The 72,089-nt window shown below is 39.9% G+C and overlaps 2 pseudogenes; both read left to right on the top strand.

Moving 5' to 3' along the window:
* Positions 1-3,535: 3,535 nt before the first annotated feature.
* Positions 3,536-4,618, top strand: LOC143396688 (ribonucleoside-diphosphate reductase subunit M2 pseudogene; annotated as a pseudogene).
* Positions 4,619-22,567: 17,949 nt separating this feature from the next.
* On the top strand, positions 22,568-53,223 carry LOC143398348 (homeobox protein OTX2 pseudogene; annotated as a pseudogene).
* The last annotated feature ends 18,866 nt before the right edge of the window (positions 53,224-72,089 follow it).

Genomic DNA, 72,089 nt, shown 5'->3' on the forward strand with positions numbered 1-72,089 from the left:
CATAGTAAAAATAAGATTTGAAAACATGTAAGTGTCTGTGAAGAAATATATGCAGTGGATGGATTAAATTCATGTGAGCTTCTTACTTTAGCCTGAGGATAAAATTGAATGCTTTGAGATATAGTCATCAGGTCCAACTTGGAAGCTGTCATGGTACAGTAGAAGGGGATTCAGTTAAATTCTGCATTGATTAAAACTTTCTAGAAACTTGTTTTCAAATAAAGGGGAAGAAAGGAGAGGATAATATATTTCTATAGAATTATTTGGGAATTAAAGAGGATACTGTAAGAGAATTCATCAGACATTTGGTTAGGGAAGGACCAGCAAGCCATTGAGGACCTTTTGAAAGAGAGTCATTGACTTGGCCAGATTGGCCTTAAAGAAATTATCCCCAAAATTGAAGAAATACTTCGAAGGATGTGAGACATAAAATCTAGAGGATGTTTCCAACAGACCAGTTAAGGAAAGTTCATGGTTTGACCAGAAGGCTGGCACTGGAATAAATCAGATCAGCTGCTCAGGCCCAATGGGAACATGAAGAAGAGGAATAAAGGAGAAAAACAAAAGCCATGATGGAGCCCTGAGCACTGCCTCTACCACCTTCTGTTTGAGACAAACATAAGTGAGCCTTAAATTCACCTCTCCCTTGCAGCCAACCCCATATTAGCCCCTCCCATTGTTCAAATTTTATTCTCATCCCCACCTACAATAAACCACAATATCCTTTGTTGTTGGAACTAAGGTAGATTGAAGCAGATACCCACCAACCTCTGCTTGGAATGAGGATGAAAGGAAGCCTGACTACATGCACATGAACTGCATCTCCATTCCCCTGCATCCACTTCTATAGATCTTACATAGGCTTTCTTCATCAGGTCTCAGTTACCAAAACAGACTTTTGTTTTAGCATTGTCATACATTTATGTTTCATCTCAGTGCCTCACCCAAACATGTTGTTAGAACCCATGAATTTAAGAAAACTGAGGCTCAGTGAAGTCAAGAGACTTCATAGAATGTACTATAGAATAGGGAGGTTTAATTCCCAGTTTCCAAAGGTTCTATATATGTGTCTGTGTCCCTTCTCAAGTTTCTTCTTAAAAGGTTTCTTTCCAAGTGAAGATGAAGTTACAGAGATTTATATTAACTTTATCTTAATATTTTATATCATTATGTTTGAGAAAATCCTAAACTGTAAGAGAGGTTTTTCTTTTTCTCCTCAGATTACAAATTTTTGGTGAAAATAAAGAAAACAGCTGTGCTTCTATCTCAAAGATGAAAGTATTTTCTGAGATCTGTAATTCAGAAAACAAATGGATCTGTGAAAAGAAACTAAAACCTGTCAGAAATATAGTATCTTGGCTATGAAGCCCATCTCAATTTCTTTACTTTCCATTACAGATCTCTGTGATTTTAATTCTGTGTATTGTACAAACTGTAGATTTAGAGGCATAAAGTGAACAACTGCAGAGAATTCTAAAACTATAAGGAATCTTACAGAATGTCCAATCCATGTATTCTGTAAGTGAAGAAAAAGACACAGACATATCATTTTAAGAGATAATGATATTGTATGGAAAGCAGCCCAGGACAGCAGAAAGGAAGTGAATTTTGATCCTGAAGAGAAAGTGTGGCCTTTGCTAATCCCTGTAAGCCTCAGCTCAGGTGAGGTACAGTAAATGATTCCTAAAGTCCTGTGCAACTCTCATAGTCTGTCTTATTCTGTACTATCACACAACTGAGTTGTAGAAGAACATGATGAAAATCCTTTCTCTTTACTCTGACACCAGATCCGTAAATAAAGGGGTCTGGGAAGGGATCCACTATAGTCTGGATGTCCCCTTCAAAACTCTTGCTAAAATTTAATTGTCATTGCAACAGTATTCAAAGGTAAGCCCCTTAAGATATTAAGCCATGCAGGCTCCATCATCACAAATTAGCTTAATACCGTTACCATGGGAGTGGTTGAAATGCAAGAGAGCTCTCTCCACATGGCGCCCTCCGCCATGTCATGATGCAGCAAGAAGCCCTCACCCAGTGCTGGCACCTTGGTATTGGAATTCTCAGCCTTCAGAACTGTGAGAAATAACTTCTTTTCCTCTTCATGTTCTGTTATAGCAACAGAAAATGGACTAATACAGGTTTTTGGCTCTTCTCACCCTTCCACAGGCCTTCCCAGTTTAATTTTCTAAACACTTCCTTTCTTCCACATCTCCTTCTTTCTATGGCTCACAAACTACAACCAAAATGTAATCATATCTTTCATTATTCTAATAAAAATATAAATGACATGTTTTCTTCAGCTCTTCAGTTGGGTGAATTAATGTAAAACCAAAAAGAAGTATTTATTCTTTTAGATCCCTTGAATGTTCACTTTTCTAAAAATATGCCACATTTTCCTAGGGAGACAAGTAATGATATTGAATTTACAATAAATTAATAAAATTTGTGTAAAAGTAGACATATACTTACCCTGAACACTCAATGCCAAATTTAATTATAAAAATTCCAGTAGTATAATGACCAAAATATCTTGATTTTATTTCCCAGGATTGAAAATTTATAACACTTATTAACATGTTTTGACCTGCCATAAGTATATTAAAATCTAACTATAATTTATCTTATGAAAATTATATGGGAAACAAATTATTTAGGAAAACATCTTAAGTGAAAATATCATAAAACAAAAAAAAACATAATAATACTTATATTTTAAAGTTTATGACACTTCTGGAATAAGACCTGTAATGACAGTAACAGAATAGAAATCTGAAGAAATGTTTCCATAACTGACAATGTGCAATCACACCTCTTGGAAAGGTGACCATAATAACATTTTAAAATGATTCAGGATAAGACTCTGTAAGTCCATTCATTTAGCTCAGAATTTATTCTACACATTGACCTTTTTAACCCCCTTCTTTGGACTAAAGGCAAATAGATCTAAAGCATATGTCTACAAGAAAGTTTTCCAGTGAAGCTAACCTAAGAAGTTAAGTACTCTATCACTGTCATTTCTATTTCAATGTTAAATAATTAACTAAAATAATATTAGATACTATACTGCTGTGATGCCCTCAAACAATAAAGGATGTAAAACTCAGACTATGAATGAAGCAAAATCTCCATGACTTTCATGTCCAACCATCTCTAAGTAGGTTTAAAAACCATTAGGGGAAAATATTTGGCTGCAGTATTTGAGTAAATGTTCATTGAAATGAATTGGAACTCTAGGTCACAATCATAAGAGATACTTAGTATGGCACCCAAGGGAACAATGTACAGTGTTGGTGGGAATGAAAATAGTATGGAGTTTCCTCAAGAAAAAAAATTAAAAATTGAACAACCATATGATCCAGCAATTCCACTCTTGGATATAAAAGAAAAATCTGAGATGCACTAAACATAATCATAAAGGCTGGTAGACTGAAGGTGGAAGAGATAAGGGAAGGCTCGGGGTCCAGCTTAGCCATGTTTGTCACTGCTGTCTCCACGTCTGCCACCGCCACCACCATGCTCTGGGTCTGCGCCCCACTTGAAGGGGCTCAGCCTGGCCAACAAGGAGAACATGCCCAAGGCCCTCAGCGCAACCTATATCCTGGCCAGCAAGACCGCGAGGAGGATCTTCCAGGATCCCGTGGAGCCCAAAACTAAAGTAGCTGCCCCCAGTGTGGAGGATGAACCACTACTGGGAGAGAACCCCCGCCGCTTGGTCATCTTTCCTGTGGAATACCATGGTGTCTGGCAGATGTGTAAGAAAGCTGAGGCTTCCTTTTGGACAGCCTCGGAGGTGGCTCTTTCCAAAGACATTCAGCACTGGGAAGCCCTGAAGCCTGAGGAAAGATGTTTTATATCCCACGTTCTGGCTTTCTCTGTGGCAAGTGATGGCATAGTAAAGGAGAATTTGGTGGAGCGATTTAGCCAAGAAGTTCAAATTACAGAAGCCGCTGTTTCTATGGCTTCCAAATTGCCATGGAAAACATACATTCTGAAATGTGTAGTCTCCTTATTGATACTTACATTAAAGACTCCAAAGAAAGGGAATTTCTCTTCAATGCCATTGTAACAATGCCTTGTGTGAAGAAGAAAGCCGATTGGGCCTTGCATTGGATTGGGGACAAAGAGGCTACTTATGGAAAACGTGTTGTAGCCTTTGCAGCTGTGGAGGGAATCTTCTTTTCTGGCTCAAGAAACGGGACTGATGCCGGGCCTCACATTTTCCAATGAACTTATTAGCAGAGATGAGGGTTTACACTGTGACTTTGCCTGCCTGATGTTCAAACACCTGCTGCACAAACCATCAGAGCAGAGAGTAAAAGAAACAATTATCAAAGCCGTCAGGGTAGAACAGGAGTTCCTCACAGAAGCCTTGCCTGAGAAGCTGATTGGGATGAATTGCACTTTGATGAAGCAGTACATTGAATTTGTGGCAGATAGGCTTATGCTGGAGCTGGGCTTTAACAAGGTTTTCAAAGTAGAAAATCCATTTGACTTTATGGAGAATATTTCACTAGAAGGGAAGACTAACTTCTTTGAGAAGAGAGTAGGCAAGTATCAGAGGATGGGAGTGATGTCAAATCCAACAGATAATTCTTTTACCTTGGATGCTAACTTTTAAATGAACAGAAGATGTGCTTTTATTTGGCTGATTTTTCCCCCTCCCTTATCACCTACCCCCCATCCCCCCAAATCAGCTAAAATGAATCTACCAGCTACACCATTGTCCATACGTTGATTAATGGCATCTAAAAAACTGTGCAGCTATCTCAGAATCCTTGTTGGCTTTTGCAAGCAGCTATCCAGCTTCATAGCACTAATGATGACAATCCCGGCTTCAAAGTGAGGGACCCTCAAGCAAGCCTGCCCCAGCAGGATTGAACATCAGTTACAACCACCAGACAGTTAAGGTGTCAGTCTCACTGCTACAAAGAAGACTTTAAAGTTTACTTAAATAGTTTGTAAATAAAACTGGCACTTTACACACAAATGATCATTGTATTGTCAAGGGAAAAGCCTGATTAGTTTGGTGTCTACAACAAATGCAAAGTGTTGTATTTACCACTAATGGCCAATTCAAAATTCACTAAACAACTAAAGTTAAACTTCTGTTGACTCATATGTAATTTAGATTTTGTTTTCTTTAAAGAACTGAAGTATTTAATAGATTTTTAAGTCAGTCCTGTGCATATGTAGACTTTAGTCAGCTGGTGCCAGTAGAAGACAATTCGTATATTTTATTCTGGACCCCAGATAGGGTGTCAGCATGTCTTTCAGGGCAAGGCGCTTCTAACTTAAGTCACTGTGAATTGAGATGTGATTTGGGTGACTACTAGTGACCCAGTGACATGTGAGGAACAGTATCATTGTTTCTCAGATTGTACTTTCCTCAATTTCTACTTGGTATGAAAAGACTTAAAGGCTCTTTGGATTTAAGATGCTATTATGACTTTTCAGGTCATCCTTAGACAAAGTGACCTGTCTCAGCTTTTCTATTAATAGTGGTGAAACCAGAACTGAAATGGGCTCTCCTAGATGTTGTGTTTATTTCTAACTTTGTAAATAGATACTGTTGAGACTTGATCATTTTTGCCTGACTCTTTAATTAGAAAATATGTTTTACTCTATGTCTATTTAGGTTTTATTTGTTTTGGGGGAAAAAATCACCACGTATTATCTTGAAGACTTTGTTCTAACTATTCTAACATTTGCCTATATATGAGCATCACCTGGTGAATTCTTTAACCAGTAGGAAATCAGTGCTGGAAGGTTCTATTAAAACATGTTCATTCAAATGTTAATTTCAGGTAGAGGTATAGTTAACAGCCAGTTTAGATAAGTCTACCTCTGAAATAAAAAAACCCAAGGTGTTACACAGAAGATGGTGCATGACTTGTATTGATCTTTGGCCTTGTTTGTTAACTGATTGGGTTGTGTATTAGCTGACCATTTGTCAGTTTCCTTTTATTGTATAGTCTTTGAATTCCTATAGTATGGGACTCTTGTATCTTAAATTATTGTTCCTTAAAGTTAATAAATTTGGGTTATATTGTCCTGAGAGAGAGAGAGAGAGAGAGAGAGAGAGAGAGAGAGAAAGAGAAGTTAATCAATGAACATCTATGGGCCAAAGCCAAAGAATAGACTTTCACTTTCCCAAATATATGTTAAAACTTTGACTAATGACCTCTAGTGGCCAAGCCCTGAAGCTACCTCCTCCCCTTTGTACACACTTTCCACACTAAATCTAATTAATCCAGAAGCAACAATTACTTATATTTGTGGACATCCATCTCATCTCAAAATTTCATCTACTTTTTGTTATCCCTTTATTTTAGTCAGCTTTTCCACCGCTATGACCAAAAGACCTGACAAGAACAATTTCAGAGGAGGAAACTTTTATTTGGCACTCATGGTTTCAGAGGTCTCAGTTCCTAGATGGCCATTTCCATTGCTCTGGGTCTGAGGTGAGGCAGAACTGTGGAGGAGGAAAGCTGCTCAAGGCAGGGCAACCAGGAAGGAGAGAGAGAGCACTCTACTCACCAGGGACAAAATATAAACCCTGAAGGCATATCCCCAGTGACCTACCTCCTCCAGCCACATCCTATCTGCCTACAGCTATGGCTCAGTTAATCCATATCTGTGGAGTATTACACTGACTAGATTAAAAACTCTCTTAACCCCATCATTTCACCTCTGAATGTTCTTGCATTATCGCACACATGAGGCCACATATAAGAACCATAACATTCTACCCCTGTTCCCCAAAAGCTCATGCCCATCTCCCAATTCAAAATACATGGTGGTGCATGCCTGTAATCCCAGTAGCTTTAGAGGCTGAAGCAGGAGTATTGTGAGTTCAAAGCCAATCGCAGCAATGGCAAGGCTTGTCTCTAAATAAAATACAAAAACAGAGCTGGGAATGTGGTTCAGTGGTTGAGTGCCCCAGAGTTTAATCCCTGGTACCCCCATCCCTGGCAAAATGCATTTAATCTATTTCCAAGTGTTCTCATAATCTTAAGAGTTCCACCATTACTCAAACATCCAAACCCAAAGTCTCGTGATCCTCAAGGTAAACTCTTACCATGAACCTCTGTAAAACACCAAAAGCCAATTATATATATCCAATATATAATGGCACACACTAGATATTTTCATTATGTAACAAAGAAATAAGAGCATCGAAAGAAGAAATGGACAAAGAAAGACTGAAACCCAGCAGGGCAAACAAGTCCTGGAGTTCCGCCTCTAGCATCTGGGGCACAGAGCATGGTGAACCTTGCCCCTGTGGCCTTCCTGGTTGCAGGCCACATGACCTCTCTCTTGGCTTGTTTCTGCTCAATTCCTACAGCTTTCTTCCAAAGATACCCCATGTTAATGGCATCTCTTAATCTCAGGGGTCTCCAGTGCAGCTTTTGCTTTCTTGCTGTATCCTCAGGCACTACCGTTTCCGGGGCAGTCCTGTAGGGACTTCTAACCTGTTGCAATTTGTCTGATCTCCCTGACCTTCCTTTGAAATCTTAGTGGAAGCCTCCAAGACCTGTAACTCTGGTTCCTGAAGGACCAGCACTGAAGGATATGGAAAATGACAACCCAAGACAATGTGACCTGGGAGAAGGGAGGAAGGAAGAAGGCAAAAACATTGATTCTTTCCCAATTAATCCTTTCCCAGTGACAAGACAATCTCTGAGAAGGATGCACACATCAATCCTAAAATGGCAGTCCCGGGTTAAACATTGATTCTTCACAATATAATGACCCCTGGAGCAAAAAGATAAGCACGGAGACCCTCCATCCTTTTCCAGTAAAAACAAGTTTCAGTTTTTTTCCTGAACACCCAAACTGACACATTCTGACAATGTCTCCAATGATTAACTCACCTTTCAGAGTAACCTATAAAAACCCAGACCTCTCCTATAACCAGAGGCCATTTCTACCCAGAAAGTGAGCCCTTCTGATGCCTGACAGCCAAGTAAAAGGCATTGCTGTTCTGTGAGGGCTGCTCCCATGGCCTTCATTTGTGCTTACAAGCACCATGAGGTTGATGCCAAGATCTGCCATCACCTCAAGCAGGAGTCAGTAGCTAAGCCTCCTGGGACCATGGCTACAGGAACCTCCGAGTGTCTGAGCAACTGAACCCAGTGAAATAGCTTCCTAAGTTCCCCTGTGTAAACAGGGTGCTTCACTGGTCTCTTTTCAAAGAAATTTTTACCTTTACTCCCTTGAGCCTAAAATGGGTATGGTTGTACCTGTGCTGCTCTGAAGCCAACTTTCCTGTATCTCTGGATAAAGTCTTCAGCATTTCTAAAGGACTAAGGAACATATGAAAGATCTTCCCTCTCCATGTGCCAGCTGTGACCTTTGCACACCCTTGATGGAACATCTAAAGAAGGCGGCCTTCTGGGTGGGTTTGGCTCACTCTTGAGCACTCTGAGTTGTTCACTTATCTCAAAGCTATCACTCCCTGCCTTCTAGGAGCTGGCCAGGCTGTGGGGATAAGTGTCCTTGAGCAGATCACTAGGTCCTGCAGGTTGTTAGAACTGAGCTTTCTTTGTTCTACCTTGTATTTAAGGAGGAATAGACTTTGGAGCTTCACCCATGGAAAAGCCACTCTGCCCAGGACTTCCCAGTCAGAACCTGAAGAGCTGCCCAGGACTCCTCAGCTGCATGACTTCACGGGTTGCTGTTTCCTTGAATTGATGATGTATTTTCAGCTCTTCCTCTTTTGCTGTCCACTTTTGCTTTTTTTGCTCTTGCTTCCATATTGTTCCTAAAATAAATGCTATCTTGTATAAAGAGTGTCTTCATTGTCTATTGGGTCTGACCTACCAAATTCAGGAGCTGCACACATACCTATTGCTTTAATGTCACAATTTCTTTACTGACTGTAATGTCTTTAACAACCATAACTTCTTCAACCACAGTTTTACTCACACCTTTCTGGTCAAATGGGACAGTTTTCAAATATTGCTGCTCTTCTTTCTGCTTCTGATATCACAGTAAACTTGGCAAAAAGCTGCCAGCCATATCCATATCACCACCTGAACGCTGGGATACCTTGAAATTTCCTCCGTCAAATAAGTTAGTCCATCACCTTTAAATTCAGACTCACAGAAAGTCTCAGGACACAGACACAATGTAGATCATGTCTTTGCCAAAACACAACATAAATGGCCTCTTGTCCAATTTCCAATAGAGTCTTCCTCCTCTGAAACCTCATAAGCCCAGCCTTTGTTGTTGTGATGTGTCCAATAGGTATTTTGGTCTTCTGAGTTCCACCAGAATCCCCTATGAAGTTCCACTTACAACAATCTAAAGGTTTGGCAACTTGAATTTCTAAACTATTCAGAAACCCCCCTCTAACTGCACATTCAGCAAACCAGCTCCAAAGATTTATGAAACACATGTTCAGGTTAGTCATGGCAACAACTTTGCTTCCTGGTACCAATTTCAGCTTGTGTGTGTGTGTGTGTGTGTGTGTGTGTGTGTGTGTGTGTGTGTGTGTGTGAGAGAGAGAGAGAGAGAGAGAGAGAGAGAGAGAGATATGAGGGAGCCTGAACCACTCCATTTTTCTTACAAAGGAAAAAAGACCCTTTCCACTTAAAGACATGGTCCAGGGACACTGAATCCTCATCATTCCCCAAACACATCCTCACATTTTCTGATTTCACAGTTTAATGCATAAACCTAAGACCCTCTATCACCCAGTTTCTTTATTCTTTCCCCACCCTGGGATGGCCAAGCAGCTTTCCCTCATATCAGCCCAGCCGCAGGTGCTAGTAATTGTAGAAGGCTCAAATTAAATGTTAATTTTTAAAATAATTTTTCCTCTAAATCTCTTTTAAAAATATGTAATTTATTTCTTCTTCTCAATTTTCTGAAATAGGATTTGACTTTTTGTAATAAACTCCATTCTGTTACATTATAACCTCACTTATTTTTTTTTAATTTTCATTTTGTTTTGATTTTGTGACTGCTTTTTTCCCCTTTCAAACAAGCTAAACAGAATAAAAACAAAAATGATATTAGTCAGAACATGTTTGCCCATTTTGTCCCTTTGCAATATCTACTTTCTCTACAACAAATGAAACTGGATTATTCATTAATTTAAGTTGCTTATTTATTTTTATTTACTTATTTTTTTATTGTTGCTGCTGCCAATCTTATTATGAGGGCCTTTCCAGGGGAATGTAAATTCTGTGAGAATAAGGTCCTTCTTTGTATTGTTATCAATGAATGATTATGACACAGAATAGATGCTCAAAAATTTTTTTTTTTTTTTTACAAATGAATAGTTATATAATTATGTGGGAGGCCATCCTAGCACGTGATTTGAGTTACCTCCCTGGCTGGGTGAGAGGCACTTAGGGACAGCTGTGTCAGAGCTTTCCCCACCCTTCTCCAGGTCTAAGGGCTTATCTGTGCAGAGGTGTGTCTAGCCACTACCCCAAAACCCAACTGTCATCCCTGACCTTGGGATGCTGCCCCCCTTAATCTTCATTGGATGGGATTTTCCCCAGAATTTTTTGTTCCCCAATAAAAGTCCAATCCCTGGCATGTTCTTTCTCTCACTAGCCTCTTCATTAAACCTAGCTGCCACAATAGGTGGCTTCAGGCTGGAGCTGGGAGGAGCCATCCTGAGCTGGTTTTAAAGGTAATTAAAATCTTGTCTCTTTAATTTAAAACTCCCTAGTGGTTTCTCACAGATTCGAACTTCTTTCATGAAGCCAGCATGGTTCTCGGGCTAAATAATTAGTTTCATCTATCTACTGAACTGGTCAGCGTTTTGTGCTTGAGATCTGTGTACAGTTAGCATGTGGTGGTGACTGGGTCCCAAGGCTTTCCTCACACATGTGGCTTGCCTGGAGCCTCAACAGTGTGGCAAGAGTGGTTTTCCCAAAAGCACTATTTTTCAAACAGTAAAGCAGAAACACAGAATGATTTTTTTTTTAATTTTTTTTTTATTGGTTGTTCAAAACATTACAAAGCTCATGGCATATCATCTTCCATACATTTGATTCAAATGGGTTATCAGCTCCCATTTTTACCCCAAATACAAGTTGCAGAATCACATCGGTTACACATCCACATTTTTACATAAAACCATATTAATGACTTGTCAACATGTTGGAGGTAGTCCACTAGTGGAAATAGAGCTGAAGTTTGATTGCACTCGGTTTCACTCTTTCTCAGCATGCTCAGGACGCTTTCAAAATAAAAATTTGAATACTGTAAAACCAGAGTGTACTTGACACTAAATATAATGCCAATTCTGAGTGAAATTACTCTCCAGGTAAACTTCTGTTCACAAGTTTGTGTTCACATATTTTTATCCATCACTATTTGCAGATTTAAAGTATGAAAAAAATATACCCAATTATTATATACTGTTTCATTTAAATTTGGGAAGCTAATATAAAGAAAACAAGCTAGAAAACTGGAAAAACATTAGAAAGGTGGATTCATATGTATATAGAAGTAGCTCCATAACAATTATTTTTGCCTCTTTCTTCACTGATATATAATAAAAACCAGGAAAATGCCTAGCATACGGTAAACTCTCAGTGATTACTGAATGAATGAATATACAAAACAAACAAACAAATAAGCAAACAAACAAACAAAAAACAACTTTAACTCTTCCATGTCAGGGTTTAAGCTCTGTAGGAAATTTTTGGTAATCCATAGGATAATTTTAGAAGATGCTTTATGGGACAAGAATGCTTTCATTTGTGTTGTTTTTCTGACTGAATGCTCTTATTTTCTTCTTTAACTATTGACAACTGCAGTAATTTTCAAGAATCTACATCTGTCTTCTATGGAGCTTCCTATTATTGTTTCAGAATGCAGTAAATACTGTTTTCTTTGAAATTTTATTTCACTTTCAGTCTTGGTATATTGTTTGTATTAAATATATTCTCAATTTCATTCTCTGTCAATATTGTTATTGCACTAAGCTAAATAATCATTTACTTGGATTTATTTTAAAAATATTTTTATGCCATTTAGCATTTGTTTAGTATTTAATTGAGGTGCTTTTGGTTTGTCCAAGTTCTTTCCTAAATTAGGATCCATTGCAGTTATTATTTGAAAACAGACAAAACCAACACAGAAGAATAATTCCTAAAGCAAAGCCTCCAAACTGTCAAATAAATCAAATGAAACAAAATGGTAACAAATTGTTCAAAACCATTTCAAATTTAATTCAAGGGATTAATTAAAATAGTGCTGAAATAAAGTTAGAATAAATAAGCACAAATATAACTATATGTTGCCATCAGGGTTAGTTGTTTGCTGCATGACTAATCAAACTCAAATTCAGTGACTTAAATCACAATGATTCCACTTTGCTAATGAGGCTGTAGATCAGTTCAACAATTTGCTTCTATAAAAGAAATTGCAGATATTGGGGTGTTGGATATTTACATTAAGTTTTAAGCTAAAAAGTAAAACAAAAATTGTGAATATTTAGGGGGTGATATATAGTGTTTAGATACATGGGTATTTGTGTAATGTTCACATCAAGGTAAATTTAATCTGTCTCCTAAAGCATTATTTTATGGTGAAAACATTCAGTATCCTTTCTTCTAGTTTTCTTTTTGAATATACAGTATATTATCCTTCTCCACAGTAACCCTATTATGCAACAGCACAACAGAACTTTTTACTCTGAACTTAGTACCCACTAATTAAACTTGGTTTTGTTTTGTTTTGTAAAAAATCTTCTGTTTTGCAAAGAGATTTGTTTCATAGAGATATTTTAAGGCATCTATAAGCACAAATGCATATATATATATATATATATATATATATATATATATATATATACATATATAATTTCTACATCAACAGCATAAAAATTGAGCTCATCTGTAATTCTTGTATCTGAAGACTCCACACTCAAAAAATACATTATTAGACAATGAACATATGCAAGTAGAAATAAAAGGGAAGCAAGTATTTTTACAAGTGGAAAGAAAGCCAAAGATCCTCATTTCATATGTGAGACTTAGTCACAGGTTTCCTGGTCAGGTCACAAAATTAATCTGCTGCAGAGCCAGGTCTAGAACCCAAATCTCTCCCGGGTTACTAATCCTTGTTTCTTTAGTGTTTCTTCTACTTTACAATATTGCAACTTGAATGTTAATCACTCATTCGTATTTTAAGTTTTCTCAAGGATGCCTGCCTTCTAAAATGTTTTACACATTTCTCCTCGTAGAGGAAGCAATGAAAGAGATGTTGAAGTACTGATTTCTTACTACTCCTTTGACCACAGGAGTGCTCTTACAGAAGTTCCAAAGTGAGTCTGTTGCCACCATGTGGCCATAATGCACAACTACAACGTTGAAAGTTTGTTGGAGGGATTTCACATTTAAACAAAGGTTCAAGAATAATTGGATGACCACCAGTTCTTGTTTGTTTCTTTATGTTACTGCGGATTAAACCTAGTATACTATTATTGAGCTACACAGTCAAGCTTTACTTTATTATGAGACAGGAGTTTGCTAAGTTTAAAGGCTCTCTTGAAAATTGCCATCTCACTGCCCAAGTCTAAAGCAGCAGGGATTACACATGCACTTGAGTGCCTGATGATGAGCACAAGTATTCTCACTATTTAGATCCAATAATTATTACAATTTTACTGTAAATATGATATCTCTTTCTCAACTATCTTTGTTCTAAATGATTTAAAAGTAATTTGCACATAGAAATGAATCTAAGATTATGAAAAATGACATATTTTATATCACAACATAAAATCATATACCCCAAAATTTACCATACTTTTCTCAACATGAAATATCATATCATAAAAACAAACAACAATAACAAAAACATAAAACAAACAAGAAAACAAACAAAACAGAAAAACTCAGAAACTCGGGAGGAGAGGAAAAAGAGAGCCAAGTGGGGTATCTGGCATTGCGTAATCCTCAGGAGCTCACAAAGGTAAAGGTGTCAGAGGAGACATGAGCATTAGGCAGTGTCCATTTTCCAGCAGAGGTGGAGAGGGGGATGGCCTGAGAGATTGTGGACCTGGTGCCTCTGATGTTTCCTGGGTTTAATTGAGGTTTTATCCAGGAGACATAGGTGAAAGAGAAAAGAGCCCCGTCATGACAGGCCAGGGACTCATGGTCCTCTTGCAACAGCAAACACGGTCATTGGAATTAAAAATGTGCATCATCTTGCATGGCAAAGCAATAGTGTCTAATTTGTTTGGAATAATCAACTGTCCAGCATGCAGACTGCAGACACAGAGGAGTGCTCCATAAACAACAACCTGCTGCTGGGCTCAGCTTTAGAGTGTGTGCTTAGGGAGAGGTGCACCCAGCTCTAATGCCACTCAGGGGAACTGAGCCAAGAGAATGTCAGGTTCAAGGCCAGCCCAGGCAAACTAAAGGAAACCTAAAGTAAAATTAAAGAAAAAAGTATGTAAATACATACAAGAAAGGGAAAGTAACTAAGCGGGAGAGCACCCCTGGGTACATTCAACACACACACACACACACACACACACACACACACACACAGAGAGAGAGAGAGAGAGAGAGAGAGAGAGAGAGCAAGAGCAAGCAAAAGAGAAAGAGAGAGAGAGGCAAAGGGGTCTAGCCTCTGTGGAAAAAACATTAAATTGGATGAGAGCATCAGGCCCCATTCACTAGTATTGTGAAAAGAGATCAATTACTTAATGAAAGGTAGAACAACTTACATAGGAACTGTAGAGACTCATATGTTTTCCCCAAACTTCATACTTTCATACAAATTTTAAAAGGCTTTTGGTTCCCCTATAGGAAAGTATTTGTGGGTCTTGAAGGAATTGCAAGGAATTAAAAGTGCAATATTCCAATGAGCCACTTCGAAACAGGTGAGACAGAATGCCTGCATGTGGAAGCAGGCAAAACAACAACCATGAATGGTGTGGTTCACACATGTGCAAACTTATGGACAGACCCAACACAGGGCTCCAGTACCCACACAAACTCAGTGACATACTGGGGCATGATCTCTGGTCAGAGACAGGAGTCCATTGGCCACCATGGACAAACACTTCAGTGCTGCAGGGGGCTTCTATGTCTCCTCAGTTCTACAGAGTATTGCATGACATGAAGGAAGACTGGGAAAGATTCTCTTTTGATTTCACTTGTGGGAGGCATTTCTATATAAATTTAAAATTTTTAAAAAAACTAATCCCTGTTATTTTTTCTGACAGGAGGTATAAAGAGAGTTGATATGGAATGCATTCCTATGCAAAGGGGGTAACAACAGCCCTGCCTTCCTCTCTTCCAGATGCATACTTTTTCTTCTGCATGTTGTAAATTTTTTCTTTTCCACATGCTGGTGTGCAAGGCCAGACCAGGATGTGTCACTGGAAGAAGCATGCACAAGAAACAGGATCTGATTGAGAAGCTGCAAGAGTGGGAAACAGACATCAAGGCCTGTGGAGGAATGAAGGAGAAGGGAAAATCTTGGTATTCCTTTGCCTCTGGTATTTCTTCAAAATCAGCAGAGTCAAGACCAGGGTATGAACCCAAATACAAGAGCAGGCCCTAGATAGGAAGAGCCTCAGGCAGTGTTGGTCACAGGCCATTTCTTTCTGAAAGTTCTTTCTCTGATGAGCAGGACCCATGGGGTGGGGGAAATGCCTATAATAGTGAGACTTGCCCTTTTCCAGCACTTGGTTTTCTGACTTCAAGTCTTAGGCTGTAAGTTGGCGAAGGTAACCCTGTTTTCAGCTCAGCCTCTTCAACATGGCAGAGATATAAAAATTTTGCTCTAAGAGAAAATTGCACTTGAATATTCTCATTTGAAAGAACTGGAAGAATTCTGATGCAAGGCTTCTCTAGTAGTGAGGTCCACCTTCCACACTTTTTCTTTTTAAGACAGACTCAGAAAAATTGCCCAGGCTCTCCTGATGTCCAAGGAGACTTAGATTCCCAAGTAGTTTGCCGTTCGCAGAGTGCACTTCTGTGCCTGGGTTCTGAAACACAGGGTATTTTCTGTCTTTCCAGTATGGACCATTGAACCCAGGATGCTCTGCCCCTGAGCTCCATCCACAGCTCCTTTGATGCTTCATTTTGAGACCAGGTCTCTCTAATTGCAGGGTGCAGCCTTCCATTTGCAATCCTGCCCTCACAGGGTCTTCAGTGTCTGCACGCCCTGGATCCTGGCCCATAGCATTTGGAAAGAATGTGAACTCTGGGGCGAGAAGCCTGGCTACTACTGGAACACACCTGCCGCCGTGTCCCTGACTACAGGCTACCTCACTGGAGGATGACTGTGGTGAGACAACCTCATCAACCCAGTCACCTCTACTAGGCCCTCGATGCAGGCTGGTATTGGACATCCCATCTGCTCACTGCACACACAGGTGTGGGTCCTTATGAGCTGGAGCCAATCTAGCACAAAGCAGGATGATCCAAGGCACTGAATTCCATATTGCTGAACCTCCATCATGTCAACTGAAACAATGATGGTCACCTTGAAAGTCAGCCAGGAGCTCAAAAGCAAAAGCAAATGGATACTCTGAGGTTTAGTAGTGATGTTGCAGTGTTCCTCTGATGAGATCCCCCATTCAGACCATCTGCCTAGGTCACTGCACACCATCTGCAAATCACCCCCCCACCCCCCATTCCTATGACATTCAGCATCCAGAGTGCGGGCACCTGTCTCTAAGGTACTAGGAAGTATGTTATCTTCTTGCGGGTCAGGTATAGGGGTGATAGGTGGTGGGGCATCCTCACCTCCTAGGCATCTAAAGGGCTGCACTGTACCAAAAGAGGGCCCCACCCACAGCAGCTCTCCCTGACTCAAGGAGACAGCACCCAGGCTCTGAATCTGACAAATTCCAACGTTTATTATGGCTGGCTATCCTTGGCCTGGTCCTGAAGGCTGTGTTTTGGACGTGTCACTTCTGTGGATTTGTTTGCATGACATTACCAGGATCCAATGTGTGTAAGTTCCTTAGACGAGGGCTTTGACACATACACTCCACCCTCAAACATCTGGAGCAGTGCTCTCAGTCAATCTTCATACTGGGCCTGTGGCTATCAACATCCTGCGTGATCCAGGCAGGAGGATCTCAGAATTTGTGCCAGTCTTCGCCAATGAGGGAGTTTTTCACAAAATGCTCAAAGAAAGAGTCCTACCCAAGAACCTCGGTAGCAGAGCACCCTGGTATCTTTGCACATTACTGCGAAAGAAGACAAAAACAAAGAAAAAAGTAAAGAAGAAAGATGTTGTTTGAAATAGGTCAACCATCACGTTTCAGGGCTTTGCATGAGGAAAATGTGGCTCCTGAACAGGAACTCATGTGCTCTTCCAATTCTGCATGGTGTCTTGGCATGGATTCAATGACATGGGCCCAAAGCCTGAGACCCAGAGTTGGCAGGAGAGTTCCACTTGCCATCACATTTCCATTTGAGTTCCTACCACTCAGGTAGGGGTTGGGGGTTCCACTCCACATTGGAGAGCAGGAGACCTACGTGTGACCACACTGGCAAAGACACCTCTTCTGTTGGATTCTACATTCCATTTCCATGGTCCTAAGGGCATTGCCCCCAGAAAAGCAGCCCCTTCTGGTGGCATGGGATCCTCAACCTTTTAGGCAGTCACCTCTCCCCCATACTCAGGGGCCTCTATCTCACCTCTTCTGGAATGACCAGTGTGTGTTCTCCCCTACAAGACCCATGTGCTCCTCTGGGATCTCTCCCATCGAAGTTACACAGTGTTGGTGGTGGCACAGCCTTGGGAATGGATTGAGCAGGCAACTTGATATCACACAATGTAAAACTTTATTACCATACTTTTTAACACAACAATCTCAACATGAAAACTTATAGCAAAATAACCATAACAACAATGAAAGAACCTGAAACAACAAAACAAAACTCAAACCAAACCAGATAATTAATAACTATATAAACAAATAAATAAGAAAGGCAATGAATAAATAAAAGAAAGAAAGAAAGAAGGAAACAAATAAATAAATAAACAAACAAGAAGTAAATACATAAGGAAATAAATTTTAGAAGTCCAGGAGATTCCAGAGGAGAGGAAGAGGAGAGGCGTGGTGGGGATCTGGAACTGAGTAGTCCTCAGGAGCTCACAAAGGTAGAGGGGCCAGAGGAGACATGAGATCTAGTGCAGTGTCAACTTTCCAGCACACGTGGAGTGGGTGCTGGCCTGAGAGATGGGTGACCTGGTGCCTCTGGTGTTTGGCCCTGTTTAATGGAGGGTTTTTCCTGGAGAGGCAGCTGCAAGAGAAAAGAGCCCCAACATGACTGCCTTTCCCTGGGTCTTTCCCGATTCTCAGAAGAACCCTGGCTGTGAGAATGGCCCAGCCCCTATCCCGGCACCAGGACTTCTTCCCGGACGAGGGCCCTCCAGCTGCAGGTGGGGTCAGGAGTATTGGGCTGGGGACCACAGGCCAGTTCCCAGTAGGAGCGGCAGAGTGTCCCGGACACACACATGAGGTCACCCCCCCCCCAGGCCCCCTCATCACAGGCCTTGGACTCACTGGGATCCGTGTTCTCCAGCCCCGTCAGGAGGCTCTCCACCTGGACTGTCAGCCCTGACTGCGGCATGGTGTGGAGCAAGAAGGTCCTGAGACTCCTCAGGCTGTCCATGGACCCCACAAAATCTTCTGGGTACAGGTAGAGCCACATTTGGACGGTGGAGCAGAAGGCGCTGGGGACATAGGAGTGGGGCAGGGAGCCATGAGCGACTGTGCATCACGTTGAGCTGGAAGCCCCTTTGGACCACCCGGATGATGGGCTTCCCAGAGAGTGGCCAAGCAGGTCCCATGCAGTAGGGCGAGAAGGGGGACGGCCTGTGAGGGCCACGTGTGGGAATGAGGCTCCCCTCTCCTGTGCATCGGGGGCTCCCCAAATTTGCCTCAATAGAGAAAAGTGAGTGCCATTGTGGCTGGGATTGGCTGTGGAGGAAAGGGATGCTCACAGGGCCAGGCTCTGAGGCGCCAGCCACACCTGCGGTCCTTAGCTACCCAGAATCCCACCACAGCTATCTGTGCCCACTCCAGAGGGAGATCACCAGACCACATCCGTGTGCCACAAGTCACAGAATGTGGATGCCTGCGTTTTTGCTGACCCATCCACTGCCAAGGTTCCCCAAGTGGCCCTGGAGTCAGAAGCCCACTCTCGTGGCCCCCAAATCACTCACTTCTGCCCCGGAAGGAAGACTTCCTCCATGCATTGCTGCTGGTCCTCATACCTAGAGAAGGCCAGGAGAATGTCACCTCGTATATCATGTGCCCTGCATGCGCCAAGACGCCCGGTGGCTTTGACTAACTTTCTGCCAATAGTGAAAGCTCAGGAGGACTGGGAGGTGTGTGTGCACTGCTTCCTAATGGATAGGCCATGTGCCTGCCAAGGGCAGGTGCTTCACATCTATTGGGCCCATGAATGAACCCAACCAGGTCCCCCTCCATCCACCCCAGCTGTCCTGCTCTGCCTCCAGGCAGGTCAGGGGCCCTTCCACATGCAAGCCACATGCTCCTTCCCCAGGGTGCAAACTGCTCTTCCTGAGGCCTCTGTCCAGCTGGGCTGAGGCAGAAGAGTTCCCCACAGGGCCAGGACAGGCCTCCCCAGGGGAAGTCCTGAGGCCTTGGAAGCCTAGCCCAGTGGACAAGGCCTGAGACCTACACTCCTAGGGCTCATCCTACTTGGTTGGCTCAACACCCTGGCGGGGTTCTCCTGTGAATATCCCACATCCCACAGAGTTGCCAGAGGTCCAGAGTGGTGCCTGGTATCCCACCCACCACGCCAAGAGATGGCCATGTCCCGGGGCCTGGAGGTTATACACACCTTTGACTGAGGAGCTCCAGCACTTTCTGGATGCTGAGCACCTTTGGGCGTCTGCACAACAATCCTTCCACCCAGGAGGAGTGCCCCCTCTGCAGGACGTTCACGAGGTCCTTCTCCAATTCCTGGCGGACCAGTGAGGTGAAGCTGTCCACCAGACGGGACACAGCCAGGGATGAACGCTTGTCATCTCCCTAGTTTCAGGGAGCAAAGAGGGACATTTCAACCAGGAAACAGTATCATCTGCAAAATGTCTCACTGTCCTACAGTCAAGTTAAAAACCAAACAAAAGGCTTTCCTTCCTGTCTAATTCTCAGTTGAAATGAGGGAAACACACACCCACACCCACTCACATTCGGTGAGGGTCTGAGGCTGTCCCAAGGGGAGTTGCAGAAGCAGGTTAGACTCTGGTCACCTGCAACTCTCCGTCTTGTCTCACCTCCGGTGTCCTTGTGAAAAATCGCCAGAGTGTTCTGGACCCACGGCTGACCCAGCGCCTCCACGCACGTGAAAGGCCACTATGAAGGGCTTTCCTGAGGCCAGGGTGTCCGCCGAGGACTGGACCACAAGAGTTCATGGCTCTCTGCTTGTCTTGTCAACACACGTGAACGGACAGGGGCTGGAGGTAGACTGTTGGGACCTAGCCAGGAGGGTTCCAAGTTCTGTATGTTCCATGGCCAAGGAAGTGAGGTCACTTCCTCTGGGACTCCTTACCTGAGTCCCTTTTTCACACATGATGGTTCCAAAGGCCACCTGGGGTGCTGGCTGCTGCCATCTTCCCATGGCATATGCACAAGTGGACAGAGTTCTGCCAACACAGCCTGGATCTCTTCCCCAGGAAGATCCAGGTCCTGCCAGCAGCTCCCCTGGTTGGGGGAGACAGAGCTGGTTCAGACCCATCTCCTCCTTCTGACCATGGGTGTGAGTCTCAAGAATCCAGGGGGCCTCACAGGCTCTCCAGAGCTTCCTAATGTATCCTCGGTTCCTTCCACCCTCTGCTTTGGAGATGGTCATCACCTGTATGTGCCCATGCATGTGTGAAGCACCTGGGCAACCGTCATGCTGGAGTCATGCGTCTGTCATGCACAAACACAGAGGTGACACATCACAGGAAGGTGGGGAACCAGGGATGACATGCAATTCTACCCCGCCCCGAGTCCTACAGTGAGAGAGGGAAAGTGGACTCCTCTCTTGGCTCTGATTGTGCCTGACTGTGCACGACTGGACGCGTGTAGGGACTGATTTTCAGAGAGAGCCTTCATTTACCCCAGAATTGCCAGTGGCTTCTGGGAGATGTTGAATAGCACCCATGTCTCTTTCCCTGGTATCATGTGGGTACAGTACGAAGGCTCCCAATCTCCAAAGCAGCCCTGTGCCCAAGTCCTGTAGCTCCCTCCCCTCTAGGGGATCCACATCACTACCTGGATTCTGAGAAAGAGGCAACAGCCAGGGTCATGGGGTATCGCATGCAACATGGTCTCATGAGAAGTCTCAGGACTCTGTGGGTTCATTGCCCCCCAGCAGGAGGGACTGCTGGGATTCTGGAGCTGTGTGACAAAAATAGGTGGAGTGGGAGCAGACAGAGACCCAGAGGCCCCAGGAAATAACCCGGAGCTGGCATTTCTCTGCTTCCATTTCCTTGAGCCCCACATAGGTGAAAATATTGGGGTTTCAAAATTCATTCATGCACAAAATATATCAAGAAGTGAGGATGGTGTCAAGTGGTCAAGAGTCTGTCCAGTATCATGGTGTCAAGCATGGGCGTGAGTGCCCCTTCCTCCATGTCTCTAGGGAGAGGCGACATTGCTTCTTTCAGGGTGGCAGAAAGCCACTTTGGTTTGTTTGGTGCACAGTGGAAGGCAAGCCTGTTGCCCCCAATTCTTTCAACGCAGAGGAAACCAGGCCCCAGTATTAGGAGCAAAGAAGCCTCCCAGAAGGCAATATCCATACAATAGCCAAGGCTTCTGAGCAGGCCCAAGGACAGACAACTCAGTGTGGAGGAATGGAAAGGGAACAGGAGGCCACTGCTGACAGGGGCACTCCCTCACCCAATGCGTGTTGACTGAGCACCCTGTGCCCACCATTTACTGCAACCCAAGAGGCTGAGGCCTTTCCCTGCTCCCAAGGAACTTCAAGAATTCTCCACCCATGCCAGGAGCCTCAGGTCCACCTTCCTGGTGCTCACAGAGCTAAGCGGCTGCTCATCCTGCTGCCAGCCAAGGTCAGAGGCACAGCATAGACCACTGGCCAGGAAAGACTGGAAGATCACTCCTCACACGCCAAATCACCCCTGAGGGGCGGGCTCCTAGCACAGGGCATCCCTGGCTGCCTCTGTGTTCTTGGAAAGATAGATGCTGGAGAGTGGCATTTGGGAAGGGAAGGCCACAAGAAAGACCAGCAGCCACTCAGAAGGGTGAGGGACTTGGTCCACCCTGAGGCTTCATTCCACTGGCAAACAGGAAATGGCCCCTGAGTTTGAAGCCGCTAAGAAGTCAGAGGAATGGAAACTCCTGCCCTCTTGTGTCCTGAAGCTACAGGCACTCAGTTCCTGGCCTCAGGTGATTACATCCCCTGGGCCACTCAGTTTCTTGGGGAAGGAGAAAGTGCCCTGGACCAGCCTCTCCTGCCCCTTTGGGACCTGTGATAGGAGGAAGTTCATTCAGGATCCCTGTCACTAAATACAACCCTGACGCTGACAAGGGCAGCTGGCGATTTTTTGTCTTTGGTGGCCACTTCTGGAGAAGCAACTCAAAATGGCTCTGATCTTCACGGAACTCTCCCAAACAGAAGAAGGAGTCTCCACTTTCTTCAAGGACTTCCACCTGGAGAATTTCATCCCCCTGCTGTGGACAGAGACTTCAGGTTCCGGTTTCCTACATCACAACCAACTTCCTCTGAGAGGCAAGCAGGCCCTGACTCCATTTCCAATCCTCTTGTGAAAGCTACAGTTGCAGTGTGGGGAATAAAGGTATCATCAGTAAATTTGTCATCACCAGTAAGTGGTGGAGGAGGGTCTCAAAGTGGATCTAAAATGCAGAACATCTTTCCTAATAGCTTCTAAGGTGGACACTTTGAAGATGTTTGCCAATAAATCTGGAAGTCATGAAGGCTACTGCCAAGTTTATTCCTTGGAGGACCAGTGAAGAATGTGTGTTCAGAGACAGCCTTCCTTCTGGAGCTGAACTGTTGTTCATTCAGGCCTTTCCCTGAGGTCAAGGCCATAGCTGGTCCAGGAGACAACACATAGTGGCACCAATTGAGTGGTGCCCAGGCTTGGGGGCTCTGCCAGGCTATGCTATTTATGTAGAAAGTGGGCTTATTTCATATCAGAATCATTTACTGACTTTTGTGTGGGTTGCAGGGAGCTCAGGGTGTTTAAGAGGGCAATTGTCTGAACCCTCTTGGATATTGCTGACCTCTGCTACACATTCAGAGTCCCAAAGTTAAAGAGTTTTCCAGAATATTTTCAACACATCTTGATGTAGTCCAGGATGAGACAGTACCCAGCATCTGCCCATGATTTGGACCCAGGAGTGCATTTTACGAGCACTAACCCATCTGTCAGGAAGGAAGCTAGGCAACATGCAGGTGCCTCCTCCTGGGAGGTGTGTGGATATTTCAGATTGCTTCATGGGGAGGCTCTGATCTACATGTAGTTGGAGTAGGGACCCCTGGGGTGAACTGAGGGTGACATGACCCTAAGCCATCTAGAAGGAGCTGGTTTTTTTTTTTTTTTTTTTTTTTTTTTTTTTTTTAGTACAGACATATGTGAATCACCTGCATTTGCAGTATCTTAGCTTATCATTTAGGCAGCAGTGCAGACAAAATTCCCAGCCCTCATAAACTTGCATCCCTGCCAGGAAGTCAGCCAATCCCATTATGCATATCTAGGAAGATGAGTGGCACAAAATATAAGAGGTGATGTCCTTCTGGCCTTTTCTAGTTATGGAGATCTCCTGCCAGATTTTCAGGAGGAGTATCTTCAAGTAAAGAAGTGAATGGACTTTGAGCCAAGAGGGAGGGCTCTTTTCTCCAGAGCAAGGTACTTGGGAGGCTGGTATAGAGGAGGGCTGGGCAAACCCCAAGTTCTCTCCTTGTGTAATTTCCAGCAGAGAGCCTACAACTGGGACCTGCCTGTAGGAGGAGAAACATGGAGAGCTGTGGTGGGTTTCTAGGCCCCAAGAAGCAGAGGAGTGACTGGAGGCTCAGAGCTAGAACCTATTGGATCCCTCCACAGCACAGTCCATCCCAGCCTTGATTGCCTGTCTAGAGGCTGGACAGCAGGGGCAGGGAGGCACCTACACACACGTGTTTCACATGGTTGCCCTCTGTGCCCAGCTGCATGTGAAATGGGTAGTCACTGCAGGGTAAGTACATGATGCAAGGGCCTTAAGGGGTTCCAGGGGAAGAAGAGGCCAAGACCTGGCTGTTGTCCAGTGCCCTCTGCTGGTTAGTGCAAACACGGATGTACAGCTATCCAGAAGGTTTTGGTGACTCACCAAACCTGAAGAACCTGAAGCATCTCAGGACCATCCTGGCATTCACCATGCCTAAATCATAGGTGTTCATGTCCACAAACTCCTTGAACAGCTGGAGGGCCCAGATCCCAGTGAGCCTGAGTCCAGTGATGAGGAGACCTGGGGTGACTGACTAAGTATATGAGGAAGAATTCATGCTGGTCCCACCAGGGACTGACATACGATCCTGAACACAAGAAGCATCCTGAAGGTGGTTGAACCTACTCTGGTAAGAAATCATATTGTGGAGATAGGACCTGGGGCCACTCTCAGAAGTGGGGATCTTCTATGAATTGGGAAAAGCCCAGGGAGAGGCAGTCATGTTGGGGTCTTTTATCCTGCAGCTCCATGCCACTACAAGTTAGAGAACTGCCTCCAGCAGCAGAACCCCAATTTGCATTCTAACATTTGGGGAAGCACACAGCCATACCCCCTGAGCTGGAAGAAGATCAGTAATCAATGCAGGAGGATGGATCAACTCTGATACCATCCACAGAAGGAGAGTTTGACTTCCAGAGGCCACTGTGATACTTGTGGACCAGTAGGTATCTAAGCTGCCAGCAAGCAAGCCAGAGGACATTGAACCATGCCTTCCAGTTGCTATGAATGGTAAGTCATCTGTATCCACATCTCTTGAAAGAGAGCTACTTTCCCATGTAGCAGCAGACATTGCAGGCACCAAAAAGACAGAGGTAGGATGTACAGGAACATTCAATCCAGAAGCCACTCCTGCTGTCATTGTTCTAGAAGACTCTGTGGAACCTCCCTCCCTGTCAACTCTTGAGTGTGACCTAGTGGCAGTTCCCCCACCACAGCTGTCCTTTCCTTGCCATTTTGAATTGTCAATTTTATTTTTTGTCATGCTGGGGTTTTTTTTCAATTTTTATCATGACATGTTAGGTATTTGTAGTCATAAATGTTATTATTGACTCATTTAAAGTTGCATGCCCAATCCATTCACCAGGCTGTGCCATCATCATCACTGTGTAGGTACAGATAGAGCCCCCAGTAGAGCACATGGATCCCGTGGGGTGGACATACATGGGCCATCCAGAGGAGGTGAGATAGAAGCCCCTGTGTATGAGGCAGAGGTGACTCCTAGAGAGTGATGAGGAATCCCACTCACCAGAGGGTGCTGTATTCCCTGGGTAGTGCCCCTGAGATTAGGTACATGGGACCTGGAGTCAGACAGATCAGGTATCTTTGGAAGTTTGGTCTCATTTGGACCTCCTATTCCTCATCTGTGGAATGGGACTGTAGCCCTCTCCGAGGGTGGTACAAACACAAATTGAATACAAATTGAATGTGATTGAATGTGGATCTTCCCTGCCAACCTGGGTCTAAGGTTGTGTGCACACACCCATTGAAATCACACAAACACAATGCAGAATTTGAAGTGAAGAGAAGTCAATGTTTAGGAGGCATTTTAATATCTATAATAATTTTCTTTTTAAAAAATTCATTTTATTTTTATATTTTTTTGTGTTATGGTCAATTGAAGCCAAGGCTGCTTTGGAAGTCATTTACTTTCCCAGCCCTGTTAGTCTTTCTTTTGAGACAGGTCTGACTAATTTTCCAAGGGTGGTCTCTAATTTAGGAACCTCTTGCCTCATTCTGTAGCTGGGATTATAGGTGTGTGCCACCATGCTATACCATGTTGATCTTCTTATACTGCTAAGCATTTCCAGAAGTGTTAGGGGTAGACTATCAATAAGAAAGCCCCCATAGCAATTTACACACATTTGCTCTTGGCAATGTCCTGGAAGCAAAGCAATTGATGCACAAGTGACCCTCCTCAGGAAAAGGCCATTGATTACCACTATCAAATAGTATCTGGCACCTGTGACTCTGAGAGCACTGGCTTCTGTGTTCCTGGAATGGGGAGAGTTGGTGAGGAAGGGGCCCTCTCAAGGTCACAGGCTAGCTCTGCTTGACCGCCTAGGGAAGGAGGGGGTTCCCACCATAGGCAACCCTGCCATGTGACCTGGAAAGTTTACACACATCAGGGCCACGTACAGGCAGGTGCCAGCACTCAGGACACTGGATTTCATAAGCAGGAGGAGTGGAGCTGCATGCTGCTGCGAGGTCTTAGAAGTAGGAGTCTTATGATGTGAGTGAAGTTGAGGGACATCTCACCCCACCTGGGCTAGAGACAGATTTCCAGGAAGAACATGCAGTCAGAGAAAGGTGGGCCTATCCAGCAGAGGTAAGAGGAGAGTGGGCAGAGGCCAGAGCCCATGGCAGTAGTGGGCTGGTTGCAGGGAGACAGCAGGACCAGCCTAGGCTGTCTGTTTCCCTCAAGGGGAATCCTAAAATCCCACTGTGACTTATTGCATTGTGTGCTTTGCAGACACCACACAGGAGATAAAATGAGCATCCTCATTACATTTATGGGGATACTAAGTCTTTGCCAATGAGCCCTCTCTGCCTTACAGAGTGGTAGAGCTGGGATCTGATCCAAAGGCTACGAGGCTCTGTGAGGCCAACCTGACAAGGGGATGCACTGTGTGCCTGGTATGGACCTCTTGGATCTGCACTTCCATGAACCTTTGCCTCTGTTGCCTGGAGAAAAGCCTTGTCCTGCCCACAGATAGGCTGGTCCTGGCCCATGGAGAGCCCAGGGCCCAGGGTGGCCTTTCTCTAGCCCACACCCAGCCCAGGCAGTGGAGATGGCTCTGTCACATGAGTTCAGTGAGGGAAGAGAAGAAGAAGAAGAGGAAGAGGAAGAGGAAGGAGAAGAAGAGGAGGAGGAGGAAGAAATTTCAGATGTTTAAAAATACACACACATGTTGGGAGGCTGAGATAGGAATATCATAAGTTTTAGGCAAGTTCAACTACTTAGTGAGAATCTACCTCAAAATAAATTTAAAGAGGGGACTGAGAGTGCAGCTCAGTTGTGGAGCAAACCTGGGCTCAATCCCCCACTACCACAAAAGGAAAAGAAAAGAACAACAGAGCCACACACTCATGCTCAACATGTGTTTTATCACTAAGCTGCATCCCTAGCCAACAGCGGAAATTTTCTTTTCTTTTCTTTCTTTCTTTATTGGTACTGGGGAGTGAAACCTGGGGTGATCTACTACTGAGGGGCATTCTCAGGCCTTTTACTTATTTCGTTTTTATGTTTTGAGTCAGGGTCTTCCTAAGTTGCTCAGGCTGGCCTAGAAAAGTTAAGGTCTTCCTGCCTCAGTCTCCCAAGTTGATGAGATTATAGGTGTGCACCACCATGCCTCTCTATGAATTTTTCTTTGGGGAATACAGGATATTTTTATGTTCCTATAAATATCCTTGAATTGATTTTACAGGACACAGATTCATCTTTTGGAAACAGTTTAGTTCTTCAGGCTTGCTGAGGTAAGAGGTTTGAGAGGAGAGCTGGCTATTCTGCACAACTGACACACAGTCATTTCACGTATTCTACCTCATGCCTATGAGTTATATGGTTGTTGTTCTGACTGGTGGTGGGGACAGGCACTTCTCGTAGCCTAATTTGAGAACTGAGTTTTTTCCTTTCTTGTGCTTGGTTAGGAATGATGTCTCAGTCACTAGTGGATCACATATATGATGGTGGTCCCAAAAGATTACAATGAAACTAAAAATTTCCCATGACATAGAGATGCTGTAGCTGTGGTAGTGTCATTGCACAGCACATTACTCATGTGTGTACAGTGGTGCTGGTGTAAACAAGCCTGCTATACTGCCAGTCATGTGAAAGTATTGCCCAGGGCTGGGATGTAGCTTAGTGGTACAGCACAAATGCCTAGCCTGTGGAGGCCCTTGGTATGCTCCTAAGAGCTGAAAACAAACAAACAAACAAACAAACAAATTAAGTATAGCACACATAATTATGTATAGCAGAGGGTAATAATGGTACTAAACACCCCTGTACTGCTTGATGTATTTATTACACTATATGTTATAGTATATACTCCTTTTACTTATCAAAAAAAAAAGTTTATAAGCCTGGCATGGTGGTGCACATCTGTAATCCCAGCAACTGTTGAAGCAAGAGGATCACAAGGTCAAGGCCAGCCTCAGCAACTTAATGAGGCCATAAGCAATCTAGTGAGAACCTGTCTCAAAATAAAAAAAAATAAATAGGGATGGGAACCTGGCTCAGTGGATAAATATCCCTGGGTTCAATCCCCAGTACCAAAAAATAAAGTAAAATAGAATCACTAAAGAAAACAAACATAGACCATTTTGTGCTCTCCTGCTCTTTTGCCATATGAGGAACACAGTAGAGCCACCACTGAAAATGCAGCAACAAGACAGGACCTCACCAGACACCAAATGCTGGTCCCTACTCTTAGATTTTCCAGGCTTCAGAAATGTAAGTAATTAATTTCTGGGATTTTAAATTTTATTTATTTATGTATGATGGAGTCTCCCAATCCTCCCATTCCAATCTTCTGCGTAGCTGGGATTGTAGGAGTGTATCACCATGCCTGGAATATATTTCTGTTCTTTATAAATTACTCTGTCTCAAGTATTTTATAATAGCAGCACAAATGTAGTAAGGTACCAATTTGTTAAGTATGTCAGTTTACTGGGTGAACAGAGATGTTTTTTAGTATGTTTTTTTTCCCCTTATCTTCTTTTCTCTAGTTCTGGTACTGGAGATTGAACCTGGGGATATTCTTCCACAGAGCTATACCCACAACTTTTTTTTTTTTTTTTTTTCATTTTGAGACAGGGTGTCACAAAGTTGTCCTGGTTGACCTTAAACTTGCCATCTTCCTGCCTCAGCCTCTATCACTGGGATTACATGTGTGGGCTACCATGCCCAGCTTGTTTTATAAAAGTAATGAACAGAAACATATTGTCTTGGATTCTGGAAGCTGGGAAGTCCAATTTCAAGATGTCAGCATTTAGCAAGGGCCTTCCTGCTACATGATTCAATGGAGGAAGGTGAAAAGGCCAGAGAGCACCGTATCCTTCATTGATTTAAGAAGAGAGTGTAATATGGAAGCAGGCCTGATAGCATTACCTCTGGAAGAGCACATGCTTTCCCAGCCTGCTTCTCGACATTACAAGCCCACTGGAGTTGCATAGATGATGGGATGATTCTTTAGGGAAAGCAGGTTATTTATAATGCTTTGCTTTGTACAAGTGACATTTGGTTCCCCAAAAGACACCACAGAAAGTTTGTCTACCGTTGGAAAGGCATAAAATTATAAACTCTGGAGAAAATGCACTGAGAGTTATAATGGAATACAAAGATAACTGAGATTATACTCATATAAATTTTTATGGTTTTAGGAATTTATATTTTAATTATTCACATAACAAATACTTACTGAGCACCTATGATGTGCCAGGTACTGTTCTAGAAGTTGCAATTGAAGCAGAAAAAAAAATTGCCCCAAATCCCTCTATTCTTGTGGACAGAGGTTCTCTAACATTAGAAAGTTCTGGAAAAGACAAGGCACTTTGCTGTAATGAAACAAATGTAATGGAAGAATTTACAGGTCTTTCATGTACTGATCTTTTATCAAACATTCTAGCCAGCTCCTCAAATTCTGATAAGTTCTTTGGTTCCTATACTCCACCCCACCCTCTTAAAACTGCCCCATACCCCAATAACTGGCAGAAATACTGAAGATATATTTTCACATAGGCTGGTGAAAAGTGCCAGGAGAAGTTATTGAAACATATCCTCGTAGTTGCTTTTATGGAGAGCAGACCATGTAGCTTCATGACAATGATAATTTTTTTCTCTCCTCTCTCCTTCCTCCTCCTCCTCCTCCTCTTTCCTGTCCTCATTCTCCTCCTTCTTTCTTCTATTTTTGCAGTCCTGGGGATTGGACCCAGGGACTCTACCACTGTGCTTCATCCCTTCATCCTCATAAAAATGAGTCTTTCTAATTTGCTTATGCTGGCCTGAAATTTGTGATAATCTTGCTTCAGCCTCCCCAGCAGTTGAAATTACAGGAGCGTGCCACTGTGCCTAACTGACAATGATTAATTTCTAATGGAGAATAAATCTTTGTGAGTTATTCACCGTAATACCTGAATGAGGAAAGGAGAAAAAGTCTTCTCTCTCACCATGCACAAAACTCAACTCAAAGTGGATCAAGGATCTAGGAATTAAACCAGAGACTCTCCATCTAATAGAAGAAAAAAGTAAGATCTAATCTTCATCATGGGGGATTAGGCCTCAACTTTCTTAATAAGACTCCTATAGAGCAAGAATTAAAACCAAGAATCAATAAAAGGGATGGACTCAAACTAAAAACTTTCTTCTCAGCAAAAGAAACAAACAATCTGTGTGAGGTGAATAGAGAGCCTATACCTTGGGAGCAAATTTTTACCTCTCACACATCAGATAGAGCACCAATCTCTAGCGTATATAAAGAACTTTAAAAGCTAAATACCAAAAAAAAAAAAAAAAACAAACAAATAACCCAATCAATCAATAAATGGGCCAAGGACATAAACAGACACTTCTCAGAAGAGGATATTCAATCAATCAATAAATGTATAAAAAAATGCTCAGCATCTCTAGCAATTAGAGAAATACAAATCAAAACTACTCTGGGATACCATCTCATTCCAGTCAGAATGGCAGCTATTATGAAGACACAACAATAAGTGTTGGTGAGGATGTGGGGGAAAAGGCACACTCATACATTGCTGGTGGGACTGCAAATTGGTGCAGTCAATATGGAAAGCAGTATGGAGATTCCTTGAAAAACTGGGAACGGAACCACCATTTGACCCAGCTATCCCTCTCTTCAGTCTATATCCAAAAGACTTAAAAACAGCATACTACATCAATATTTATAGCAGCATAATTCACAATAGCTAAACTGTGGAACCAACCTAGATGCCCTTCAGTAGATGAATGGATAAAAAAAAATGTGGCATATACACAATGGAATATTATTCAGCAATAAAAGGGAATAAAATCATGGCATTTGTAGGTAAATGGATGCAGTTGGAGAAGATAATGCTAAGTGAAATTAGCTACCCGCCCCAAACAAATGGCAAATGTTTTCTGTGATATAAGGTGACTGACTCATAATGGGGTAGGGAGGGGGGAGCATGGGAGGAATATTTGAACTTAGATAGGGAAGATGGTGGGAGGAGAAGGGAGGGGGCAGGGGGTTAGCAATGATGGAAGAATATGATGGACATCATTATCCAAAGTACATATATGAAGATATGAATTGATGTGAACATACTTTATATGTAAACAGAGATCGAAAAATCTTGTTATATGTGTATAGTAAGAATTGTGATGCATTCCACTGTCATGTATTTTAAAAATAAAATTAATTTTTTAAAAAGGAACTTCATCCACTGCTGAAAGCTCCTCATATACTTTAATGAAAAAATCCCCTGCTTTAGTAACAGTTACTAACTTGAGTGTAAAATATATTTCTTATTAGACTCTGAGGACAATTACATACTTCTGCTTGGCTCTGGAACCTACCCTGATTGCTCAGAGCTGGATGATACAGATCAGTGGTTCTATAATTGGTCCCTGGATCAGTAGAATAAGTCATTTGGGAATTTGTCAGACACAGGATTCTTGCACTATACCCCAGGACTACTGAGTCAGAAACTCTGGGATATAGGTGGGCAGCAGTATATTTTTAGAAGTTCTTCAGGTGATTCCAGTGTAACTGATGTTTGGAAACTTCTGCATGAGGCAGATGCTTATGATTTCCTGATGGAATGTCAGCTATTTATTTATGATTTCCAAGATGTCTCTAAAATATACGTAACTCTAAATACATCATTTACTACATACACTGAGAGAAAACCTTAAAAGTCTGGAGAGAAAGAAAATACTCCTGGTAATTCATTGCATATGGTTGGACTTTTATTTATTCAGTAAAAATTTTCTTCATTATTTTTATTTTTCAAATCTTCTATGAAGAAATAAGTTTAAGAAAAGGGGAATGCAAACTGTATGTTTTAAAAGTATGATTATGTGTTGACAGATTCTTCCTCCTATGAATAATAGAGGAAGAAACTTTCTACAGAGTAAGTCTATTGATTGATTGATTTTTTAAAAAGTGGCTCCTTTCCTGTGTCACTCAGAGGTAGAGAAAGTTCTTGACTAGTATTCTCCAGGCCCTGGGTTTAATCTCCAGCACTATCCAAAACAAAACAAAGAAATCAATGCAATGGGAAATCAACACAATAAGGAAATTCATTACAGAACTAAATTGGTTCTTTAAAATATCTAATAAAATATCTAATAAATGTCCAGGAACACTGTTAATTTAAAAAGAAATAGTTAGGACTGGGGCTGTAGCTCAATGGTAGAATACTTGCTTAGCCTGTATAAGGACCTGGATTCTTTTACCAGCTCCACAAAAAAAGGATAAGGCATGAATTCTGATTTTAGAAATAAAAGACATGACATTTTTATTTATCTAACAAGTTTTTAAAAGATAGCAAGAGAAACCAGGCATGGTAGTTTGCTGCTATAAATCTAATGGCTTAGCAAAATAAATAGGGCTTGCCCTATTGCCACTTGTAATACCAGCAGCTCAGGAGCCTGAGAGAAGAGGATAGCAAGTTCAAAGTGAGTCTTAGCAACTTGGGAGGCTGTAAGTAACTTAGTGAGACACTGTCTCTAAATAAAATATTGAAAAGGGTTGGGGATGAGCCCAGTGGTTAACTCCTCCCGGGTTCAATCCCTGATACCAAAAAATAAAAATAAAAAGGAATGGGAAAAATCTTAGTGGTAGAGTACCCCCAGGTTCAATCATGAAAATCATACATATACAAACATACACTCAGCCATATGTGTTACGTATATTATACATTTCTTGCTCTTAGGAGTTTAAAAATTAAAAGTTCTTAGGGAATCAAAATATACCAATACTATCTGAAGAGGGAAAAACATATGGATTGAAATATGCATTTTTACTGAGTGTAATTAAAGCCTTATTACAAAGGTAATGAAATAGTTTGGAGTACTGTTTTTAGAAGAGCGGTTATAGACTTAAAATATAATTAAACCATGATAAGCCACAGATGCTACTCCCTCCCTCCTCTATGCAGGTGGATTTTGAATAAACAGCAGCAAAAAGCAGGGAGACAGTTCCCAGTCTTCACTTGACGTTCTCCTAAAACATAAAGGATGAAGTGCTTTTCTTCTTGGCAGGAAATGGTGACTTTGGGACATGTACAACTTGCTGGAGGGGTGGGGGGACCCAAGTGTTTATTGGTCAGTCAGAGATTGTTCTATAAAAGACTTAAAAAAATATTAAGGGGTCCTTCATGATTGAAATCAGCAGAGCTCCTGGGTCAATGTGCTAGGAACTTTAAATCCTGGGAACCCCTCCTCCAAGTCACCCAAAAGTAAGGGAGCCGGTGACAGAACAACAAAAGTTAGAAAAACACAGATTCTATCTTAAAGAATTTCAAATTAAGCTTATATATGGTTAAATATTGAGGAAGTCTTGAACGTGTACAGCTATAAAGTTAGGTAAAGGCTGGGTTGTAGCTCAGTGGTGAAGCACTTGCCTCATGTGTGTGAGGTTAATCCTGGGTTGGACTCCCAGCACATGCACAGGTGGGTATGTGCACACACATGCACACACACACACACACACACACACACACACACAAGGTCTGCAGGAGGATGGGTAGGTCATATGTAAATACTACACCATTTTTAATATAAGGGGTTTGAGCATCCTCAAGTTTTGATATTCAAGCTATTTGAAGATACCAAGGTACCACTGGAATCCTAACTGAAGCAGAAGTCTGTGGATTACAACTGACCTTTGTGGTAGGGTGATGTCCTTGCCCAGTATAACTTTTATTCCTGTGCCTACCTACCAGTTCAGAAATTATATTCATGCTGAAGTGAGGTCTAGTTCAGTAAGAAAAAAAAAAGGCCAGTAGCTCAAAGAGTGAGACACTAACATAGTCATGTTATGAGTTTGCATAATAGTTTGCCTCACCCGAATCATTTCACAGCTAAAATAATTTGTCTGTGAAAGGCACCGGAAGCACAAACCATCATAACTCCATGAATGATCACGTAAAATAACCCAGAATAAGATTAACTTGAGCACTTAGAAAATATAAATGTATAAATATTTTTTTCCCTTACTGAGTTAGTTAGTGAACCCAGGACCTCATATACACTAGGAAGATGACCTGTCACTGGGGTGGGGTTCAATTTAGTGATAGAGTATTTGCCTAGATGCAAGAGCCCCATAGTTCTATCCCCAGCACTGCATAAAAATAAAAATAAAAATTACATTTAACTACAACTCTAGACAAGAATCTTAGTATGAAAATAAGAATAAAGGATTAGTGAGGTTCTGAATAAAGGATAAAGTAAGAAGTGGAGCTGAGAAAACACTAGATTTTATTGCACTCAATTCTCATTATGGGGGAAAAAATTAAACAAATGAAATAATCTAAAGTCTTTCTGTTTTTTCTCTTCTTCTCCTTCTCCTTCTCCTTCTCCTTCTTCTCCTTCTCCTTCTCCTCCTCCTTCTCCTTCTTCTTCTTTCTCCATCTTCTTCTTTTCCAGCACTGGAATTTTAACCCCAAACCATGTTTGTATAGGTAAATGTCTACCCTATAATTTCATTTCAGACATTTTAATTTTATTTTTAAATAGAGTCTAACTTGCCCAGGATGGCCTCAAAATTGTGACCCTGCTGCCTCAACCTCCCAAGTAGCTGGAATTACAGGGATGTGCCACCACACTGAGCTGAAAGTTGAATTTATTATAGCATGTATTATTTTACTTTATTAGTACAGTGAATAACTCATAATTTTTTTTGGCAATGCTTGGGACTCAACTCAGGGCCTTGTGCATGTGAGGCAACCATTCTACCAACTGAGCTATATCCCCAGCCCACACTTATACATTTTAAAATTATTGTTGGTTTCTTTTTATGGAACCCAGGGCCTCTTACTTGGGAAGTAAATGTTTATTACTGAAATGTTTATTACCCCAGCCCTTTTTATTTTATTTTGAGATATGAGCTTACTAAATTGCCTAAGATGAAGTTATAGGACCAGCCCAGGTGCCAACACATAAATGGATAAAGAAAATATGGTATAGGTACACAATGAAGTTTTACTCAGCCATAAAAAGAATGAAATTATGTGATTTTCTGGTAAATGGATAGAACTGGAGAACATCATGCTAAGTGAAATAAGCCAGATTCAGAAAAGCAAAGGCAAAATTTTTTTTTCTCATATGTGGAAGCTGAAGAGAAATAAGAAATTATTTTAAAGTAGAGGACTCTCATGAAAATAGAAGGGAGAACAGTAAAGCAGAAGAAAGGGACTGTGGGGGAGAGAAGAAGAATAGGAGAGAGGAGGAACTGCAGAATGAAATTGAGCAAATTATGCTATGTGCAGATATGAATGTATCTCAATGAATCCCATGTTTATGTATATCTTTATGATGCACCAATTAGAACAACAATAAATTAGTAGAAGGGAGACCAATAAAGTAGAGGAAGGAGATCAGCAGGGGAGAGGTAGAGAAAGGAGAAATACAAGGGATTGAAATGGAGCGAATTATGTTATATGCATATATGAGTATATTAAAATGAATCCTATCATAACTATAATGCACTAATAAAAATACTTTATATATATATATATATATAAGGCATCAGCCTCCTGAGTAGCTGAGATTACAAGCATGTGCCATTATGAACAGCTAGTTTAGATACTTAGAGGAATATTAATGGTTTAAAGATTCCTAAGATGGGTAATTTCTTTAACATTATTTGAGAATCTAGGTACAAACAAACAAACAACAACAACAACAAAAGGATATAACTAAAACTATCTAAAACAAAATAAAATCTTTAACAAAGAGTAAGAAAATAATTATCTAACCCCTGTATGTTTTCATTTTTCAAAAAGGAAAAAATTGTATTCAATTTTTAAAATTTAAAATATAAATTTATACGTAAGCCCTGTTTTGAATGAAGAACATATAATAGACCCCAAATGAGATAAAATTTATATGAAAGAAAATATGTGGAGTTTTACATATTACTGTTAATATTAATGTCCATACAAGGTTACCTGATATCCATCAGGTGCTTATCAGGCACTGTCTGGCTGCTCCGCACAGGCTGAATTGTTTGGTTATCTCATCACTGTCTCCATCTTTGAGATGGTAAAACACCCACAACAACAGCATGGGTTACACAGTGACCCAAATTATATTAGGATAAAAAAAGAGGCCTGTGGGCAAGGCCCCATTTATTAAGAAAAAAGTTACATGAAAAATCTTTAAAATAATGGTTGTCATTTGTTTATATAGTACAGTAATACTAATAAACTCACTTTAAGTTATATTAGTATAAAGACTGAAAATAAGGTCTCCATATTAAAATGTCCAATAAATATATCATTTACAGTTCATGTGAAACAAAATCTATGTGATAAAATGAGGCTAATTATAAAAACAGGTTACAGTGTTCCCATTAATTCCTATGAAAATCACTTTTAACCCAGTAATTCTGTTGTGAAACACATATAAATAGTATTCCCCTTATTGGGTCTTGAAACTTTGATATTTGTATGTAATAATCTCATTTAAAACTGGCTTTTAGAGACAGTCTCAAAAATGAGTCTCTGCTTATTTTAAGTGACTTTCAGATAAAAATCAAAATTATACTGCTGAGCTGGGAATGGACCTCAGTGGGAGAGCATTTGCCTAGCAGGGTGGGCTTGATCCTGAGAATCACAAAAATAAATAACCAGTTAAATAAACAAAAAGAATAGAATAAAGTAAAAAAATATATAAAGTTTACTACTTTGAACTTATATTCCTAAGACATGAAATTACTGTTGGCAATATGTAAAACTATTCTGATTAAAATAAACAATAAAATAAGGTGTAATGGTGTAATCCTATAATCCTAGTGAATCTGGAGGCTGAGGAAGGAGGATCACAAGTTCAAGGTCAACCTCAGCAACTTCATGGAGGCCTTTAGCAATTTTGTGAGATCCTGTCCTAAAATAAAGATCTGAGGTGTAACTCCGTGATAAAGCACCCCTTGGCTCAATCTCTAATTTTAAAAAATCCACAAATAATAAGAACAACCAAAATGTAAACAGGACCCCACTCCCAGTCTACTATTGCTTATGCATTCAGAAAAAATGGATTTCCTTGTGAATATTGCTACCTTTGCAACATTCTACCAAGAAAGGAGGTCAATTAGAACAGCAGCCCTTAGTGTTTTAGGTTGTTCCACATAAGGCAAGGTGGTGGAAATGCTAAACCATGGTCTGAGGAGAAGTTAGCAGTGAGACCCTGCAGTGTAAAGTGAGATTGGAGTTTATCCAATAGAGGTGAGAACCATTACAGGCACCAGGGCAAGGAGGTGACAGGATCAGGCTTTCTTTTGAATTGTCTCTGGCTTAAATGGAGAGAATTTGTTGGAGAGAGGCAAGACTAGATGTGAAGAGGGCAATGAGGAGGATTTTACCATTCTTTGCCAAAGTTCCCAGAGCCTGAACCAGAGGTGGAAAAGAGGTGGGAAGATGTAGACCAATTCAAGAGCTGTTTATGTAGTTGAATCCACAGGATTTGGTGACAGATTGGAAAGGGAAGACTGGAGAAAACAGGTTTCTAGGACAACTTCCAAGTCTCTGAATGCATGAGCAGATGGATGGGCTGCCCTTCATGACAGAGAACACACAATGAGTTGCTGGGCACACAGTCTGTGCTGGAGTGCACACTGAGAAGAGAGTTTTCAGTATTAAGATCTTTGAGTGTATTGTTTGTAGAGTTTGAGACTGCAAAGGGGACACATAAAAATGTCCAGAAAACAGCCTTTATGTCTTCTTACACTTTCTTAGAGTAATGATGACCATTGCATTCCACCATCTTTCCTACCTCTATACCCTCGCCCTTCCCCTCCCTCCCCTTTCCCCTTTGCCCTATCTAGAGTTCTTCTAATCTTCCCATTCCCACCCCTAGCATAGTATGTATCAGCATACTCAGATTAGAGAAATCATTCCAGCATTTGGCACTTGGTTTTTTGGGATTGGCTAATTTCACTTACATTATAATCTCTAGCTTCATCCATTTACTTGCAAATGTCATGATTTTATTCTCTTTTAATCCTGAATAATATTCCATTGTGTATATGTACCACATTTTCTTTATCCATTCATAGGTTGGTTCCACAGTTTAGCTATTGTGAATTGTGCTGCTATAAACATTCATGTGGCTGTGTCCCTGTAGCATGCTGTTTTTTAAAGTCCTTTGTGTATAGACCGAGAAGTGGGACAGCTGGGTCAAATGGTGGTTCCATTCCCAATTTTCCAAGTATTCTCCATACTGCTCTACTTTGTATACAATCAGAGATGTGAAAATTTGTGCTGTATATGTGTAATATGAATTATAATGCATTCTGTTGTCATAGATAACAAATCAAAATTTAAAAAAAAATTTAAAAAACGAACAAATAAACAAACAACTGCCATGTGCAGCAACATGGATAAATATAAAAAAAGTGACACTTTGCTGAGCAGAAGAAGCCAGCAAAATGGTATATGAGTGTAAAATTCAGGAACAAGCAAAACTAATCCATGTTCAGAAAAATCAGAATAGCAGATGCCTTTGGGGATCATTGATTAGAATGAGCATGAATGCATTTAATGGGGTTAAAAACACTCAGTCTTTCCTGGACCAATGGCTACATAATTGTGCACCTTTGTCAAGACTGAACTTGATGCTTAAATGGGGTGTAGTTTGCTGTATATAAACTACACTCTACAAGCTAAATATCTCAATGAAAGAATATGACATTCAAAACATTTTATTGAAATCCTCCAAAAAATGACATAGCTGAACTCTAATAAAATTTCAAAATTCTAAGGAAATTAATAATATTTTTATAACAATAAGGGATGAGTGAGGTAACTGTATCACTGTTTTGTTGACATTCTAGTCTAGAGCCACAATTATATTGTGATTAGTAATCATTTTATAGTAACTGAAATCATAAACCACACCTAACTATAAACTTAATAAGAAAAAGTAACATGAAGTAAATCACCAAACTTCACTGACCGGCTAAACATGATCTTATTAAAAGGAATGATGTAGCATCTCCTAGGTGGGAATACTCAATAAACACAGCACTTTCCTCAAATTTAATTCTATAAACTTTCTGTCATTCTAATTGAATTGCAAATGAAATTTACCTGTTGGCTTTGTTAAAACCTTTCACAATTTCCTATTTAAAACAATTGCAAAACCAGTAAACATTTTTTAAAAGATAAAAACCATTGCTAATGATATCATATGAATAAAACATTATAATTTCTGGAAAAAAGAAAAACAAAAATGTCCAGAAAAGTAGAAGAAAAGCCAATGTCTGTTCACTTGTGATGCTATAACAGAAAAGGGTAAACGGGATATTATAAAAACAGAAATTTATTTCTGATAGTTCAGGGGGCTTGAAAGTTCAGGATCAAGGTACCAGCAGATGGGTTACAGTTTTCTGTTCATGTATGGTGTCTTCTCACTGTGTCTTCACATGGTGGAAGGGACAAGCTAGCTCTCTGGGTTTCTGTTTTTATTTTTAAACTTTGTTTTGTTTGTTGTTGTTTATTTGAAATCCTGGGGATTAACCCAGGGCCTTATGCATGCAAGGCAAGTGCTCTACCACTGAGCTGTACTCTCAGCCCTCTCAAGATCTTATTTTGGGTGGGTATCCTGGAGATGGAAGCCCAGACCTTCATATATGAAGCAAGCACTCTACCACTGAACCACGTCACCAGCCCATTTTTACTTTTACTTTATTTTGAGATAGAGTCTTGCTAATTTACCCAGTCTTGCCTCAGAACTGTGATCCTGCTGCCTTAGCCTTCTTAATTCCTCAGACTCCCTAATATTTGGGATTATAAGCATGTTCCATGGCACCTGGCTTGAATCTTTTAATTAGAGCACTGAGTTCAATGATGTGGGGGAACCCTTGTGAGCCAAACAACTTTTAAAGGTCCCACCTCCTGATCATCACCCTGAGAGTAAGGATTTCAACATATTAATTTCAGCAGGGGCACATTCCTACCACAGCTCCACATGTCAAGAAAGTGAACAGAAAAATTCAAATCTTACATCATTAAAACATATTTCCAAGCCAGATGCTGTGGCAAACACCTAATATTCCAGGACCTCCAGTGGCTGAGAGAGGAGGATCACAAGTTGCAGGCAAGCCTTGGCAACTTGGTGAGACCTGTCTCAAAACAATACAAAAAGGGCTGGAATTGTATCTCAGTGGTAAAATGCACCTGAATTCAATTCCCAGTACTACAGAACAAAAAAAATCTACATTTACAAAATAGCCAAGTTCAAACACAGTAATATTATTCATTAGCTGATAAATTTTTCATTTATGCAATATGTTGTTTTTCACAAAGGGCAGGAGGACATACAGACCTCTGCACCAAAAACTGTGCCTGTAGATACAATTCTGAATGTTTGTCCTACTGAAAATAAAATTTTATTGTAAAACATCATGAGTCTCAAATGCATATACTAATGGGATAATAACAACATCTATTATCTCATATTTTAGTAAAGATTTATTAATGGTATCTTTTGATTTTGATGGTAAGTTCCTTTGAAACTCTGCAAAAGGAAAGTAAAGACTAGTTTCACTTGTCTGGATCTTTCTTAAGAACTATCTTGGGGCAGGGGATGTGGCTTAGTGGTAGAGCACTTTCCTGTTATGTGGAGGACCTCACTTGGATCCCCAACTCTGCAAACTACTCCTCTAGGAAACACAGGGGTTTCTTGGATACTGGGTGTATTAGACTGCCTGTTTTTCACTGTTTCCATTATATGTGAATTGGTTAATGTTGACCAGGGAAGGAGCTATAATCTGATACAAAGGCAAATATCAATAAAAGTGCTATGTATTCTTGAAAAAGATAGTTAATTCCTGCTCTTCCTTACCTAAGCACCATGTATTATCATTATCTTATTCTCTCTTAGAGTCTGGGTCATTTTCCAGAGCTCATCCTTGATCAACTGAGAAGTGTAGTTAGTCTGGTGATAGTTCACTCTGGAATGCTGTTATTTCTCTCCTTTCTTTTCTCTTTTCTTCAGCAGTCTCTGTTGTTGGGGTTTTTAGCCCCCCCACCCCCACCAGCAGGAGAAGCTAGGAAAGCAGGCCCGACCAAGACAATCCAAGAGAGGTAAAGGTTGGCTGGCGGCCTGCACCCAGCCCACTATCATGGGAGGACAATCAGTTGCACCAGGGAGATGAGTGGAAGCAGGATCTCATTTCACAAGGAAGTACACACAGCTTATATACTGCACAGGAGCCAATCAAGATAAAGGTAAAAGGGGTGGAGCGAGTTCACATGTACACCCATCCCATAGTCCTTAAGGGAAGGCATGAGCTGTCCAAGAGGGTGGAAGAGTCCCAGACCTATCCTGGAGGTGGTCCACCTCCTCCTTTACCACCCACAGCACCACCTCCTGGCTGATCGCCAGGAGCCATCCCAGCCACATGTGCAGTCCCAAGACCTGGCAGCCATGCAGTACACTCTGTTGCTGCTTCCAACTCAGAATTTCACAAGCTGGTATCAATCTTGATAAAACTATGCATCTTGGGTGCGGATATAGCTCACTGCTGGAGCAGTTGTTTGAACATGGGAGGCAATGAGTTCCATGCCCAGCACTGCAAACAAACAAATGACAGTAACAACAACAGCAACGAAACCCAAGTATGCATTTTTTCAATTTGAATGGCAGATCCAGAAAGAGAGAGTTGATTTCAGAACAGAGAAAACATAAGATTAATATAGGAGACTCAGGTAAAGCTACTGTTATCTGTGAGGAAACATGACAGACTAGATTCTAAGCCTTCCCTATCTGGCTCAACTAACCTAGCTGAGTACACCTTCTCATGGGGTGTACTTTTTAGATATGGAGAATAGGTGTCACCCCTCAAGAAGGGAAACATGATGAGGAAAAGTCGTGTTTCTTTCTTGAAGCAGTGCTGTTTTGTGTAAATTTTATCATTAATAAAGGTGTATGTGTGTGTGTGTGTGTGTGTGTGTGTGTGTGTGTGTTTTGATAATGGAACCCAGGGTCTCATGCATGCTGGGAAAGTTCTCTACCACTGAAATATACCCCTGGACCCCATACTAATATTTTTTAATATTTTTGCTCATGTCCTCCAAAGCTGAAATATTAGTCAGGTCAGCCACTCGACCAGCACACTAGCTTCATAATAGAGGTTCGAAGCATAAAAATTAACTAGTGAGTTGTAAAATTAAAGAGACATAATTCTCATTACCTTTATTGCCCAACTCAGAGACGGCTCCTCCTAGCTCCTGCCTCCAGCCACCTAATGTGGTGGGAGGTTAAACAGGAGAGAGGGAACATGCCAGGGAGTGAGCTTTTATTGAGGAACAAAAACTCAAGGGAAAATTCCATCCAATGAAGGAAAAGAGGGGCAGCATTCCAAGGTCAGGGTCAGTGATTGCTCTTGGGGTCAGTGGTGAGGCACACCCCCACATGGACAAGCCCTCGCACCTGGGACAGGGTGGGGAAGGCTCTGACACAGCTGTGTCTAAGTGCCTCTCACCCAGCCAGGGAGGTAACTCAAATTACATGCTAGAATGGCTTCCCACAATCAGGTGCAGTGGTACTCCGCCTATCAACCCAGGAGACTGAGGCAAAAGGATCACAAATATGAGGCCAGCCTGGGCAACTAATTTTGCAAGACCCTGTCTCAATATAAAAATAAAAACAGGGATAGGGATGTGATTCCTTGGTAAAGTGTCTTTGGGTTCAGTCCCCAGTATTGGAAAAAAGAAAAAAAAAAGATGAATTATTCCCCCTTCCTTTTTTCCCAGCATGCATTTCTTGCCATAAAGAAGGCCCTTAAATTATCAGTGGTTCCAAATTGACAAATATTAAAAAATTAATTAGCAAATTAACTCACATCTCTTTTTGTCAAAATGGATCAATATATAATAGACTAAGACATGTTGCCAGTATCATAACATAAATAATGCTGAGAATTAAGAGGACAACTCTCACAGGTAGTCAGGCACAGTGACACAAGCCTATAACCCCAGTGACTTGGGAGGCTGAGACAGTATCATGCCAAATTTGAAGTCATTTGGGAAACTTAATGAGCCCCTGAAACAAAATGAAATTTAAAAAGGACTGGGGATGTTAATCAGTGATGGGGCACTTGCCTAGCATGCTCCAGATTCAGTTCCCAGAACAATCATCATCATTATCATCATCATCATCATCATCATCATTTTTAGAGAAAAAAGATACATCTGTGTTAGATCCAGTGTTAGCACTTCCTGCCAGCACTTTGGGGATTACTTTGGAACATGCTAACTAGTATTTTACCTTCCCATAGTATAATGTGAGATGTGTCAGTAGTATTCTTCTTGATTTTCTAGATTTACTCCCTAACTAGTTCTTTATTATTCTAATATCTATGTGACTTTTTATCTGATTTTTAAAATGCCACTACTAAATTTATTTTATTGTCTGATCCTAAGAAGCAGCACCAGGACTAGTGGAAATCTTGTTGTTAAAATTGTTCAATCAATGAGGATATGAAAGGCACACTTAAAAATAAGAAGCAGATACTTCCAGTTTGGACTGTGGCTAAATAGCTAGTGTCAGATCAATCCTCTGCTGAGACCAACTATTGAAGCTGGGTAAAACACAAAAACAACCATTTGAAAGCATAGAGAGCAGCAAGGTGTGGTGGAGCACATCTGTAATCCCAGCAAGTCTGGAGGCTGAAGCAGGAGGATCATGAGTTCAAAGCCAGACTCAGCAATTTAGTGAGGCTCTAAGTAACTTACTGAGACCCTGTCTCAATTTTTTTTTAAGAGGCTGAGGATGTGACTCAGTGGTTGAGCACCACTGGATTCAATTCCTGGTACCAAAACAAATAAATAAAACCCCTTGATTGTAAGACTGAGAATCTGCACATAAAGTGACAAGAAAGGTCAAAATTCAAAAACAAGGATTTAGAAGACTCCAAGAGCAAGGGGATTTAGGACCCAACCCATCAGTGCCCTAGGAATAATGAAGAACTGAAAATAGATTGTTATCTTAGGCTAAAATGCAGTTTGTTTCTCTGTAAAATTTGCAGTTAGTTGTTTTGCAATACAAGGGATGGAATCCAGTGCCTGGTGCATACTAGGCAAGCACTCTACCATTGCCCTTAAAAGCAGTTTTGAAAACCACCCAATCCCTGACTGTATTAAGGCAAAATCTGCCTTAATCTACCTTAACTCCAGCTGCCAAATTGAAAGTAAATTATCTCTGAGAAAAGATCAGATTATCCAACAACTCCTCACTACAATGCAGAAGTTGAATTTCTGTTTTTTCATAAAATAAACTTAAGTTTTCAGAATGAATTTAGAGTTACTGAAAAATTGAGAAGATAGCATGGGAAATTCCTAGACACAACAGATGCAATTTCCCCTGTTAATAACATTAGTTTGGTCCATTTGTCACTGCTAATAAACAAGCATTGATATGTTAAAATTTACTAAGATTCATACTTTATTTGGATTTTTTAAATTTTCAACTAATGTAATTTTCAGTTCCAGAATTTAACCAGGATACCAGGGTATATTTAATAATCAGATCTCCTTAGACTTCTCTGACCTATAAGAGTTTCTCAGATTTCTCTTGGATTTTGTGTCTCTGTATATGAGTGTTTTGTTTTTGTTTTTGCTTTTCATTTGTTTGTTTGTTTGGTACTGGAAATTGAACTGAGGGACACTCTACTACTAAGCTACATCCCAGACCTTTTCACTTTTGAGACAGGGCTTCACGGAGTTGCTTAAGTTCTCACTAAATTCCTAATGCTGTCCTCTGACTTGTGGTCCTCTTGGCTCAGCCTTCCTATTCACTTGACATTGGAGACCCTGAGCTAGAATCCCTTCTCTCTCTCTCTCTCTCTCTCTTTTTTTTTTTTTTTTTTTGATGAACCTGATAGAGAAATACTAGTCATGAATTTTGCAGAATGTTCCTTTTGGGTATTTGTTTGACTTTTTTTTGTTTCTCATGACAGTTTGATTATGGATTTTTGTTAGAAAAACCACAAAAAGTGTCATTTTTATCATATCATTTCTTTTTTTTTTCTTTTCTTGTATTGGAGATTGAACCCAGGGGCACTTTACCACTGAATTACATCCCCAAATGCCTTTTTATTTTTGAGACAGGATTTAGATCTTGCTAAACCACTGAGATTAGCCTCAAACTTACAGTCCTTCTGCCTTGGCCTCCTGTAATTAGAATTAAAGATGTGCATTACTAAGCCTAGCTTCCTTTTTTTGGATACTAGTAATTAAATCATGGCCTCATGCATACCAGGCAAGCATTCTACCACATTCTGTCCCCAACCCAAGGGCACAACATGCTTATTACATACTGTTTACATTGACCTTAATTACCTAGCTAAAGTATTATTTTTCAGGAACTTCTAGTCTCCTCTTTGAAAGGAAGTCAAGTAGGGAGTTATGCTGTCTCAAGATTTTATGAATAATATCTAGTATTGGATGGAAAATAACTGTTCATTAAAAAGATAAGATCTAGCCTGTTGCAGTGGCACATGCCTCTCACTAAGTTTTCTTTCTTTGCTGTGTCTTTGTCTGGTTTTGGAATCAGGGTAATATTGGACTCATAGAATGTGTTTGGAAGTCTTCCCTCTTTTTTTATTTCATGAAATAGTTTGAGAAGTATTGGTATTAGTTCTTCTTTAAAGGTCTTGTAGAACTCAGCTGTGTATCCATGGGTCCTGCCTGGGCTTTTCTTGATTGGTAAGCTTCTGATGGCATCCTCTATTTCCCTGCTTGAAATTGATCTGGTTAAATCATGTATATCATCCTGATTTAATTGGGCATATCATATGCCTCTAGAAATTTGTTGATGCCTTTAATATTTTCTATTTTATTAAAGTATAATTTTCAAAATAATTTCTAATTATCTTTTGTATTTCTGTAGTGTCCATCATAATATTTCCTTTTCCCTCATGGATGTTAGTAACTTGAGTTTTCTCTCTCCTTCTCTTTGTTAGCATGGCTAATGGTTTATCAATCTTATGTTTCAAAGAACCAACTTTTTGTTCTGTCAATTTTTCCAATTGTTTCTTTTGGTTCAATTTCATTGATTTCAGCTCTGATTTTAATTATTTCCTATCTTTTGGGGTTGATTTTTTTTTTTTTTTTTGCTTTTGGGGTTGATTTGTTCTTCTTTTTCTAAGGTTTTGAGATGTAATGTTAGGTCATCTATTCGTTGACCTTTTTCTTCTTTTAAGGAATGAACTCAGTGCAATGAACTTTCCTCTTAGAACTGTCTTCATAGTGTCCCAAGATTTCAATATGTTGTATCTGTGTTTTCATTTACCTCTAAGAATTTTTGAATCTCCTCCTTGATATCTTTTGCAACCTACTGATCATTAAATAGTATATTATTTAGTCTCCATGTGTTGGAGTGGATTTTATTTTTTTATTTTATCAATAATTTCTAATTTCATTCCATTGTGGTCTGATGGAATGCAGGGTAGTATCTCTACTTATTTTTTTTTTGCATTTACTAAGAGTTGCTTTGTCAGAGATATGAAAAATCATGGTATATATGTGTATTAAGAATTGAAATGCAAAAAAAACCCACCAAAGTACATGTATAAAAGCATGAATTGGTGTGAACATACTTTATTACAGAGATGTGAAAAATTGTGTTCTATATGGTAATAAGAATTGTAATGCATTCCACTGCTGTCGTGTATTTAAAAAAATAAAATCAATAAAAGATTAAAAAAAGAGAGTGGATTGTAAACATTCTCACTACAAAAAAATGTGAGATGATGAATACTTTAGGTTGATTTAATAATTTTGTAATATATATAAACATTATATTGTATACCATAAATATAATTTTTGTTTTCCTATTAACCCTTACTAATGCTGAAAAATAATAAAAAAGATTTTTTGTGGCATAATAAATGGTCTATTTAAGAGAAGGATCCATGTGCTGCTGAGAAGAAAGTGTATTTGCTCATTGGTGGATAAAACCCACAAAAAAACTTTAAGTTTAGCTATTCCACCATGAGGAATATATCCAAAGGAAATAAGATCAGTGAAGAGATATTTGCATTCACATGTTAACACAGCACTATTCAAAAATAGCTAAGAAATAGCTAAGAAATGAACCTAACTGTCCATCAGGTGATGCATAGGTAAAGAAAATTGGTATAAATATGCCATAGAATATTCTTCATCTATGAGGGATAATGCAATTCTGTCCTTTTTCAACATGGTTAGAACTTGGAGGTAATTATGTTAAATGAAATAAGCCAATTTCTGGTGTGCCATTGCTGAGAAGACTGTAGATAATTATAATGTGCTATATATTTCAAAAACCTGGAAGAATGGAGTTTGAATGTTTTCATCATAAAAAAATGATAAATGTTAAAGAAATAGACATATTGAATATTACCTGATTGAAACATTACCTAATGTGTAAATATATTGAAATATCATATGTACACATAAATATTAACAATAGTATATATACTATTTTATATATATATCTGGAAATGTAGCTCAGTGTTTAATCACCCCTAGATTCAATTCCTGGTACTAAAAAATTAGATGAGATCTAGCTGGGTACAGTGGAGCAAGTCTGTAATTCCACCAACTTGAGTGAATGGCATGAGGTTCACAAGCTGGAGGCCAACCCCTGGCAACTTAGTAATACCCTTTCTCAAAAGAAAAAGGGCCAGAGATGTAGCTCAGTGTAGCGTTCTTTCCTAACATACTTGAGCCCCTGGCTTCTATCCTTTAGGTAGACAGAAGAAAAAAACAGAAAAGAAATGATCTCATTTAAAACAGAAAATGAAATAAAATCCTGGAACAGAGTTGATAGAATCAGACTTTAAAACTATATGAATAATATGTTAATAGATGAAAAATTTTGCCAGTGCTAATGCATCCTTTGCAATGCATCCCTACAGGGACCTGATCCTGAGTGTCCTGGGTCCCCTTCTGTGGGATCCTGAGGTCCTTGAAATTGTCTGTCTGAATCATTACCTTTTACTGGGATAACTGTAACCAAGGTAAGGACCCTGTAGTGATCAGAAGCCTGACTCTGGAACCTGACCCCTTTGTCTTTCCTGGAAATGTGACCATGGGCCCTGAGTATAAAGCAAGTATTCTTTCCAATTCTCTTCAGAAGGTGGCATTAACTCTGGAGATAGAAGTGGCTGGCATCTAGAATAGCCTGGTGCAGTGGTGCATGACTATAGTCCCGCTACTTGGGAAGCTGAGGAAGGTGATTGAGATTAGCCTGGGCAACATGGCAAGACCCTTCTCAAAATAAATAAATAAATAAAAGTCAACCCAGTGTATGGCACATGCCTGCCTGTAATCACACTGACTCACTCTGGAGGTTGAGGCAGAAGGATTGCAAGTACAAAGCCAGCCTCAAAAATTCGCAAGCACTAAGCATCTTAGTGATAGCCTGTCTCAAAATTTAAAAACATAAAAATAAAAATGGCTGGGGATGTTGCTCAGTGGTTATGCATCATAGGTTCAATCCCCATTACAGAAAAATAAAAATAAAGTCAGGTGTACCAGTGAAACTTCTATAGTGTGCTTTACATTCTCCTTCTCCCTGGGAAGCTTTGACCAGAGCCCTGTACACTATGGGCTTCCCTGACACTCTCTCTTCAAAGAACTCACCTACTCATAGTCCAGAATGATTTCACTATGATGGACCTGAGCTACTGAAGAAAAAGTAGGCTGAAATCTCCATTATGTCAGATTAGGCCCCAACTTCCTTAATAAGAGTCCTATAGCACAAGAATTAATATCAAGAATCAATAAATGGAATAGATTCAAATGAAAAAGCTTCTTCTCAGCAAAAGAAACAGTCAGAGAAGTAAATAGAAAGCCTACAATTTGGGAACAAATTTTTACCACATGCATGTCAGATATAGCACTAATCCCTAGGATATAAAAAGAACTCAAAAATCTTAACACCAAAACAAATAAACAAACAAACAAACAAACAAAACAAAACTAAAAACAGATAACCCAATCAATCAACAAATAATGAAAACATATTCAACATCTCTAACAATTAGAAGAATGCAAATCAAAACTTCTCTAAGATTTCATCTCACTCCAGTCAGAATGGAGTGAGCCGGCTGGGGATGTGGCTCAAGCGGTAGCGCGCTCGCCTGGCATGTGTGCGGCCAGGGTTTGATCCTCAGCACCACCTACAAACAAAGATGTTGTGTCTGCCGAAAACTAAAAAATAAATATTAAAATTCTCTCTCCCTCTCTCTCTCTCTTAAAAAAAAAAAGACTGGAGTGAGCTATTAAGAATACAAACAACAAGAGGTGTTTGCAAAGATGTGGAGGAAAAGGAACACTTATACCTGCTGGTGGGACTGCAAATTGGTGCAGCCAATATGGAAAGCAGTATGGAGATTTCTTGGAAATTTGGGAATGGAACCACCATTTGACCCAGCAATCCCTTTCCTCCATCTATACCCAAAGGACTTAAAAACAGCACACTACAGGAACACAGCCATATCAATGTTTATAGCAGCACAATTCACAATAGCTAAACTATGGAAGCAACCTAGATGCCCTTCAGTAGATGAATGAAATGGATAAAGAAAATGTGGTATATATACATAATGGAATATTATTCAGCATTAACAGAGAATATAATCATGACATTTGCAGGTAAATGGATGGAGTTAGAGAAGATAATGCTAAGTGAAGTTAGCCAATCCCCAAAAAACAAATGCTGAATGCTTTCTCTGATTAAGGATGCTGATTCATAATATGGTGGTGAGGGGCATAGGAGGATTAGATGAACTCTAGATAGGGCAAAGGGGAAAAGAGGAGGGAGAGGAAGGGAGGGGGCATAGGGGTAGAAATGATGGGGGAATGAAATGGACATCATTACCCTAAGTCATATATGAAGACACGAATGGTGTGACTCTACTTTGTGTACAACCAGAGATATGAAAAATTGTGCTCTATATGTGTAATATGAATTGTAATGCATTCTGCTGTCATATATAACAAATTAAAACAATAAATGAAAAAAAATAGTGGTCTCACATTTTATACTGACTAATGAAGAAATTGAAAGCTATTAGAAAACAAAAGAAACTACATGCCTCTGCTAGAAGAACTCTCCTTGTCACTTTTCAGTGCTTCTCAGATAATGAACACCCAGCCAGGAAGATGGACCTTGATGCCTGCGACTGATGAACAGTCTCAGGTCAATTTATTTATGGTTTGCTTCTCAGATACATGGTGCATTATTTCTGCTATGGTATTTCTGGAAAGATACCTCCAAATCATCATGTCCTAAATTTACTTTATATCAACTAATAAAAACATGACATTTTAATGAATATATATGTATATATATTTTATATATATGGAAAGCTGGGTGAGTAACTCAGTAGAGAGTGTTTCCCTAGCATGTGTGAGAGTGAGAACCTGAGTTCAATCCCCAGCTTCACAAAAAAGAAGAAGAAAAAGGAAAAAAGAAAGGAAAAGCCAGCAGCAGTCCATAATGACCAGTGCTGCATGGGGGAAACCTAGATATTAATTCCTTATGGAACCTTCTTATTTCCCAGGCCGCTGTGAGTGGCATGGACAATTATCTCCTTATTAGATTCCTCATGAAGGAGGGAATAAACTTTGACATGCTAAAAACAATATGTTTGAGCTGGCTGCAGAGGCACTACCCTGTAATCCCAGCAATTCTGGAGGTTGAGGCAGGAAGATCACAAGTTTGAGGCCAGCCTGAGCAATTTAATGAAGCCCTAAGCAACTTAGGGAGATCCTATCTCAAGATAGAAAATGAAAAGGGGTGGGGATGAAGAGCACTGGTGAAAATCCCCTGGGTTTAAACTCCAGTACCAAATACACACACATCTGGATATTAAAGATATCTGAAGTAATAAATAAAAAATTTGTTGAAATAAAACACAACTAGTGGGTTTAGCAGAGCTTGGTTGTGCACTTCTGTAATCCCAGCAGTTTTGGGCCTGAGATAGGAGGATCAAAATATCAAAGCCAGACTCAACAACTTAGTGAGGCCTTAAGCAACATATTGAGAGCCTTTCTCAAATTAAAACAATTTAAAAAATGAGCTGGGAATGCAGCTCAGTGGTTGAGCATCACTGGTTCAATCCCTGGTACAGGAGGAAAAAAAAAAACAACTTAATGGGTTTAGTAAGTAGCAGTAATGCTATACATGGTGGCACATACCTATTGTACCAATTCCTCAGGAAGCTGAGGCAAGAGAATCTGAAGTTCAAAGTCAGCTTGGGCAACTTAGTCAGAACCTGTCTCAAGAGAAAAGAGATGGAGATGCAGCTCAGTAATAAAGTACCCCTGGTTTCAATCTCCTCTACTGAAACAAACAAACAAACAAACAAATAACAGGATTACCTTTGCTATGATACTGTTTAAGAAAGAATGGTCATTGGTGCTTCTAATTGAAAGAATATGATCCTATGTTTAGATTTTGCCAAAATTTAATTTAAAAAAATTTTTCTCTTCCTGTGTGTGTGTGTGTGTGTGTGTGTGTGTGTGTGTGTGTGTGTTTTGCTTGGATTGAACCCAGAGGTGCTGTACCACTGAGCTACATCTCCATACCAGCTATTTTGGGGGGTGAGGCAGCAGAATGGCAAGTTGGAGACTAGCCTGGACTATTTAGCAAGACCTTGTCTCAAAATAAAAATAAAATGGGATTGGGGAAGGAGCTCAGGTAGAGTACCTGCTTAGAGTGCTTGAGGCCCTGGATTTAATTATAGCACTATAAAAAATCACTAATTAATATTCCCCCACCAATATCCCTAATTTTAAAAATTCTTGCTCCATTTCAGAATTGGATGCTACTCTGAAAAGGACAGTATGTCCTGAGCCTCAGGAGCCCAGGCCCTGGAAGCCAAGAGGAGAGCATTGGGAGGAGGAGAGGAGAAGAGGGGGGAAGGTGGGATAGTCGGAGGACCTGCAGAAACTCCTGTGACTGAGAAACTCCTCCCCCACCCTAAAGGGCCCTGGGCTTCAAGTCCCGCAGCCACACCCCGGAAACAGCGGTGGGACAGGACAACATTCACCTCAGCTTAGCAAGATGTCCTGGAAGCGCTGTTTGCTGTTAGTTAGATGTCCTGGAAGCGTTGTTTGCCAAGACCTGGTACCCAGACATTTTCATGCAGGAAGAAGTGGCGCTGAAAATCAACTTGCCAGAATCCAGGGTGCAGGTATGCTTTAAGAATGGAAGAGCAAAGCCAACAGCAGCAGCAACAACAGAATGGAGGTCAAAATAAAGTGAGACCTGCCAAAAAGAAGACATCTCCAGCTCAGGAAGTGAGTTCAGAGACTGAAACAAGTGGTCAGTTTACTCCCCCCTCTAGCACCTCAGTCCCTACCATTGCCAGCAGCAATGCTCCAGTGTCTATCTGGAGCCCAGCCTCCATCTCCCCACTGTCAGATCCCTTGTCCACCTCCTCTCCTGCATGCAGAGGTCCTATCCCATGACCTATACTCAGGCTTCAGGTTATAGTCAAGGATATGCTGGCTCAACTTCCTACTTTGGGGGCATGGACTGTGGATCTTCTTTGACCCCTATGCATCACCAGCTTCCTGGACCAGGGACCACACTGAGTCCCATGGGTACCAATGCAGTTACCAGCCATCTCAATCAGTCCCCAGCTTCTCTTTCCACCCAGGAATATGGAGCTTCAAGCTTGGGTTTTAACTCAACCACTGATTGCTTGGATTATAAGGACCAAACTGCCTCCTGGAAGCTTAACTTCAATGCTGACTGCTTGGATTATAAAGATCAGACATCCTCATGGAAACTCCAGGTTTTGTGAAGACCTATAGAACCTATTTTTCTGGATGATTTTTAAATATGCTGGGCTGGACATTCCAGTTTTAGCCAGGCATTGGTTAAAAGAGTTATATGGGATGATGCTCAGACTCCTCTGATGAAAGTTCCAGGAGACATAGAAGGTAAAATAAAGGGCCTTAAAGGGGCCTACCAACCAGCAACCTGAAATGGACAAACCAATCTGCTTAAGATCCTCTCATAGCTGTAGATCATTGGTTTTCCTGATTTACCAAGTGATCTATCAAATGCATTCCAGCCATGTGCAACCAAACACAACCAAAAAAATGAAAATCACACAACAAGTTGTGAGGGAAGGGAGGGAAGGTCCTAGCCTTCATAAGCAGAGGTGATCCAATGTTTTAGCCAATCTTTGGTTGAATCTTAGGAATGAACAGTGTCTCAACTCATTCATGTTTCATGACCAACTGGTAGTTGGCACTGAAAAACTTTTCAGGGCTTTGTGAATTGTGCGACTGATTGTCCTAGATGCACTACTTTATTTAAAAAATAATGTTCATAAGTAGTCAATATGTAGTTTAAGAGACAATCAGTGTGTGTCTTATATAAATGGTACATCTGTGGTTTTTAATCTGTGCTAAACTTCAAAACTGTGATCTCCTGTTATTGTATGCAACCTTGAACTCCACCTCTTCAGGAGTTCTTTGTGATTAAATAGGTTATAATTATAAGCAAAATTCAGAGCAACTGAGTACTGATTTTAAAAGATTACTTTTGGCTGGAGGTGAGCTGCACTGAAACTTTACGACAAAATGTCTGGACAAGGAGAGTGAGAGAAGAGAAATAAAGGACATTAATTCATCTGTATTTTACTGTTAATAAGCCTAGCAGTAAAGAGACATTGGTCAATTGCTCTGACCCTGATGAATTTTTAAACTGAGATCATTGTTGTTTATGCTTGCAGATGTTAACTGGAAGTTATATATGCATAAACCTTTTCTTCCTGGATTTGGCAGATATGTATAATTACATTAAAATGGTTCTAGCACACACACAAAAAAATTCTTGCTGGGCATGATGGCAGAGGCAAGAGAAACACATATGCAAGAAGTAAAAACTAAAAAAGGGCTGAGGATGTAGTTCAGTTGTTGGGTACTTGCTCAGCAAGCTCAAGGCACTGGTTTAAATCCCTAGTACTTCCTAAAAATAATTCTGAAAAGTTCTGGGGAGCCACAAGGATGGTACTGTGGAACTACAGGTGTCTATTATGGGCAGGATTCTAAGTTAGATATTCGGCTCTAAAAAATCATTCTTCAAAGCAGTATAAAAATCAGAGGGTAGAATGCTTTATCACTGTTATTTATATTGCACATATAAACAAGTTTGTATATACATATTAAAAGTAACAAAGAGAAAAAACACAAATTAATGACTTCTTAACTGATTAGTGAGGTAAAGGTGATTATAATTTTATTTTCCTTTTGTTTCCCACATTTTCTTTAATGCCCATTTATTATTTTATTTGTCAGATATACTACTATTTTCTTTAAAGCTTTTGGTCAGCCTAGATCTTACTGTCACTCAAACCAATTCCATAAATGAATACATCTCACTGTCCAAAGACAATTTATGATTATAGCAGCTTTAGGCAAATATTTATTTAAAAAAAAATTTATTTTTATTAATTTTTTTTGGTATCAGAGATTGAACTCAGGGATGCTTAACCACTAAGCAACATCACCAGCCCTGTTTTATTTTTATTTTGATATAGGTTCTCACTAAATTGTTTAGGGCCTTGTTAAGTTGCTGAGGCTTGTTTTGAACTGAGAATTGAACTCAGGGGCACTCTACCACTGAGCCACCTACCCAGCCCTATTTTGTGTTTTATTTAGAGACAGGGCCTCACTGAGTTGCTTAGTACCTCACTGTTGCGATCCTTTTGCCTCAGCCTCCCAAGATGATGGGATTTACAGGCATGCACCACTGCTACTAATCTGATCATGGGTTTGGAGGTGGGGCTTTCACAAGGTGCTGAAGATTAGATCAAGCTATTAGGGCAGATCTCTCCTGACTGGATGGTTTATAAGAAGAGGAAGAGAGACCAGAAGAGGCATAACCTCTTGGTCTCCTGTGTCTTAACACTGGGTGTTCCAGATCACCTGGGGACTCTGCCAGAAAAAGACCATCACCATAAGCCACCCTTGAACTTGGACCTCAGACCTCCAGAACTGTGAGTCAAAACAACCTTTCTTCTTTGTAACTTAGTCTGTGGTGTTGTTATTATCAGCAGAAAATGGACTTATACAATAGTTCTGTTTAGTCACTGTCAGTCTTGTCCTCAATTTTATTCTCCCCGTACTCCTTAGGGGTTTTTCCCTAAAATACAAATCTGAGCATAGTCTCTTTCTCTCAAAACTTATACTCATTTTTTAAAGATCATGTTTACAAATTTATGCCTATTTGGTCATTAACAAAAATTCAAGGTTTACCTGATTGATATTTTATAGAAGAAAAAAATATGATTCAGAAATAACTCCAGTGATCTGGTCACTGCAGCACACACCTATACTCCCAGTTACTTGGGAGGCTAAGGCAGGAGGATAACAAATTTGAAGCAGATCTGGGCAACTTGGTAAGACCCTACCCTACTTAAAAATTGAAAATTAAAAACTGGATAGAGAAATACAGTGGTAGAGCATACCTGGGTTCAATACCTGGTACTGCAGGGAAAAATAAATAAATAAACAGAAAGAAATAAATAGCTACTCTATTATTTTATTATTTTTTGAAAATTTCTTTTTTCTTTTATTGTGTTTTATTTGTAAAACAAACCCCAGGATGCTCTATATCATCAGCTCTTGTTATTTTTTGGGTGTTCTTTTTTGTTTGTTTGTTTGTTTTTTGGATACTGGGGAATTGAACTCAGTGACACTTAACAACTGAGCCACATCCCCACCCTTTTTTGTACTTTATTTAGAGACAGGATCTCACTGACTTCTTAGCACCTCACTAAATTTCAGAGGTTGGCTTTGAACTCAATGATCCTCCTAACTCAGCCTCTTGAGCTGCTGGGATTATAGACATAGGCCACCAAGCCCGGCTTGCTTTTTGTTTTTGTTTTAATTTGAGGATGTGTCTTGCTAAATTGTCAAGGGTGGTCTCAAATCTGACCCTCCTGCCTTAGCTTCCTGAACTGCTGGGCTTTCATGCATGCACCCCTGTACCCACCACTTCCTGGAAATTTTTTGAGAAATAATAGGATTTTTGTTTGGTTTGGTTTGGTTTGATTTTCTTTGGTACCAGCAATTGAATCCAGGTGCACTTAACCACAAAGTGACACCAGTTTTTATTTTTATTTATTTATTTATTTTTTATTTTGAGACAGGCTCTTGCTGAATTGCTTAGAGCCTCACTAAATTGCTGGGGCTGGCCTTGAACTTTCCATCCTCCTTCTTCAGCCTACCAGGCAGCTGGGATTACAGGCATGTGCCACTGTGCCTGACTATGAATTTTTTTTTTTTTTTGTCAATGGTAACCCATGACTGCTGAATCCAAATGGAGGTGATCTCCAGTGTCACTCTTATTGATTTATTCTTGATATTTCTATTGGGGGATGTGACTTAGTGGTAGAAGGTTTGTCTAACATGCACAAGGCCCTGAGTTGAACACTCAACACCACAAAAAAACAAAAAAAAACAAATATGATCTCCTGTATTTCTGACATATTCCTTGACTATTTTTTGTTATGTATTGTTTTGATGATAATGGTAATTGAACACAGGAGTTCTTCAAACCAAGCAAAATGCTTTACCAATGACCTAATACCCTAGACTTTTCACTTTTTATTTTGAGACAGCATCTCATTTTATTGCCTAGACTGCCCTCAAATTTTGGATCCTCCTGTTTTAACCTTTGTAGTGGCTGAGATTAAAAGCATAGACCCTCCTGTACCCACTCCAGATAACTTTTGAGCAGTGTCAAACACAAATACATGAAGTTCTAATTTTTGAAATTTTTATGTTAAAATTCATAACAAGGTTGAGTGTGATGGCACAAGCCTGCAATCCTAGTGACTTGGGAGGCCAAGGCAGGAGGATTACAAGTTTGAGGCCAGCCTCAGCAATTTAGTGATGCCCTAAGTAACTTACTGAGACATAAATAAGCCAAACAGCACCTCTGGGTTCCATCCAGAGTTAAAAAAAAAAAAGGAATGAATTAGCATAAAATAGAACACATTTTTTTGGGGAGAGTGGGGAGTTACTGGGGATTTAATCTAAGGACATTCTATGACTGAGCTACATCCCCAGCTCTTTTTTTCCCATATTTTTGATCTTGTACATAATGATGGCATTTGTTGTTATATGTTCATACATGAACAAAATATAAAAATAAAATTTGGCTAATATCACTCCCTACCACTTCCCTATTCCCTTCCCACCTGCCTTCCCTCATCCCTTTCCTCTACTCTTCTCCCTTGATTTTCATGAGATTCCCTGTCCCCCCCAACCCCCTGCCAACACACACACTTTTCCTTTTTCCTCTCTAGCTTCCAGATATGAGAGAAAACATCTGATTTTTACTTTCTGTTTTGCTTATTCACTGAGCCTAAGGGTCACTAATTCCATTCAGGTTCCTATAAATGACATGATTTCATTTTTCTTTATGGCCGAGTAAAATTCCATGTGCATATATACCACATTTTTGTTTCTTCCTTTTTTTTGGCGGTGGGGGGGTGGTGGTGCCTGAAGATTGAGCCAGGAGTGCTTTACCACTGAGCTGCATACCCAGCCCTTTCTTTTTATTTTTTATTTTGAGAAAGAGTCTCAGTAAGTTGCTTAGAGCCTTTCTAAATTGCTAAGGCTGGCTTTGAACTTGCAAACCTCCTGCCTTAGCTTCTGGAGCCACTAGGATTACAAGCATACCCCACCCAGCTAAACTACATTTTCTTTATTCATTCATTCATTGATGGACACCTAGGCTGGTTCCATGGTTGGCTATTGTGAATTGTGCTACTGTAAACAAGGGTATGCATGTACCACAGTAGTATGATCACTTTAATTCTTCAGGATAAATAACCAAGGAGTGGTATAGTTTCTCTTGAGAAGTGTCTATTTTCCAATTTGTTAATTGGTTATTTGGTTTTTTGATGTTAAGATTTTTGAGATCTTTATGTATTCTAGATATGAGGCCTCCATCAGAAGAATAGGTAGCAAAGATTTTCTCCCAGCTCTCTCTTCACATTCTTAATTGTTACTTTTGCTGTGCAGGAGCTTTTTAAAAAAATATTTATATTTTACTTGTATCTGGACACAATACCTTTATTTTATTTATGTATTTTTATGTGGTGGTGAGGATTGAGCCCAGTGCCTTGCACATGCTAGGGAAGCGCTCCACCACTGAGCCCCAGCCCCAGCCTGAGTATTGTTCTTTTAAGATGAGAGAATGGGGCTGGGGACAGGCTCCTCTGGCATGGGTGCAGCCCGGGTTTGATCCTCAGCACCACATACAAACAAAGATGTTGTGTACACCAAAAAAAACCTAAAAATAAAATATTAAAATTCTCTCTCTTTTTCTCTCTCTCTTTAAAAAAGAAAGATGAGAGAATATCTAAATACTCATGAGAAAAACCTAATATTGTTGCAAGTTACCTTAAATTAGTATTCAGTAAAAAAAAAAATGTGTGTGTTTGGGGGGTTTGCTTAGGATGGAACTCAGGGTCTTGAATATGCTAAGTACCTTCTCTACCGAGGAGTTACAACCCAGCTGCTTAGATTCAGATATGTTGCATCTCTCATATTTCCATAGAATATCACACTCCCAACTCAATATAGCTCCATTAGAAAAGTTAAAAAAAAGTAGCAAGACACTTTTTAGAAGTGCTTGAGCACTGGAGCAGCTTAAATCATAACACCAATCTCTTGAAAATGGCATTTCCCGTACAAAACTCTTCCTAAGGCTCAAGTCTTCTCTATTTGGTGTTCACCCACAAAGATCATAGCAAAGAAATGGTGATAACTACATGTAAATAGGAGACAAGGAAAAAGAGGAAGATCTTCTTGGCTTCACACTCAAAATGGTGCCATGGGGCTGAGGGTGTGACTTAGTGACGGGGTGTGTAGCAAGCACTAAGCCTTGGGTTCTAGTTCCAGCATCGCATTGTTTTAAGTCACAAATTTTAGAACCAGGTGCAATAGCACAGGCCTGTAATTCCAGTGACTTTGGAAGGTGAGGCAGGAGGATTGCATGCTCAAAGCCAGCCTAAGCAACTTAGTGAGGCTCTAAGCAACTTAGCAAGACCTGTCTCAAAATAAAATATTTTAAAAAGGGTTGGTCATGTGGCTCAGTATTTAAGTGGCCCTGGATTCAATCCCTGGTACCAAAAAAAAAAAAAAAAAAAAAAGAAAAAGAAAAAGAAAAAAGAAACAAAAAGAAAAAAAGGAAGAAGAAGAAAAAGTTTTAGGGATAGGAGGTGAGTTCTTTAGTACAATGTGTGCTTAGCATGTGCATGCAAGGCCCTATATTCAAGCACCAGCCCAACCAAAACCAAAAATCTATATGATGCCAGATTTCTAGGGAAAAAGAATCCCACCTCCAAATTTAAAAGTCACTATGAGATTTCCTTCCAATTAGTTGGTCCTGTGCTTTTCATATTCTGAAGAAAATCCAGTAATCTTGTAAACACCTTTTTCTCACTGTAATGTAAGGTCTCAGTCAGCTTTTTTCATGAATGTATTCCAAGGACCTATGAGAGTGATGAGCAATATACTAAGCCATCAGTAAGGACTCGATGAATGAATTACTGATGGATTCTAATGTGGCCCAGTCTTCTTGCTAAATTTAGAAGTTTGCAATAGTGACACTCTGAGTCAGTAGGTTTTCTGGGACTTCACTTTTTAGGTCCAGGTTTTCTACATAAAAAGTTCTTTTTCTTTTTATTTCTCCTGTGAGTCCTGGCTCCCCAAGGCTGAACTGAGGTTGGACTCCTACCTTTTCTTTCTTCTTCTTCTTCTTCTTCTTCTTCTTCTTCTTCTTCTTCTTCTTCTTCTTCTTCTTCTTCTTCTTCTTTTTATTTATTAGTTGTGTAAGTGTGTTGGTACTGGGAATTGAACCCAGGGCACTCTACCACTAAATTACATGCTCAGCTCTTGTGTTTTTTGAGGCAGTCTTGCTAAATTATCCAGGCTGTCCTTGAATTTGAGATCTTCCTGCTTCAGCAAGTCGCTGAGATTACAGGCATGTATCACTATGCTCTGCCTTTAAAAAAAATGTATTTAATTTAAATTTTTTTGTGAGACTGGGGATTGAACCAGGTGTGCTCTACTACTAAGCTACATCCCAGGCCTTTTAATTTTGAGACAGGGTCTCTCAGTTGCTGAGGTTCTTGCTAAATGGTTGAGGCTGGTCTGAAACTTCAATCCTGCCTCATCCTCCATGGTTGCACTTGCCACCACATGTGTGTCCATTTTTTTTTTTTTTTTTTTTTTTTTAGGAAAAAAAGAAAACATGGTCTCCATATATTGCCCAAACTGGCCTCAAGCTAGCAGTTCTTCTGCCTCAGCCTCCAAGTAGCTAGGATTACAGACACATGCCAGGGTGCCCAGCTCTTGTTCTCTTACTTAAGAGCAGGTGCACCACATTGAGGAGCAGGAGGCTTCTAGGCAAAGTCTGCATGTGTCATGCCCCTTTGGGACCTATGATAGGAGGAGGTTCAGTCAAGATCCCTGTCACTAAATACAACCGTGAAGCTGACCATGGGAGCTGGCAATTTTTTGTCTTTGGTGGCCACTTCTGGGGAAGCAACTCAAAGTGGCTCTGATCTTCACAGAACTCTCACAAACACAAGAAGGAGTCTACACTTTCTTCAAGGACTTCCACCTGTAGAATTTCATCCCCCTTCTGTGAACAGAGACTTCAGGTTCCGGTTTCCTACATCACAACCAACTTCCTCTGAGAGGCAAGCAGGCCCTGACTCCATTTCCAATCCTCTTGTGAAAGCTACAGTTGCACTGTGGGGAATAAATGTATCTCATGGCACTGATTTCTGTCTAGGGAGAGGATTGCTGGCCTCGGTTCATCTGGTTCACTGAAAAGTCCACACATTTTTCAGCTCATCCACAAGGGTCATCCAAGGTTTCCCTGCCTGCTTTCTTGTGACACGCAGGCTAATGCTCAGGAAAGGAGCCCACAGGTGTTTTACCCCTCCTGGTCCCATGCTGAAATACATTCCCATCCCAGACTTGGGCGAGAGCCTGGCAGGACTTGGAGGACTTAGCCTTAACTTTCAGAGTCTGAATGTGAACCTGAAGACAGCGATCCATCCACACAGTGGATTCAGACAATGCCTCTGTGGAACACCCTCATCCCCTGCTAGTCCTGCTCATGAAGCAGAGAATTCTTCTTTGGAAACAGGCCTCCTGCTCTCATGGCCATATACCCCAGGCATGGCCCTGAGCATTGGGTCTACTCAGGTGAAGCCATGCTCTGAAGAGTTTGGGACCAGCTCTGGCCTTGGGTCCATGAATGGCCTGAGTGAACAGCACCTGGGCTCCAGAAGCAGCCCTCTGCATCGCCAAGATTCCTTAGATTCCCCCAAACGGGCCAGCCATGCCCTGGCTTGCCTCACTCTGGGCCACAAAGGAATGAAACCCACAGCAGCCTTGATGGCTGCCAGCTTTCTATGCCTACACACCATCTAATATCATCCACCTTAGGAGTCCCTAGGAAGAGGCTCTACAGTCACAACAGGTGTGTGTCCCACCTCTGCCACCTTGTAGCCATGAAGCATGCTCCCCTACCTCCTATCCAGGCCCTTTGCCTTCAGTAGAATCCCAGAATTTCTCTGGCACAGAGTAAGCCCTGGAAGAGATGCCCCACCCTGCTAACTGGAACTCTTCTTGCCCTTGCTCCTCCCTTTACAGCTGCCCTAAACTCACCTTGTGGTGCCCCTTCTGTTCTAGTGCCTCTTACCTCCTTCAGAAAGGCTCCATATTCACCTGCTGTGCTGTGTCCTGCTCCTCTCTCCTCTTCCTTTTCTTCTTGGGCACTTCCTATACATTTTAACCTAAATGCAGGCTTCGGCTAACCCACAGCCACTGTACAGGCTTTCCTAAATCTGTCCATCTCTCCAATCCTGTGTCTTTTCCAATTCTTTATTCCTTTGTTGGATGGGTTTTGTTTGTTTGTTTGTTTGTTTGTTTGTTTTTGGCTTTTTTCATATTATTGAGGATGGATCCCATGTTGTCACACAGGATAGGTAAGCAATGAGCTCTATTTCCCACCACTTTTTCATTTCATTTTGAGACAGGGTTTGCACATTGGCCCAGGCTGGCCAGGGACTCATGTTGCTACTTCCACAGCTAACCCAGTCATTAGAATGGAAGATGGTCATCAGCCTGTGTGGCAATGCAATAATGTCTCATGTGTTTACTTGAATATCAAACATCCAGCATGCACAATGCACACACAGAGTGGGTCCTTCATAAACAAGGCATGTTACTGGGCTCAGCTTTAGAGTGTGTGCTTAGGAAAGGTGGCAATCAGCTCTACTGCCTCTCAGGGGAACTGAGCCAAGAGAATGGCAAGTTCATGGCCAGCCTGGCCAAATAATGGAAAGCTACTGCAAAAGTAAAAAGTACATGTGGATGTAAACACATACATGAGACGGAAATTATTTAAGTGGTAGAGCATCTCTGAATTCAATCTCTTTGTCCTGCGGGGGAGGGACAGGGGCAGAGGGAGAGAGAAATGAGTGAGGGAGAGGCAGATATGCAAAGGGTCATAGCTCAGTGGAGGAACCCTTATTTTGGATGAGAGCATCAGGTCCCAGGACCATTCACTAGTTTTGCCCAAACACAGGAATTACTGAATGAAATGTAGAACAACTTACATAGGCACAGGAATGGCTCCTAGGTTCTCCCTGAAACATCATACTTTCATAGGAATTTTAAAAGGCATTTGGATCCCTTAGAGAAAAGCATTTGTGGGTCTGGCAGGAATTATAAGGAATGAAAAGCACAATATTGGAATCAACCATTTCCAAGCAGCTGAGACAACATGCCTGTGTGCATTGGCAGGCATTGGAACCCAGAATCATAAATGGGTTACTCTTGGCCTGTGATAACTTGTGGACAGATTCCTGACAGAACCCCAGGACCTGTGAGTTCTCAGGGACTTCGGATCTTCAGCTGCTCAGAACCCGGAGTCTGTTGGCCGCTGGGGGGCACGCGCTCCAGTGCTTTGTGCGCCGTCAGTGTGTCCTCCCTTCTGCTGAGTCGTGCGCTATGCCAAAGGGCGCCATGGAAGGTGCCAGTTGCGCCCTTCCCTAAGGCGGCCACCGCCCTCTGATTCACCCCAAGCAGCTGCTTCTCTGCCCTCAGTGCAGGCCCCTCTCAGGGCTGCAGGCTGCTGTGCGGGACAGCGCCCCTGGCGGCGGTTCCTGGGCCTTGTGGAGTGGCCCAGAGGCTAGGTCCCTGACCCTGGGGTCAAATTGCTTGCATTGCACACAGGATGGACTTCATCTGTGGCTAGTTCACACCAAGACCTCCAGGGGCATGCTGCAGTCACTGCTGCCTCTGCAGAGTTTTCATGCCTCCAATGTGGGCTGAGGCCTCGTGGCTGGCATTCAATTATTATCATATCAGGCGTTTATAACTCTTTTTAATAGTACAACATTGGGCAGATCAAAAAATAAAATAGAAGTTTCATTTTGATAAGAGGTAAAAGGAATTAGCTGGCTTGAGTCAAGGCATATTGGAGAATGACAAACAGACTTGGAAATTAAGGAATTTCCAGTCTGAATTCCACCCTCTTATTGCCTCTTGTTGTTCATTGTTGTCATTGTCTTCTTCTTTTCTTGTTTTTTTTTGGGGGGGGGGAAACCTGGGAGGGGGTGCGGTGTTGGATACTGGAACCAGAGTCACTCTACCACTGAGCTCCATCCCCAGCATTTTTATTTTTATTTTTTTAAGACAGGGTATCACTAAGGTGCTTGTGGCCTTGCAATTTTTCTGAAGCTGGCCTTGAATTTGTGATCCCCCTGCCTCAGCATCCTGAGTCACCACCACACACAGCCCCCACCCTCTCCTCTTAATCACACAAGTTAGTTTATCTTGGACAGGTTCTTTAAACTCCTTAAGCCTTGGTTTCCCCAGACATACATGTGTAATTAGAAATGATAAGTTTTTCCTCCTAGGGTGAGGATTCCATGTCAGGCACTGCCCTTGTATGTGCTGGCTGGCTTCATCAGCCTTATGGAAATCCCGTTTTACAGCTAATGGAACAGAGGCAAATAGGTGGAGGGATGTGTCTTAAATCATAAAGTTGTTAGAGATTAGATGAAGGCAAATTCAGAGCCAGAAAGTCTGGATAAAATTCTCCTCCTCCTACAGTGCATTTCACATTGTTCACAGAGTTTCTAGTCCATGATAGGCTCCCAATCCATTGTGGTTATTCTGTTCTTCTTCAAATGTGCCAAGTTCACTTTTAATTTGTGGAAGCTTCCGTATCTTATGTAACAAAACTATGATGAGGTCATTCACTATATAGTGACACTATGATATGATATTAGGCAATAGATCTCAGTGTGTTTTCTTTGTCCTGCATAGATGGTGGTGAAAGGAGCTATCTTCCTTTGTGGACAAAAGGAAATTAAAAACAAAAGTGTACATAATACAACAATTTATAAATATATACTTTATCTTTTTTTCTCTTTGAGGAAATATTAGAGAGTCTAGACGTTAGGAAGAGCACTTATTTCAATTTGAGGACAGAGTGCAAATAGGATGGCTTAAAGAAAGTTACTAAATATTTGACCTCTTTCTCCTATTCCCAGGTCATCGAGTACATTACAGAAAAGGAATTTCCAAAACCAGAGTATTCTAATTCCCTACATTACCTGGTCTTATTTTTCATTTGTAGTTGGCATTATTTGATTTGTTTGCATTAAAACAAAGCCTAATTTGTGCTTTATATCCATAGCCATTCTCTTTTATCTAAGCATACTCAGTGATACAAGGAATTTTGGGCATTATCTGTTGATCTCCTGTTTACCCAGCCTGGAATGGGAATTTCTCATTCCCCATCAGCATCAGTGCTAATCTGGCTTCTCTTTGTCTACACCCTTCATCCCAGTGGAGAAATTGTGGCTGACAGTGTCAAGTTCCACGTGATTTTTCTTCTATGTCTGTCCTGTCCAGAGTAAGAAGTTTGCTTTTTGCTACCTCCTTAATGGACCACTCTGTTATTTACGTGGTAATCTCACAATAAGTGGGGGTAGCATTTTAGTTATTAAAGAATCAATAGAATTGCCAAATAGAATGAATTATCCTTGATAATAATAATGCTAATTCTGAGATGACAGGAAGGTGGTAAAGGAGAAATTCCTTTAAGGAGAGTTGAGGGTAAACATGGGCTGGAACAATCTATGCACAGAATCTATCAGAATTTATTTAGAAAAAATTGAATTTATTCAGATTTACTTTATAGAAATTATCTCTACTCTCATTCCTTTTCTTCCTCTACTTCAGGTTAGGGTGTCTCTAATGCCAGTCTCTTCAAGCAGCCCATGACTCATTGTCTGCCCTCCAGGCTGTGGATAAAAGTGTCCTCCTGCTGAAATTGGAATAACAGCTGCCAGCTGAGATCCCTGATTTCCTCAGTTTTCTTATTTCTATCTGGACTCTAAGTCTTAACCTTCATATGAAGCTTATGTGACATGGAACAGTTGAAACTGTGAACTAATTTCTTCCTTTGTTACTTCCTGGATTATACACTTATTTTTCCTGACTTACCCAACACTCATAGTAAAACATAATTCTATACATGATTATGACATGTTAAGAACTTTACAATAATACTTAGTATTGAATTGATACTTGAGACCTAATCTGCCTACTATGTTCAGTTGCCAGTTCTCTGTCTCTCTCTCTCTTTTTACTATATTTTGTTTTATTCCTGTAGTAAATGATTCAGGAAAGATTAATACACAGTATTTCCTTGGTTGTATCTCTTTAGTTTTTTTTTTTCAATCTGGAAAAGAGCCTTTCTTTTTTCTTTATAAAATTGCCATGTTTTAAAAATACAAGATGTGTATCCATTATTTAATAGAATATTTCTTATGTTAGGTTTATTTAATGCTTCCTATGATTAGGTGGAATTTATGCATCTGTGCACAGGATACCACATAAAGTGTTGTGTTTTTCAGGATATTACATCCAAGATACACAAGTTCTACCTTCCCATCTTTGGCGATATTAATTTTGATTACTATGGTGAAGATGTTTTCCTGGATCTCCATTGTCTTATTATCCCCATTGAACTAATAAACATTTTGTTTTTATTAAATCTGTGTGTATAACCTCATCAAAGTTTCCACTTAACTTTATCATTCATTGATAATTTTTGTCTGAACCAATTTGCTATAATAATTGATGGTGGATTTCCAGTTTTACTTCTTCTTCTTTACTTGAGGAAACACAGTTTCTATTACTCAATGGTACATAATTTATTGCTATTATTTTTATGTTCAAATTTTTCCAGGTTTGTTCAGGAGGAACATCACCAAGTTGGTCTCCATGTCCTCTTTATCATGTCCACATGCTGGTTCTAGCACTCACCAACTTTCTCTTTCAAGAGGTTCCAGACTTATCTTTTACATTCTTTGCATTAATTTTAAAAACCAGCATTTTCCCAGGAATCCATGATTCCTAGTATAGAATAATATTAATGTAATTTATCTTGTTTCATTTAATAACTATCTCATTGACACAAAATCATCTTTGCTCTGTTAGTTTAAAATATGACCTTTGACATGTGTTTCTATTTGTAGTTATGTTTATTTCTGAATCTTATATATCATTCCATTGGTCTGTCTTATCATTTCTCAGCTCCACACTGTTTCAATTATAGAGAATCTGTGGTAAGTACTAATTTTTGTTATGAATCAACTTCTTTGGCATTCCCGGTGCCCCAGTCACTTTAATTTTAGGGTTCCCCTAGTTATTTTGGTTGATCTTATGTACCAACTTATGTCCAAGTTCTCAAATTCCAGCCTACTGATATTTTTGTTGTGATCACATGGAATTTATAAATTAACTTAATAATTTCATCTTCATGGGACAATGTTCTGATTAAGACCAACAAATGTCTGTTTATTTGTCCAAGCATATTTTTGTGTTCTTTGTGAATTTTAACTTCAGATAATTTTCCTATACATTTTCTTATTAATCTAATCAGGATTCTAACTTCTTTTTCTGTTTACTGTAAATGAGGTTTTTCCCTTCTGTTATATATTCTAAATGTTTCTAGTTCTGTTCTTGGGAGCTATTTTGGATAATAATTTTATATTTTGCAAAATTGCTGGATTGCTTTTGGTTGAATTAGTTTTTGTTGGTTTTCTAGGGACTTTAAATATGTTGCTATGTTATCAGTGAATAGAGATAGTTTTCCCTTTTATTTTTCTTTTTAATGATTATTTTTCCCCTAATACCAGTACAGTACTAAATTGCAAGGTACAGGAGAGCATTCTTGCCTTGTTCTTAACCTTAGTAGATATGACTAGTGTCTGGTTCATTTGTGTATCAGAGACTCTTACCAATATTCTTTTTTTTTGGGGGGGGGAGGAAAATAGTTTGTTTCAGCCTTTCTTCTATCCTGGTGTCAGTTTTGGTATATTGTAATTTTTAAGAAATTAAGATTTTTTTATAATTTAAAATTTTTTTGTTGAAAAGTGAAGTCTTAATAATTTTGCAAACCATATTGTCAGTATCCTTACATTCTTTTTATTTTTATGTTTTTTTGCCCATTATATAATTGTTATTTTGTGTGTTTGTACTTTTTTCCTTCTTAAATTAATTAGTGGTTTCCCTATTTTGCTCTTCCCCAAAAAGTAGTATTTTAATCCATCAGTTAGATGCAGTATAGGTTTTTTGGTACTCTATCACAATTTATCATTTCTTTAACAGTACTTCATTTTGTTGTTCTTGTTTTTAGCTATTATTTTTATTTAAAATTTACACAGTTTTCTAAATTTTTATTGGTTTGAATGTTTAAGTGTTTCTCTCTAATGTGTGTTTGTGAGCACAAATCTCTGAGGATCAACCCAGGGCCTTGTGTATGTTAGGCAAGTATTCCACCAGTGAGCTACACCCAGCCTAATCTCTACTTTCAGAAATATTCCATGCATTCTGATATGTCATGATTTCTCCATTTTTATTTTAAAGAAATTCTTCAATTTCTGTTGGCATTTGTCCTTTCATCAAAAAATTTATTTACTGGAAAGTTTTCTAATTTATGTGTAAAAATGCCTTTTTTATTTTGGAACTTCATTTTAATTTCAAGTTATATTGTCTCAAAATCAGTAATATTTCTAGTTTATGAAGTATACTGATATATTTTTGTGCCCAAATATGTTTTTGATAATTCTTCTATTTGGTGAGAAGATGTAGTTTATATTATCTTTTTTTGTATCCATAAAATTTATTTATTTCAATTTTTTAAAATTTACCTATACTATTAAATCCACTTAGCTATCTTATACTGAAAGTAGTATGTAAGAATACCCTGTTAGTATTGTTTTCATATTTTTCTCTTTCTGTAATTTCTGCTTTATTACATGGGTCACAGGTATTCATGACTATTGAAACTTTATGATGAATTGCAGCTTTTCACAATATAAATCACAATCCTCTGTTTTACTTGAAGCATTTGGCCTTAATTCTATTTTTTCTGATATCAGGAGGAGTGCAACCTTGGCCTCCTTATTATTTTCATTTATCTGCCCTTTAAATTTAACTTTGTTCTTTAAAACACTGAAACTTTGTGCTTTTTTTGGTATAAAATATATCATAGGGTTTTGTTTTTTAAAAAATGTTGCTCTTAAAGGAGACATAAGGCCTTTCACTTATATTGATAATAATTTACATATTTACTCTTGAATTGTATCATATTATTTTTGTTATCATTACTATTAAATCATTTTGGTCTTGTACTTTGTTATAGATATCTTTTTCCTTTTTAAATTTTATTCTTAATTTTTGGTGTCTAGGTTAGATCAAAATTTTGTTTTAGTGGTTTTATTTTATAATACCCTAATCTCACTTTTTTCCTGCTTAAACATTTTTCTTTCCCTTTGCAGTTGTGGAGATCCAACCCAAGGTCTCACACTTCTTGTTTAACTTTGAAATTTAGCTAGATATTTTTAAGTAGTATTCTTGACTTATACCTATTATCTACTCAACAGTCAATAATCTTATTCTAGTTTCTGCCTTTCTTTGCCTTTTGTCTCATTTTATAGTTGCCTCTTTTTATTGTTTGAACATATAATTCTTATATTCTGACTTTTTCCTCTTATCTGCAATGTTTTACGGATTTCCTCATCACTTTTTGGGTACATAAAGCTCATTCTCTACTGCCTTTCTCAGAAAGTCATATAGGCTTAGAATTCCCTAAAAGTCTTCATATTCCAAATTGTTTCCCTAAAGACTTCTTCATACATGAAGACAGGTTTTTTGTACATTAAATTCTTGGCTCATAGGTTAAATAACTGGAAAATATGGCTCCATTATTGCCTTGCTTTGAATATTGTATGTAAGTATTCTGACTTCACTCTAATTTATTTTTTTTTGTTCTAGATTATTTGACTTTTATCTCTGAAGGCCTTGAAGGTTTATTTCTCTCAATACTTTAAATCTAGTAGCTTAAGTAAAATATATTTCAATATTTATTGTTTGGCAGAAGTTTTACCATGTTCCAAGTATAAACATATAATACATAATCTAAATTTTTTCTTTCTGAAAATTCATCTTGAATTATAGTTTAAAAATTAAAATTTTTATTTTTCCCTTTCTCAAAAAACTCCTTTCATATAGTACAACTACTTTGTCTGCTTTGCAATGCATCCACATTGTCTATGGCCTGTTTGTATTCACTTTTTTATTCTACTGTTTTTCTCCAAAACTGCCTTTAAAGTTTTCTTTTGACCATTTTCTCTTGATGTCTTTTGTGCTTTCATACTTGCATTTGATGTTTTTGTTTATTTCATCTATTTTGTAGTTCAATAGAATTTATTTTATTTTATTTTTTTGTTTGTTTGCTTCACCCATTTTTATTCTATATTAAATTTCTCATTCACAGTGTTTTAAAATACCCAAATGCCCAACATGTGAACATTTCATTTATACTGATGTGTTTGGATATGGCTTTTATGTATTTATTCAGTAGAACACTTGATTGGAGAAGTTTCATCAGCTGAGATGTTTTTATTTGTACTTTTTATTTCTCTTATAGAAGTTTTATATAGAGTTGTTGTTTTTTCCCTAATTCTTAGCATTTTATGAGTACTGTTCATAGGTAAAAATACCTTTTATGTTATTTTACAAAAATGCTTTTTTTTTTTTTGTACCCAGGATTGAACCCAGAGGTGCTTAACCACTGAGCTATATCCCTAGCCCATTTTTATGTTTATTTAGAGACAGGTTCTCACTGAGTTTCTTAGGGCCTCATTAAGTTTCTGAGGCTGGCTTTGAACTTTGGATACTCCTTCTGTAACCTCCCAAGCCACTAGGATTACCGGGGTACCACTCTGCCTTGCCAAAAATAATTTTTAATGAAAAATTCTTCTTTTGTTTCTGCAGTTTTTAATAGTATCCAATTACATCCTTCCCTTCTTACATGCCCTGTCTGCAATAGTCAGTACCCCTTCTCTCTTGATCAAATTGTGTTCCAGTACAAATGCTGGACTTTCTTTTATTTTGAGTTGATTCAGTGTTTTTCTCCTAATTTCCATGTCATTTTCTTTTGTTCATGATTCTCTTAAACTTTCCCTCTTCAGTTCTATACACCCTCAAGTGTTTGTCAGTAGTAGGTGCTGTGATCTTCCACTAACAATTGGAAGATCACAGAATTTTTCTCTGTGTCTTAGTTATGTTAATGATATGTCAAAAGAATATTATTACTTGCTCTTTATTTTTAAGTTTGTATTTTCTTATGAAGCTACATGAGAAGATTTAGAATCAAGCAGTTAATATTATCCTCTGGACCTGGGAACACCCATAAATCAAAGGCATTTCTGCATATCAGTGATAAATCCTCTGAAAAGGAAACAAGGAAAAACTGCCACATTTAAAATAGCCTCAAAAAAAAAAAAAAGAAAAGAAAAGAAAAGAAAAATAAAAAACTTGGGAATCAACTTAATGAAAGAGGTGAAAGAACTCTACAAGAAAAATTACAGAATGGTAAAAAATTAAATTCAAGAAGACCTTAGAAGAAGACCTTAGAAGATGAAAAGATCTACCTTTTTCTTGCATAGGCAGAATTAATATTGTCAAAATGACCATACTACCAAAAGCACTATACAGGTTTAATGCAATTCCAATCAAAATCCCAATGACATTCTTCAAAGAAATAGAAAAAATGTCATGAAATTTATCTGGAAAAATAAGAGACCCACAGTAGCCAAGCAATCCTTATCAAGAAGAGCGAAGGAGGAGGCATCACTACAACAGACCTTAAAATATACTACACAGCAATAGTAACAATAACAGCATGGTATTGGCACCAAAAACGACTTATAGATCAATGACACAGAACAGAACAGAGACAAACCCACATAACTACAGTTATCTTATATTAGATAAAGTCACAAAAAAAAAATACATTGGAGAAAAGATAGCCTCTTTACAAATTGTGCTGGGAAAACTGGAAATCCATATACAACAAAATTAAATTAAACCCTATCTCTCACCTTGCACAAAACTGAACTCAAAGTAGATCAAGGAGCTAGGAATAAAACCAGAGACCCTGTGTCTAATAGAAAAAAAAAGTAGGTCAAAACCATCATATATTGGATTATACCCAGATTTCCTTATTAATTCTCCTATAGCACAGGAATTAAAT

This window comes from Callospermophilus lateralis, chromosome 4 (genome assembly GCF_048772815.1).
Source record: "Callospermophilus lateralis isolate mCalLat2 chromosome 4, mCalLat2.hap1, whole genome shotgun sequence".
Classification (NCBI taxonomy): domain Eukaryota; kingdom Metazoa; phylum Chordata; class Mammalia; order Rodentia; family Sciuridae; genus Callospermophilus; species Callospermophilus lateralis.